The 69,167-nt window shown below is 41.4% G+C and overlaps 7 protein-coding genes across 10 annotated transcripts in view; 2 read left to right on the forward strand and 5 right to left on the reverse strand.

The window, feature by feature from the left end:
* Nucleotides 1–1,053: 1,053 nt before the first annotated feature.
* On the reverse strand, nucleotides 1,054–3,225 carry LOC306959255 (uncharacterized protein). Its single transcript, XM_079551322.1, has 2 exons — nucleotides 3,151–3,225; nucleotides 1,054–1,592 (listed from the first exon to the last, which is right to left on the reverse strand). Exons 1-2 carry the CDS (start codon nucleotides 3,174–3,176, stop codon nucleotides 1,184–1,186), a joined length of 435 nt encoding a protein of 144 aa, XP_079407448.1. The 5' UTR covers nucleotides 3,177–3,225; the 3' UTR covers nucleotides 1,054–1,183.
* Nucleotides 3,226–4,465: 1,240 nt separating this feature from the next.
* LOC306959697 (calsenilin-like) lies at nucleotides 4,466–19,872 on the reverse strand. Of its 2 annotated transcripts, XM_079551873.1 has the most exons (9): nucleotides 19,674–19,872; nucleotides 13,878–14,052; nucleotides 8,495–8,619; nucleotides 6,504–6,573; nucleotides 6,338–6,408; nucleotides 6,149–6,256; nucleotides 5,305–5,409; nucleotides 4,967–5,029; nucleotides 4,468–4,891 (listed from the first exon to the last, which is right to left on the reverse strand). In XM_079551873.1, exons 1-9 carry the CDS (start codon nucleotides 19,677–19,679, stop codon nucleotides 4,844–4,846), a joined length of 771 nt encoding a protein of 256 aa, XP_079407999.1. In that variant the 5' UTR covers nucleotides 19,680–19,872; the 3' UTR covers nucleotides 4,468–4,843. The 2 variants fall into 2 exon arrangements, with proteins under 2 accessions (XP_079408000.1, XP_079407999.1); XM_079551874.1 differs by lacking the exons at nucleotides 13,878–14,052; nucleotides 19,674–19,872 and adding an exon at nucleotides 9,336–10,264 and having other exon boundaries at nucleotides 4,466–4,891.
* A 5,888-nt stretch (nucleotides 19,873–25,760) lies between these two features.
* On the forward strand, nucleotides 25,761–29,022 carry trim69 (tripartite motif containing 69). The gene is made up of 6 exons (XM_079551575.1): nucleotides 25,761–26,650; nucleotides 26,750–26,845; nucleotides 27,146–27,379; nucleotides 27,958–27,980; nucleotides 28,055–28,170; nucleotides 28,255–29,022. The coding sequence occupies exons 1-6, from the start codon at nucleotides 25,766–25,768 to the stop codon at nucleotides 28,797–28,799; spliced, it is 1,899 nt and encodes a 632-aa protein (XP_079407701.1). The 5' UTR covers nucleotides 25,761–25,765; the 3' UTR covers nucleotides 28,800–29,022.
* Nucleotides 29,023–29,218: 196 nt separating this feature from the next.
* On the reverse strand, nucleotides 29,219–41,175 carry LOC306959244 (bone morphogenetic protein 1-like). Of its 2 annotated transcripts, none has more exons than XM_079551309.1 (20): nucleotides 40,768–41,175; nucleotides 39,018–39,116; nucleotides 38,775–38,918; nucleotides 38,598–38,715; nucleotides 38,179–38,357; nucleotides 37,997–38,102; nucleotides 37,222–37,346; nucleotides 36,978–37,093; nucleotides 36,013–36,115; nucleotides 35,736–35,852; nucleotides 35,524–35,669; nucleotides 35,017–35,212; nucleotides 34,822–34,947; nucleotides 33,627–33,787; nucleotides 33,367–33,547; nucleotides 32,861–32,986; nucleotides 31,492–31,619; nucleotides 30,162–30,375; nucleotides 29,799–30,049; nucleotides 29,219–29,728 (listed from the first exon to the last, which is right to left on the reverse strand). In XM_079551309.1, exons 1-20 carry the CDS (start codon nucleotides 40,892–40,894, stop codon nucleotides 29,597–29,599), a joined length of 2,895 nt encoding a protein of 964 aa, XP_079407435.1. In that variant the 5' UTR covers nucleotides 40,895–41,175; the 3' UTR covers nucleotides 29,219–29,596. The 2 variants fall into 2 exon arrangements, with proteins under 2 accessions (XP_079407435.1, XP_079407434.1); XM_079551308.1 differs by having other exon boundaries at nucleotides 29,220–29,728; nucleotides 33,627–33,790; nucleotides 40,768–41,174.
* Nucleotides 41,176–42,098: 923 nt separating this feature from the next.
* Nucleotides 42,099–52,579, forward strand: antxr1b (ANTXR cell adhesion molecule 1b). Its single transcript, XM_079551693.1, has 18 exons — nucleotides 42,099–42,378; nucleotides 43,974–44,045; nucleotides 44,113–44,184; nucleotides 44,244–44,325; nucleotides 44,425–44,458; nucleotides 44,662–44,741; nucleotides 44,995–45,063; nucleotides 45,134–45,214; nucleotides 45,276–45,336; nucleotides 45,728–45,826; nucleotides 46,623–46,692; nucleotides 46,775–46,853; nucleotides 47,469–47,564; nucleotides 48,529–48,573; nucleotides 48,660–48,752; nucleotides 50,258–50,422; nucleotides 51,708–51,788; nucleotides 52,187–52,579. Exons 1-18 carry the CDS (start codon nucleotides 42,218–42,220, stop codon nucleotides 52,529–52,531), a joined length of 1,785 nt encoding a protein of 594 aa, XP_079407819.1. The 5' UTR covers nucleotides 42,099–42,217; the 3' UTR covers nucleotides 52,532–52,579.
* Nucleotides 52,580–54,838: 2,259 nt separating this feature from the next.
* LOC306959995 (uncharacterized protein) lies at nucleotides 54,839–56,816 on the reverse strand (the record flags this gene model as incomplete). The annotated part of the gene is made up of 2 exons (XM_079552253.1): nucleotides 54,839–55,526; nucleotides 56,803–56,816. 2 exons carry the CDS (start codon nucleotides 56,814–56,816, stop codon nucleotides 54,902–54,904), a joined length of 639 nt encoding a protein of 212 aa, XP_079408379.1. The 3' UTR covers nucleotides 54,839–54,901.
* Nucleotides 55,933–69,167, reverse strand: part of LOC306960213 (AP2-associated protein kinase 1-like) — a 15,284-nt gene continuing 2,049 nt past the window's right edge. Inside the window, exons 2-20 of one of the 2 annotated variants that reach the window (XM_079552573.1) lie at nucleotides 65,410–65,528; nucleotides 65,163–65,271; nucleotides 64,763–64,905; nucleotides 64,004–64,125; nucleotides 63,826–63,907; nucleotides 63,517–63,649; nucleotides 63,331–63,434; nucleotides 63,085–63,167; nucleotides 62,786–62,946; nucleotides 62,464–62,567; nucleotides 61,988–62,203; nucleotides 61,685–61,821; nucleotides 61,471–61,577; nucleotides 61,323–61,394; nucleotides 60,517–60,597; nucleotides 59,949–60,056; nucleotides 59,669–59,839; nucleotides 58,763–58,873; nucleotides 55,933–58,549 (exon numbers count right to left, since the gene is read on the reverse strand). In XM_079552573.1, the coding sequence (XP_079408699.1) occupies nucleotides 58,449–58,549; nucleotides 58,763–58,873; nucleotides 59,669–59,839; nucleotides 59,949–60,056; nucleotides 60,517–60,597; nucleotides 61,323–61,394; nucleotides 61,471–61,577; nucleotides 61,685–61,821; nucleotides 61,988–62,203; nucleotides 62,464–62,567; nucleotides 62,786–62,946; nucleotides 63,085–63,167; nucleotides 63,331–63,434; nucleotides 63,517–63,649; nucleotides 63,826–63,907; nucleotides 64,004–64,125; nucleotides 64,763–64,905; nucleotides 65,163–65,271; nucleotides 65,410–65,528 (2,264 nt within the window). In that variant the 3' untranslated portion in view covers nucleotides 55,933–58,448. Of the gene's footprint in view, nucleotides 58,550–58,762; nucleotides 58,874–59,668; nucleotides 59,840–59,948; nucleotides 60,057–60,516; nucleotides 60,598–61,322; nucleotides 61,395–61,470; nucleotides 61,578–61,684; nucleotides 61,822–61,921; nucleotides 62,204–62,463; nucleotides 62,568–62,785; nucleotides 62,947–63,084; nucleotides 63,168–63,330; nucleotides 63,435–63,516; nucleotides 63,650–63,825; nucleotides 63,908–64,003; nucleotides 64,126–64,762; nucleotides 64,906–65,162; nucleotides 65,272–65,409; nucleotides 65,529–69,167 lie in introns of both variants that reach the window. The other variant, XM_079552572.1, reaches the window with a different exon arrangement.

Genomic DNA, 69,167 nt, shown 5'->3' on the forward strand with positions numbered 1-69,167 from the left:
GTGCACTTAATTGTGGTATGAACTGGAAATTGATTGGCTTCTTCTTCATCCCTGCATTTGGAGTACTCACACACCTGTGTGTGCAGTAAACCTTTGAATCTGCTCTGTAAACTCAACTGAAGCATCAAATTTGTTCAGCTACTTCTTGACAGTTCACCAATAAAACAAGTTTTATGAAAAAAACGTTCTGGCTCAGTGTGATGAACAAACTTACGGATGTGTCATATGTTGAAAGTGAATTTTAGGTTTGAACTTGAACACTCCCTTTCTCAGTGACGGTTCTTAATTTAGCAACTGTGCAGATGAACTAGACATTTTACATTTACTGACATACAGAACATAAAAAGTTGTTATATAGGGGAATATGGATATATCATTTAGTCTATTAAAAAATGGTTGGGCTATTACTGAAAAAATATCTTGTTTTTCGGGGTTGAAAGCTGCTTAAATCAATCCAATTATATAGGGCTGCAGCTAACGATTATTTGGTAATCGATTAATCTACCAATTTTTTCCACGATTAATGGATTTATCGCTTGGCTGTGAATTGTATTGTAATTGTATTTATTTCATCACATATCGCTAAAGTGGCATCACTTGAGGACATGTTGACGGAGCAAACTTAAAGGCTCCTGCTGCTAATTCTGCTTCTGATTGGATGAGACAAAGACAGATATTTATGAAATTTTCAATCTACAAAACACTACAGACTCTAACTTTAAAAACTATTCTAAAGTCGACTATTTCAATAATTGATTAGTTGTCGAATAATCGATTAGTTGTTTCAGCCCTACAATTACCGTCTTGTTAAACGTTTTGTTTATTACAACAGATGGATGTCCTAAGATTATTAGAAAAACACATTTTGAAAAACAGCCTTAAGCAATAATTCCCCAAATAAATCACTTTATTCAGTGAATAATGAAAGAGACAACTGTGTGTTTGATTTCCTATTCATTATAAGCACTTGGATTTGCCTTGTGTACAAATATTGCTCTTCTAATAAACTTGCCTTTTTTATAGAAAAATCTGGATCTGAATCCTGAAAATGAAAGTTTGACAAATATAGTGTCGCATCTTAAAGGGGTTAAAAGATTACAATAATATAAACAATTAGTTTTGTAAAGTTGAATTGGACACAATCAGCTTTGTTATCTGCTTTATTGCACTTTGATTTCCTTTGTTACGGCTCCCTCATGCAGATCCAGAGAATAATCAGAGAGAGCAGAATAGCAGAGTGGTTACTGGCCGGCGCCGCGGCATTCCACTGTGACCGGTTCTCCGCCCTCTGGTCCTTTCTGTACACGTGTTGATCAGATGAGCCCGTTTTATGGCCTGTTTTGTGCTTGCCTTTGCCTAGGAAGCCCAGGCCATAGCCAGTGCCCGTCCCCCCGAGTATGCCCGCAGCCGCAGCAGCCCCCACCGCTTTGAGGCCCTGCTTGGAGAGGCCTTTGCTCCGTGACGGGCTCTCTTTTTTGCCATCGCTTTTACCCTTTCCCCGGAAGATGCCCCCCTGTGTCCCGGGACAGGTGGCGGCGAGAATCAGGAGGCACAGGCACACGGAGCAGAGCCGGACGTTCATTATTGCAGATCTGCGAACACACACACGCAAAGACAGACAAGTCACAGATGTGGGATTTAACTTGATCAGAGCAGTTGTTTATCTGGGGCAGGCTCACTCACTGTCACATGACCAGAGCACAACAGAGCTCTGGAACAGTCTTCTGGGAAACTCTTCTGGATTCACTGTGCGTGTGTGTGTGTGTGTGTGTGTGTGTGTGTGTGTGTGTGTGTGTGTGTGTGTGTGTGTGTGTGTGTGTGTGTGTGTGTGTGTGTGCGTGTGTGTGTGTGTCTACTTAGACGTGTTGATATGTCACATGAGGAATATCAAAAAGAGCAATTTCCCGCACACATTAAACCTGCCCTCATTTCAGTACATTTTTGTGCTTTAAAGTGAGTGATGGATTTTAATTCAGTAGTTTTACTCCTACTTACATACAGTACAAACAATTGGAAGTATTGCTGGGTTGCAGGTGACATCACAGCATTCTAAAGGCCTATACTATTATATAGAGGAAAAATGATTTTGTCTTTGAGGAATTTTTTGGTTTTGTACAGAGAGATCACAGTGACTGATATTATTGATCATTTTTCTAATCCATACATTTTCTTTTCAGCTACGACTTGTGGAAGTGTTATGCTGTTAATAAGAAAAACTGGCTCCTGCCCCCCCCCCCGCTGGGTCCGGTGACATCATCATATTCTAGAACCTGCAACCCAGCAATAGGCCTACATATTCAACACTTTGATTATTAAAGATACTGAATTGTGCTGTTATACGAGTTGTTTATAAATTGCTGGGTTGCAGGCTGTGTTAATTTCGTCGACTAAAATATTTAGTCTTAATTTTAGTCAAAGTGTTATTTTTGACGACTAAAATTGGACTAAAACTAAAGTTTCTCATGAGGCTAAAACTATGACTAAAATGTCCAGATATTTTAGTCGACTAAAATAAGACTAAACAAAAATGAAAAGGAGAGACTAAAATCATCCAAACTTGTATTGAGCATCTGAAAGAGCCTCAGATCATGTAAAGTCTCTGCCAAAGGAGCAGCTCTGAGCTTTGTTCATGTGGAGCAGCTCCATGAAGCAGAAGAGCTTTATTAAATATGATTATAATACATATTATCATTTATATCATTCACTGGGTCCATGATCTCTCTGTACAAGCCCAAAAAATTCCTCAAAAACAAAATAATTTTTCCTCCATACAGTAGTATTGGCCTTTAGAACGATGTCACCTGCAACCCAGCAATAGCTGGTAAAATAATAACTTTTATTATGTATTAAGGTGGCACAGTATATGGATAAAAATACGCAATTCACATAAAGCCACGTTATGTCGCAAAATCACTGAACCTAAAAAAAAAAGAAGAAAAAAAAAACTACTTAAAAAGTTCAGTTCCATTTAAAAGTTTGCCTTGTTTTGACACGTGACTTACCGCTATGCTTTTTTTTTGTTTTTTTTTTAAATCTAAAGGAAGCTGCTGAAATGTTTGAGTAAAATGCTAAACGAAAATCTAGGTCAAATCATACATACGTACCTTGCGTGAGCTGCAGATAAAGCGAAAAGCGAAAAGATAACCCCACCTGTCTCGGTGAAATGCTGGATCCATCCACGGCGCGCTCCATGATGCTTTTTAGTGTCGTCTCCATGGAAACGTCCACCTCAGCCAGCCCCGCCCCCCCTCCCTCGCGCTGAGCCTGTCTGTCCATTGGCTCTGCATCAATAATACAATACTGGTCAATGATTTGTGCTGACACCTACTGTACATTCAGATAGAGCGGCCCTCTGGCGTCGCTGGGCAAAGTCAACAACATCAAATCACGCGCGGCACGCACAAATATGATGATGATGATTTTATTTGAACGTGTGGGACAATTTGAAACTCAACTAAAGGCGGATACATAAGGTGTTTTTGGAAATATTTCAGAAACATTATCGCAAGTGTCTCCTGAAATTAGGAAAATATGGGCATTTCTATTTCCGATCTGTTTCCTTTAATTTCCCCTACCACTAAAAACATGAGTTTGTGCTTGAGAGTACAAGTGGTGGAATCCGGTGTGGCTTGTTTACATGTATGTGTTCCAGGTGTGTTCTACAGTTTGGCTTTACCAGCTCTTAATTTGATCCCCCGTTGTCCCCCCAGTTTTTTTCAAGGTAAAGGAACCGGGAAATATTTAGGAGGATCCGGCAAAAAATGTATTTGATATAATGGTGTTTAACGAGAGTGTTCCAAATTAAGCACTAAATAAAAAGCTTATTGAAAAAAAGTGACAAAAACATGGATGAATGAGGGACAAAAAAGCAACCACAGAATAACAGTAAAGTGACAAAAAAGGGACAAAAATGTGACAAAAACACAACTAAAGAGCAATGGAAAGAAATGTCAAAAAGATCAGTTTAAATGAGTATTGTTTCGATACACTGGCCTTTAAGATTTGGGTAAAGCTGAACTGGAGAAAATGCACTTGGTTAAGGTGGGGTTAAGACATGCACCGTCCTGACCAAATAGACAAATAAATAAAACATGGGATCGTCGGAGTATCAATCAAAGGCAAAGTGTTGATTCCATTGTATAAAAAACAACTCCCTCAACCCACTGGCATGTTGAATGTAATCCAGAAGTGTTTTGAAAAGGAAAAGAAACAAAGACATGACTGTTCATATGTTTCATGTCCTTGAAAATGTATGACAAAACCCTCTTTTAAACAGTTGGACAGTTGTTCAGCCTACAATTATATCTGACCTTCTAGAGGAAAAAAGCCAAAAAAAAACAGACGCCAGAACAAGACCCTGGCTGCTGGTAAACAGGAAACGTTCTCTTCAAAGTGCGTCACAAATTCCTCTCATAAGTTTTAGACACTTTTATTTGATTCACAAACAACAAAACAAAACATGGCATTTCATAGTGGTGAGTTTATTATAGACGGTCAAACCGAATGAAGACAATAAATGAATGAAATAAACATCCTGTACAATATTATACCGAAACAAAGCCTTGTTACACTAATGCTTGTGTCTCCATCTCAAAGATCTATGCAAATAATCAAATTAAGGAATAAATAAACAGATGAATATGTATTTTGTGTAAGAAAAATGCATTGCAAACTCCCTTCTAAGTGTGATCTGAAGAAGTCTTGTCTCTGTCTATATACAACAACAACAACAACAAAAAGTAAATATAAATACATAATCTTGGTGGCTTTTTATTTCAGAATTTGCTTGTTTGACTCTGGAAGAAGCAACTGGAAGCACAGGCTCAGCATCATGGAGTTTGGACTAAATAACATTCTCAAAAAGCTGCATGGAAGCCATTATATTTTCATCCTGAAAGAAAGAAATAAGAATAAAAGCTCTAACTGGTAGTATATGTTTCAAAGCAGAGTTGAATCTGCCAGTTACCTTCTGACATGTCTCTATGAATTCCTCAATGGTCACAACTCCATCTCGGTTACGGTCCATTTTCTATAAAACAGAAAACAGCTTTACTACAACGTGTGTTTATAGCAATTTAGCAAGTGCAGCGTTTTGATCATTTTTTGCTGCTGCTAAATTTCGCTCCATATGGACATGCTAAACCTCTTTTTCCAAATGTTCTAGGAGAGGAGTCACTGTAGTTGATGTTGTTTACATGCATGAACGTTTACTATTATACGCACACATTTTAATGGAATTTGAAAATCCCATGGGGTTTGAAGATGCTCTGAATCAATGCAGTTACACCTGTCACAAAAACACACCTGGAAGAACTTCTCCACATGCTCGAACGGGGATTCGTCTCGTACACTAGGCAGCGTGTACCGTCCCATCATGTCATAGATGGAGGTCATTATTGCCAACATTTCCTACGAATAAAACCAAAGACCTCACGCTATTCGTAATATAACAGTATATTGTACATTTATAATAGGATACATGCGTTTCCAATGACTGAATGCCGAAGTAGAATTATGCTACAGCATGCAACAATATCTCTACTCAGGATGAAAACGAAAGACAACTGAATGACAGTGGCATTTTTATGTAATTTTTACAGTTTGTCATGTCAACAGAGTCTCAGTCTGAGTCAGCGTTTGAGCTACTCAAGACAGTAGCATGCTATTGGTTAGCAACTGTCAATGGCTTGAACACAATAAACACATGTTTGTCTCACATCTATGACAACTGAGGAAATACTACAGTAACAGCTCAGCTCAGAGCTGGTAATGTTTTAAGTGGCTTAAACACTGACTCACTGGTTTCTTCACATAAACGTGCATCTCTGTGGTCATGTTTTTACTGTTTTCTTCTTGAGCAATGATTATGAGTAAATAAAAATGCCACTGTCAATCAGTTGTCTTTCTTTGATATAAGATAAGATAAGATAAACCTTTATTGATCTCACAAAGGAGAAATTTACTTGTTACAGTTGGCGTTCAAGAAGAAGTGCAGCTTGAGTGATACAGAGATTATTGCACATGTTACTTTACATATATCCTGAGAAGAGATATTGCTGCATGTTGTAGTACTGCATAATGCTACTTTGGTATTCAAAATGGCCACCATAACAACAAAGGTCACATGACTGAATGGCATGTATAGTACCTCTTTAGTAATGTAACCATCTTTGTTGATGTCATAGAGGTTGAAAGCCCATCTGAGCTTCTCCGTCACAGATCCTCTGAGCAGCACAGACAGGCCCAACACAAAGTCCTGTGAAAGAAATGATGCTCTTATTGAACATGTATCACACAAAAAAACAAAACATCTCTGAGCAAATCTGACATAATTCACCTCAAACCGGATGGAGCCACTTCGGTCCATATCAAATGCATTAAACAGAAAATGTGCATACGTGGTGGCGTCTGAAAATAAAAAGCCATAAATTAAATAGAATAAATTGAATAGAATAAAATAAAATAAGTAATGCATATACATGCAATTGATCTTAGAATAGTACCTCCCTGAGGGAAGAATTGAGAGTAAATACTCTTGAAGGTTTCTTCATCCACTAAGCCACTGGGACACTCCTGTTGAATGACAAGTATACAGTACGTCATTGTATTGTGTCATAATGTACACTAAAACCAGTCTAAAGATGAACTTAATTAGTGAGTTTGTGTTCCGTTGTAGTGAGGGCTTAATAACTCTCTGGACTCTCATCATTTTGAGAACAGGCAATGCTATTTCTAATGCAGATCAAGGCTTTTATAAATAGGCCTCACATCTTAGATTCAGAGCTTGGTGTCTGACATGAATTTACTCCCTACAAAGAAAAGAAAGGCTTGTTTTACTTGGGGTTGCCAGGCTAAAATTAACTGAAAAAGTGAATGTAAATTTGGTGTACATTATATACTGTATATAATGGTTTATTCACCTTCATAAACTGGCTTTCATATAAAAGCATATAAAAGTGCTAGCATATACAAATATATCTCTGCGGTTTCAGCATTTTGTTAAACTTTCGTAGCTTCCTCCCTAAAGCTCTTTACACAAACGTCAATGCTTGACGTCGTTTGTAAGTCTTGTAAACTGTCTTTATCATGCAGCCTGCTTTGTTTACTTGTGTCCCTGTTGTTCTCCTCTTTAATGATCCACCTTTATTACAGCCCCTGAATGTCAGTGTGCATTAAACCCTTCTAAAGTTAGACACATCAACCCCAAGGTGCCATCAGTCAGAGGAAACCAAACTAATATGCACATTGTCAAATTGATCGAGCTGTTTTGAAACACTTTACTGTTATGTGACTTGTTACTAGACTTGCTTTCCACCATGGCAGCAGTGGCCAAAACCACATCTGTAAAGATAGAGAGAATGTAACAATTTAAGTAACTAGTGTGGACTGTGTTAATTTATTTTCCTTACCCTCTTTACCCCCACCGGAATCGAGCGCATTATCTACAGTTTGGCTTTACCCAAATAGAGAATAGAGACGAAAACATGCTGGAAAATCAGCAATGACAATAAAAAGGCGACAAAAACACGACTAAAAAGTGATGAAAAAGCAACAAAAAATGGATTGATTAAAAAGTGACGAAAACATTTAAAGCAGCAAAGTTAACAACTAAGTAACTCTTGCCCCTAGAGGCCATAAGCGCCACTGCAGGTGTCGTAGCATGTTACGTTTTTTTACTCATTAATTGTCAGTAAACACTATGCTGACAGAAAAGACAAAGGAAGAGAGTCACAAACCTGGCTGTAAATAATGTTTAAGTGGCGCTAACCCACCGTTAGCTTTGCCCGTTAGCCTGGTAGCATCTTCTTTGTGATTCTATTAGTGTGTATGGGGCCTCCGGGTCGGTGTAGGGAAAGATGCAAGTATGGTTTTCTGGCCAGAGACACCATGGGGAGATGAAACACCCCCCATCATCCCATCAACACTTGTATTACCCCCAGAGGGACTACGAAAGGGATTTATTAAGGGAAACAAGTTACTTAGTACTGCTTTAGCTTCTCATTTATTATTTTAAGAAATACTGAGACCAAAAAAACGACGAAAACACAACAAAAATACTTTAAAAAAAGTGACAAAAACACATCGACAACACAAGGAAGAATCTTAAACCCGTTTTGTAGGCCATAGCTTTCAAATGAAGCGTTACCCTGGCCTATAGATTTGGGTAATAGTGGGTAATTGGAGAAAATGCGCTCAGTTAAGGTGGAGTTTAAGAGGTTAAACTCCCTGGATTTGTTTTGTTGTGTCTTTAGTATTTTGTGAAATAAGACTGTGCACATAATGGTTGATAGTATGACTAACAGTAAAACTCCACATAGCCCCCTGACAGTTCCGAAACCTGTTGATACAGATGCAGAGGGTGCCTAGCATGTTCCCTAGATGAGTAACTCAGTGCACCATCTCAGAACACTGGGGCCTTTCAACATGCCCACCTCATTAGAAAAACCCTGATTTGTGTTTCATCAGGATCAATAAACAGACACAAGAGTCGTACATTTTTGAACCCCCTGTAGAGCGACTGCAGCTCCTTCCTGGTGAACTGTGTTTGAGCCTGAAGCTGCTCCAGGCCCTCGGGCTGGTGCCGCACCATGGACAGCTCCAGGTCCATGTCAGTGCTGTCTGTGCACACAAACAAAACACACACAAACGCACACGCAGAGGGGGGACAGGGGCAGTAAGAAAGGAACAGGAAGCAAGGGCAGTAGTGCGGGAGAAATATCTGAGCATCAGCAACTTGAAATGCTCACCATCTTAGGGACAAAATAACCAGGAGGTGTGAGGACAGGAGAGATGGGGGAAACAAGGAAAGTTTACTGTTTACGCAATGCCAAAACGCTTACATGACTTTGTATAAGACTGCTGACACTAATTTAAATGTTTTACTTCATGAGCACAAGAAGTTTGCATGAGAAACATCGGCTCAATTTGGGATGCTACGGCAAATGCAGCTTAACGTTATACAAAGTTGAGGAATAGAGAACATTTTGAATCTTAAAAGTAGATGTTTTGACAATGTGGCGAACACTGGAGTCGGACAGAATGAAGGCGCACATTTCTAAACACCACCTTTCGCCCTGGCACAGATAAAGACATTCAAAACACTTGCATTTTGTCGACGTGCATTAACTGTGCAGCAGCAGTCTTTGGGGGACTGACTAGGGAAATGACAAAAGGTGCTTACCATCTTTACAACATTAGTTTTCACAAAGGCCATGAGGGTTATGGGAGGAAAGGTGACAAGAAAAAAGGGTTAATTTGCATGACATATCACAGCGCTAACCATGAATAAGATCTCTCTCTCTCTCTCTCTCTCTCCCTCTCTCTTTCTGTCTTACCTTCTAGTGACAGAGGCTCCCATATCCCAAACTGTTTGAGCACAACAATAAAAAGGCCAATCACGACAGCGATGGCTATCACTTCCATGCCGTCCATTTTCACCTTTCATTTAGATAACACGCCTTGTTCCAAATGGCAACAATAACGGGATGAAATGTTTCGTCTCCTCTTCGATCAGATGGACCAACTCTTGTCAACTAATGTCAGCTGCGGCCAGTCATCTCTGGGCTCTTCTTGACGTCTCCTTCTCAAATGCGTGTAGTACAGGCATCAGCACTTCTTATCACTTAGATGAAAACCACCGACTTCAATCAGGCTTCTGTTAAAACGCTAAGAGAACGGCCCGCATAACATCCACTGTGCGGCAGGTAAGGAATCAAACGCATCCACTCCTGCTGCTTCAAAAATGTGCAAGTCGTATCCGTTACTTCTTTAAAGACCTAACCTGTTCAATTTTGGATCTGTCCCAAAACAACACTACTACACCAACCAATGGGCTCCACCCCCTAGACGTCCCGTCCTGTTTCGCGATATGTGTGTGTGTGTTGGGAGGTTGGGGAGGGATGAGCTTGTTACTGAAGGAATTTCTTTACTAATAGTCTCTGATGGCTGTCTTTATTTGCTCAGTCATTTCAAGGATGCAAAGCTGTAAAACCAAGCATTGATCCACATCCGCTGATGGTTGGTATATGAACAGCACTTAGGGTGAAGGAGCAGGCCCTGCCCTGCGCTGCACTCTCTCTCTCTCTCTCTCTCTCTCTCCTGGACACTCTGATGGATCCATTGTTTAAAATAGTACAGGTATATGCACTAAAACTTTCTAAAGACTTAGTTAAACTTATCTAAAGATCCTACATTCTACTGCAGCCAGGCTTTTTCCATGTACTTTTGGACATTGTCACGTCGCTGTTTCACCGTCTGCCCTAAATTCTGATACGAAACACACAGATTCATCCTCTGCTGACACAAAAAAGAGCAAGAGCAAGATATAAGTGTGACTTCTCAAACACAAAGGAGCACCATCTCACGACAAGCCCCTGTCAGAGTTCAAAACTTGTCCCAGCTCTGGAGAGGCACTGAAGTACTGCATTTGCTTTCGAAAATACCCATGTCATTGTGAAGAATAATTTGCAACTTCCATAAGCGTGAAGATAATGCCTTTCACCACCCGTAGTGCGACACAATAGGGACAAACCTCCTGCCTTTGTCACAAGTCAGTCACAGTGACACTACAGGGGACAAAGTATGAGGCTCATTTTACTTCTATAGAACTTCTAGAAACTAACTAACTAAAAAAACAAAAACACATTTACTTCATTACTGACCAGCTCTGATTGTTAATACTATACATCCTAGATGCACAACTGAAGATGCTGCAACAACAGAGTTGAAGAGGGGAGGGGGAGTGCAGCACAATTAAGGAGAGATAAAAATATTGGCCTCAGAGCAGAGCGTAGGAGACATAGGACAGAATCACACTTAGATGAGAAAAGAGAAAACCTCTCAAATGTTTTGGTTCATTCTTTATCCTTTGTCTAAATCTTTCTTTGAGCATCAGTGTTAAACAGTGTTCACCATCGCTAAACACAGAAATTGTTTTACTACTTTGTTAAAAACATTAAAGACTTATGTTGTGTCTATTATCAGGATTTAACAAACATTACTGGTGATCAACATGTCTCCTCTGACATTACATGTTAGTTAAATGATGAAGTTGGACGCGTATAAACTGCACTATGAAGGATAATGATTGTGAGGGTATGTCTAGTTTAATAGCTCGCTGCATAATCATTTGCTCTTAAATGACTTTTCAAACGGATTGATGCATGTCCTTTTCTGCTTTGGCAGACAAAACACTACTCAGCCATTACATGAACATGCAAGATGCATGAGATGATGAGGGCGCCATTAAAATAATGCAACATTATTTAATGCACTCTTGGAGCCTGTCGATCCTTTATTAAATACAGACATGGGTAGTTTAAACATGCAGTATGGTTGCAGAGAGGTACATTATAGCAGTAATAAAAAATACTTCAAAAGAAAGGATAGAATATATAGGGTATTATCTTCACAGTCAGAGACCTAACCCACGCTGGAGTAATCTCTGCTGCAGTCACTTTGTTCAGTGCATACCATATGTGACAGATTTGATAGATTAAAGGCTTACATCTGCCCTGAACACTGCGGACCATTTCCCCTGTGTTTTCAGAGGGAACGAACTGCTATAATGACTACAACCACTAGAGGGCAACCAAGCTATTGTACAGCATAACGGATTCACTGAGCATTTCAGCAGGTCAGGTCAGGTTTAGTACATTTGATTAGTCACCAGTGCTGGAGAATCACACCCCTGACTGCACACGGCACATGTAGAGGAATTACCAACTTTACTACAATATACAACAGCTTCAATGGTCTATATGACAATCTAATAAAAAGTATATGTAAATGTCTTAATTTACGCACTGTGAAACATTTTGGATTATACTGTTGCCAACGATACAAAAATTGCACCTACTGTCCACAGGAAATATTGTTTTTGCAGTGGGTAAAGAATAGAGAATGGTTTTATATATTGACCAAACCTACTGAAAGGTCCTATATCATGCAAAATCGACTTTTTGGAGCTTTTAGCCATGTTGTTATGCTATTTCCTTATCAAAAACACCCCCAGAGTGGTTTGTGGCTTCATTCACGCAGCTCTCCGCAATCCTCCTGAATCCTGCTCTCTGAGCAGCTGCGCCCTCTCCTGGTGAACGACTGAGTGTTCAGTTGTGTCGTCACAGCGGAACGGAAGTGCTCGACGTCTGTAATGTAATGTCTTAATTCTATGCTTACGGCCTGATTTTAATTTGTAAACCACCCTTTTCATTATTTCTGTTGTAAGAAATAAATAAATAAAGGAAAAGGAAAAAAAAAAAAAAGAAAAAGAAAGGATGTGCCCGAGGTGCTTCCAGGTCAGCTGTGGCCAAAACAAACACATCCCTGAGCGTCTGAACAGATCAGTCATGTTTGCGCTGCAGCTGTGAAGATGGAGCTCGTTAAAACCTATTCTGGACACACCTGTTCTTCATCCTACCTAACGATAATGTCACGGAGAAAAAGAAGCGCGTTTGGCTACGTGGACAGGAGTATACAGTGGGGGAAAAAAGTATTTGGCCAAAATCCAATACAATGTCTATGTGAAACTGACCAAACACTTTTTTCCCCCACTGTATATAGTCTATGATTCAACCTTCCTAAAGAAGAGGCCACTCCCGTCAGAAGTTGTTTTTTTCTCCGGGATTCGGCGACTATCACCAAAATATTGTTTTTCTGTGACTGTCTCTGATGGATGTTTGGTGAACCTTCACCAGAATCAAAGTGGATTAACTTTTATAACCAACGCGAGTCCCATAATGTAAACAGCGATGGAGCAGAGCGGTGAGTCAGTCCAAACGTGTGTTAGCTTGTGTGTTAGCATATTAGCATGTGTGTTAGCCATTTATGAAGCTGTATTGCAGATGTGAACTCCTTATAACTGCATTGTGAAGTATCTTCACTTATTGCTGTTTATTTATATTACGGTAAAGTATGTGCGGAGAGAGGGGGCGGAGTTAACTGAATCGAAGCCTTGTGTCTTCCGGGTTTGAAAAATACCTCCAGAAAACACTTATATTTATCACAAAAATGAGTGCTCAATAGCGGTAGAGGTACAATCATTCATATAAATGCCTATACTTAACTTTGGAATGGCTAAAATAGCATGATACAGATCCTATAAATCTCATATTTGGCCACCCTTTGAAAACATCTCCATGGAGACGGGCTGGAGACGTCCCGCTCCCAGTAAAGTTACAGTCAGGTCTTTGGAGAGGTGAGCCGCTCAAATTGCAAGTTTTTTTTTTTTTTACATGAATGCTTCTATTTTCTTCTTCACATTGGGTGAAGTGTTGCGTTGTGGTGTGGTTTTAATTAAGTATATATTTAATAAGTTATCCAAATGTCTGCATGTTGGCGTTTTCAGATGAATCCTGCAGATGTGCAGTCTGTCAGCAATATCTTGCAGCACAGAAGGCCTCTGTCAATAATTTAGAGAACAGAGGAAACCAGGGCCATGTAGAGCAGCAACACACAGTTTACAATCAAAACTGTACATGTGTTTATGATATAAACCGTACTGTCATGTGCTGTTGCTTTTGCACAGAGATTGAATTATATATAGAGTCGAATGAGACACTGAATGAAAGTGGCAGCTACTCATTTACTGACTGATGAGCTGCAGAAATGACCCAGCACTCAATGAGGGAAAACGTCTGGTATCTAAATGGCTGAAGAAAAAAAGAAAAAAAATGAGCGAACACTGAATTTTAAATGTCGATCCATACTGAAGATGGGGCAGATGATGTAAAATTCATGTATTCTGGATTACAGCAGCCTGAACTGTCTCCCTCTGCCGCTCTGCTCTGACTCCCACTCCCCCCTCTGTCACTTGCGATTTGGCCCAACTCAAATATGCTGCTCTGTTTTTCGTACTAGAGCTTCAGGACTGGAAGTACCTGGTCCCTGCTGGGTGGTGCTGGCGATAATCCACTTCACGAGGCAGCATTTCATGAGCGATTTTCTGGTGATGCGGGGTTTCTGCCACTTGGAGCCTTCAGTCTGTGCAGCCGGGCTGGGCTCTTTACCGTTAGCATCGGGCAGGAGACCCCCATCCATCACCTTCTCTTCAGCCTATGAGCCAAGACAGAAAGAGTGGGTCAATAAAGTGGGAAATGTCTCTTATAAGTCAAGTGGTATGTGGTGTTTTACTGTTATCTTTACTGTCCCGAGGTTGTTTTCACTTAGGGCCTGATTTCTAAGCATTGGAAAAGGCCACAGCACAAACTCACTCACAGATTAGATTTGTGTGCTCATGTGCTCATTTTAAGTAGTGCCGAGTAAATCTGACCCTTGGTGTACAGAAACGAACGAAACAAAAATGTAACGGTGCCCAGTGCTAAGAGTCTGCACAAGTCAAAGTATGGATGCAAACCACTGAGCTTTGGATCAGAGGACAATATCTTTTATATCTTTTATATTCCAAACCGATTAAAACAAATGTTTACTAATACGGTTCATGAATCAGGCAGGGAGCTTATCAGAAGACCTAACAATCAAAAGCAGGGGTGGGCAATTCATTTTCATAAGGGGCCACATGAGGAGCCTGAATTGAGTCGGAGGGCCGCACCAACAATAACTCAAACTTATATCGGGATATAAGTATAATATATCGGGAGTGTATCGCTGGGGTCCATGAACAAAAGCTCCAAAATAAAAAAAAATGTTTTGATTGGGAAAATACATTGAGGAATTTTTTTCAATATCTATAAATTATTTCAATATCTATAGATTATATCTATATAATCTATAATGATGAGCCTGGCAGGACTGTAGCCTCATAAAAACGGCTTACACTTTACAAGCCTGTGTCACAAGTCTCTGCTACATTGTGGTAGTAAGCTACTATTGTAGCCACAGCTGCCCAGGGGCAGACTGTCCATTTCCCACTTGCAAGTCACACAATGTGTTGTTTATATCTTTATATCTTATTATGCCAGTGCCCTTTGCTGGACACCTGTGGAATTCTTTACTTTTATTCTTATTTAATCTGCCCCCTAGTGGCTGGAGTGAGCACTCTGGTAATAAAAATAAAAAATCACAACTCCGCACAGGAATGAGCTAGAGACTTACTTTTTTTTTTGACATGCTTATGAATTTATGCCCTACAAGTTATGGGCCGGACTGAATCATCTCGCGGGCCGGATGTGGCCCGCGGGCCGTACTTTGCCCAGGTCTGATCAAAAGAGACTTTTATAAAAAGTGAATTTACAGCACCGTGGTCGGGATCTCTGACCAGTAGTTCTCCAGCTCTTTCTTGGTCGATCGTCAAAAGTGTTCTACATTTCTATGCGCTCTTGATAAGTCACATTTGAACATTATGAACAGAAGCTGCAAACTTTTAGGTTTAAAGTAAAGATATAAAGTTATCTTCTTTAATCATGCAGAAATAACATAGGGTCTTTGATGCACAAGTAGCTGTTTTTCTCTTTGCCACGTAATAAAAGCTCATCTTATAAAAAAGGATGGAGACCTGCCCTATGGAAATAAACAAAAGATACCGTTGGATCATGATGACCTAGTAGCAGTACAAATGCAACTATTAGTCCGCTGGGTTATAATTAACCCACAGATAAATTAAACACTGTCTTACTGACAGTACGAGTTCATCACCCGATTTGGTGCTCAAGTGGTGAGTCAGGATGTGGGAGCATTTTCAGTGAATTGTGGTTTCTGATTGTGATAATGAAGAGTCTTCACTACTTCCCGCTCCTCCTGTTGGTGAGTGACCGGTGGATGTACCGTGGGAACCAGATGTTTCCACACACTATATGAAAAGACACATATGAAACCAGAATGGACTTTTACTTTTTTTGTTTTGTTTAGGTCAATTAGATAAAAAAAATAAAAAAAAAGATTTGCTAAATTCCAGAAGAATGAGAAATAGAATTTTCAACACACTTTTTATTACTTTATACAAAGCCAAAAGTTTACATACATTTCATTAATATTTGGTAGAATTGCCTTTAAACTGTAGAACTCGGGTCAAATGTTTTGGATTTCCTTCCACAAAGGAGTTCTGGTCCATTTGTCCAAACAGAACTGGTGAGACACATTTGTAGCCACCTTACATGACTTTTCGGTTCTGCCCAGACATTTTCAACTGGATATAGATCTGGACTTTGTGACAACCACGTCAAAACATGGATATCCTTAACATTTATCCTTAAGTTACTTTGTAACCAGTTTGGCAGTTTGCTTTGTGTCATTGTCCATTTGGACCCATCTGCGCCCAAACTTTAACTTCCTGCTCATGTCTTGAGATGTTGCTTCAAAATTTCCACATAGTGTTCTTTCTTCATGATGTCATCTATTTAGTGAAGTGCACCAGAAAATTTCGGCCATGGTCCCCAGGCTGCTGTGCAGTTCGAAATGATTCGAGCGCACACAGCAGTCTGGCGTTAGCCAGGTTAGTCAGACCACAGGATATGTCTCCAAAAAAGTCTTTATTCTTGTTTGCTCCAAACTCCAAACTGGCTTTTTGCTTTTGGAGTGTGGGCTTTGTCCTGGCAGAGTACTCTCTTTGGCTTTCCCAAATAGTTACAAAAGGTGTAGTAATCCAAGAGTACTTCTGACTTTGTAGAAAGTAAATTCTTTCTCTCATTTTTCTGGCATTTAGCAAATAGATTTTTTTTTATTCAAATTGAGGAAAATATTTAGCAATAAACGATATTATGGAAGACCTTATAATGCCACAGAAACTAACTCTAAAGCTTAAAAATGGAGAAACATGGCAACATCAAAAAATGCTAATAAATGTACTGATGATAACTATTAGGTATTGCTCTCCATTTATTGAATTAAGTCAAATATAGTCATTGTCGTGAGTGTGGAACGTCTGTTATGCCTCCCCAGAAAAAGTACATCTGAAAAAGGCATCATTTTACCATAATGAGGTGATCCAATACAATAGTAGCAACCTTATCTGCTAGCTCTTCTCTTAATATCATTGACTGATGTAAAATTTACGATGCCTCAACTTTGTACAAAACATTAGTGATGATTTTGCGTGGTTTACTTTGGCAGTTGACTTTCAGCTGAAGGTCATCCAAGTCATACCACACACGCTGGAGGAAATCTGAGAAGACTCAAGCTTTTTCTGAGAAAGGCAAACAAATATAGAAAAGTGTACTATTTCTGAAAGAGGAGCTCACGCAGTAAACTGATATGGCTTTATTGTCCAAAGTTAATTTTGGCATCACGTTTATGACTTTTCATCTCACACTATATGCAGTTTCCCCCTTGATATCCATATGAATATTTCAGATAGTTCAGCTTTAAATAGTGCTTGAGAGCATCCACACAGCAACTCATACTCCGCAAAATGCTACATGAAAGAACACTTTCTTTCATTTTCTCTGTGTGAATGTGCATTGGAAAACCTTTCTGCACACTTAGGGAAAACCAAAGTGTGCAGAAAGGTTTTCCCATAGAGCCTTAGAGCCTTATGCTCAGATTGAATATTCTTGTCATAAGGCAGCTAAATCAATTGGAATTGGAATCGCAATGTAATGGTTGCAATTAGTACATCAGAAGTGTTATTCAGGCAGTATGAATGACCAAACAAACAATGTCCTGCCATGGGGTCTTGTGCAGAAGCTGCCAACCCTGTAGTCTCGACCTCATATTGGGCTGGACGAGACGGCAAAAGAAATCTGGATTTTCGAGTTAATTTTATTAAACACATGCTGCTGATTCATGAACTTCGATAGAATAATTTTAACCATTTTGCATTTAAATTACCTTATATTTGAGCTGCATCAGCTTCGTGGTTGTATAAGTTACGCAGCGGCGGAGTGATCTGCTAGAAAATAGTCCCTCAAAATGCGATCATTCATGTGATGAAGGTCAGTTATATTCCAAAAATTATCGACACAGACATTTATATGGTTAGTCTGGTGTTATAAGTGATTTGCCTCAGGTTCACTGTGGAGCGGGTCAGACTGTTTTTAATGCAGGCTAGCTGATACCATAGAAATGCGCTAGCCTTGAACTAGCCTAGCAAAACGAAAAATATAAGAACTGCATTAATTACAAAAAAAAATCTCTCCAGAAATCAGCAACACTCTGGATAACTATGTCAATCTGAATCGTGAACTAGCGCCCAAATACTTGTAAATTGCAATTTATTTTCCCCAAATCATGCTGCATGGGCAGCGACAGTGGTTAATGGCTAGAAGGTCCCGGGCGGGTACGATCCCCGGGTGGGGCCTTTCTGTGTGGAGTTTGTATGTTCTCCCTGTGTCTACGTAGGTTTCTGTAGGTACTTCGGTACCACTACCACTAAAACCATGTACAACAGGGATGAATGATGTCGTGCATGAATGGTGGTCTGGACTGTTGCCGCAGATGTGAGCCTGTCACACTTCTGTCAGTCTACCCCAGAGGAAATGCGTAGCTTACCACCACCGTGTGTATGTAAAGTGGATGAAGAACAAATCTCCAACACTGTATGAAGCACTTTTGGAGATTTGTGTCATGTGAAAAGCGCTATCGAAATAAGCTTCCTGAGAGGTGGCAAAATCCGGAAACTTTAGCTTTAGCCTTGCATTTTCCATGATGATTTCTTATACCATCGTCTTCTGGCGCCTGTGATGGATATTCACGTGTATTATTAATACATCAGGCTGTTATAAAGCAGAATATGTCTCTTTGAAAAGAAACTACCTTCAGAAAGAAATGCTGCCCGGGAGCTCCTGTCCCTTAAGTCGCCTGTTTGAATATGAAAGGATACCGAAGCACACGGCAACAAGGATCTCTCAATAATTCACACTGCATACGACATCAATAAAAGATCATCATGCTGAGTACAAGAAGGGATAAAAATGAGCAATTGTGACTTGTGTGGAGCTTCATTACAAAAAAACAAACAAAAAAACTCAATGTTATATGCAATCCCTGTCTGGCATCAGTGAAAGTCAAACTACGGTGTGTGGCTGTGCATAAACACTGCCCTTGATCATCCGGTTGACTGACTCAGTGGCCTCTCAGACTGAGCAGAAGGTGACTTGGGGTCCCACATCAGGATCCATGCATTATTAAATAGAAAAAAAGCCACGTGGAGTCCTGTGTGATCACCTACAGTCGCTTTGCTCACTGCGGTCGACTCTGGTCTCCTCTGAATACGCCCCAGAAACACATGTGAATGCACTTATACCACAGCCGGGCAGCCAACAACACCCCTCACGCTCCACCTGTATCGTTATTTCAGATTCAGACAGGTCTCTGTGAGGCATTTACCAGATGAGTGTTGATAAATCACAAGTCTAATACAGATTTTGTTTTGGTCTTTAGGCCTTTGCAAAAAACAACAAAACAATCTCCATGTGGATATGCACAAAACAACAGTATAGTTAGTTTTCTATAAAGATGTGATTCTTGCATCTTGCCTGGTGAGAAGTGTTATTATTCTTATACATGCTTTAAATAGTACACCACAATTTTAGGCTGATATCTACAAACTAACTTATCTGGCAGCAGCAGCAACATGGTAATGGATAGGCTGGTTAAAACACTGACACATAATGGGGAAAAAAAGTTATTGTAAACTTCATTTTTTTTTTTCACCTTCTGACTTTTTTGAGCACACACGGCAAAGGCTGCACAAAATCTGCCCAAATGTCGTGACATCGGTTCAATCAATAAGCAGGAGGCACTGGAATCAAATCTGGCGTAAAATCCTTCATCTTTCTTACCTGCATTGCGCGTGGTCGGACGTGAGAGCGCTGGTGACGGCTGTAGCTAATCCTCCTCGCCGCGCTCTTGGAGAATGACCCGTCTCTGAGCTGATGCAGACCCAAGCCACGACACAGGGACAAACCACGGCGGCGGGAGGAAGGTGGATGTGATGATTGTGATGCCCGCGCGCTGCCGTGACGCGCCTCCTCCTCCTCCTCCTCCTCCTCCTCTTCCCAACAAGTGAGGGAGCTCTGCCAAGGGGTGAGAGAAGACCGTGACCTGGGACGGCCGGTGAGAGGGATTTAAAGTTTAAAGTATCCTCGATTGTTTATATATTGTATTTTTAATCTTTGGCGTGAACAGTCTAGTTATTTAACCGGGACGGGGTTTTTAGATTATTTATGCCAAAACTTCGTCCATTCCAGTACCACGTGGTAGAATTCACGTTACCCCCGACAGATTACGCCACGGTTAGTGATGACTTTTTTTGGGGTCGGAAAATATCCTTTACCCTAAAGTTCACCATATCCCTGGCCTAACCCTATTCTTTGTCATGAAATCTCATCCTGAGCAGCAGACTATCTTAATCATGTGATACAAATGGACCAATTGGGAGAGGTTTGGGGGGAAATTGTGCTCAGGCGTTAATCCTGAGATGTGTCGCCTCATGCGTTTGTCCCCGTTTCAGAGCGTGGTGTCCTGCACTGGTCAGCTTCTCTACCTCCGTCTTCCTCTTCCTCCTGCGCAGCTCCCTCCGCCCCACAACAGTCTTTCACCGTCTTCGTAAAAAGAGCTTTGCAGTTAATCTGTTTTATTCTGTGAACGTCCATTAGCCAGAACAATAGTAGGGACAGAAGGCATTTGTGGCTTAGCCGTGAGTCTTGTCCGGATACCTCCTCATTTGTCCCTTTTTTGTTTCCTGTAGTGCCTCCTGTGATGCCTCCACTGTAGGCAGGGGCGGACTGGGACTGAAAAACAGCCCTGGACTCTGACCAGCCCGGCCCAAATTTGCGTAAATGTGACACTTACCGCCCGCGTTCACGGAGCGCATTTTCTCCAGTTCGGCTTTACCCAAATCTAAAAGCTTCTCGGCTGGAGAGCAACAATGTAACGCCTCATTTGAAAACCTGCAAGACCTACAAGAGTGATTGCAACTTTTTGTCAAGTTTTTTCATAGTTTTGTTGTTTCTTCACTACTTTTTGTGGCTTTTTGTTGTGTTTTTGTCACATTTTTGTGGCCTTTTCGTTGCTTTGTTGTCGTGTTTTTGTTGACTTTTCATCACATTTTTTGTCACTTTTTTGACGCTTTTCCGGCACATTTTTGTTTTGTTTTCATCCTCTTTTTTGTCGTTATTTTGATGCTTTTCTTTTTAGCTTTTAGATTTGGGTAAAGCTCGGTTAAGGCGGGACCGGTGGCCCTAGAGCCAGTGGCCCTTCTGTGCTCTTCCGGAATCGACACATGGCCAATCCGCTGTAGGTCTCAAATGTCTTTAGCTCACACGCTAGCTTTTTGTTTACTTCTGAAAAGCTGCAAAAGAAAAACGCAGCTGTACCAAGAGAGAGAGAGGTTGCTGAATATTTTAAGATTTTCATTAAAGGTGCACTTTTGAAGTAAAAAAAAAAGAAGTTCATATTGGTACAATATGAACGGGGCAAGAAGCTTTCACATGGCAACTTACCTGTACCCCTGTGTGAACAGCCTTGGGGCCCCAGTAGGTGGAACGTGAAAAGAATCGGATGCTTGGATTGGACTTTGGCGCAATGCAATTTGGACATTGGAAATGTGTCAAAACACCTCAGATGGGCACATTTTCTGTGGTGTAATATGATCAAGGAACATGTGACTAATATTAATCATCTGTTACATTATTTGTGGCTTTTCCTTTTTAAAATTCCCTATGAAAATGCAATGTAATCAAAAGGAAAAACTGCCCCCTGCTTTCCATCTGAGAGTGTAACTTCACGCTAGAAAACAACCACTGACTGTAAGGCAGCTAAAGCCTTACAGCAGGGGAGTCCAAACTTTATTCATCAAGCTGCATATTGTAATGTACACGGCGCAAAGGGCCACAAACTGGTGGTCATTGCAGTGAAACATCCAACTTGGTGCATTCAGAGATTTTTACTGTGTAACCACACCTTTATCTGGCTCCGTCTCACACTATAATGTTAGTACTTGAGATTACAGTTGTGCAGAATTATTAAAGTTAAAGTACACCTTTCCTGGCGATGAGTGCTAACTAAACAAGCCAGTCTGACGGCCACCGAAATCTGGTCTGGGGCCCCCACTTTGGGTACTCCTACCTCACATCCCTCTGTTTTAGTTCTTTTGGCACATAACACTGACTGACTTTATGTGTCAAGTTAACGTTCTGACACTTTCGTTTGACCATATACTGACAGTGTGTTTGTGACAGCGAGGAGTAATATGAAGACAGTGCAGGGAGCAGCTCCTGTTCCGAAAATAAGACCTGATTTTGCCTCTGAGTTTATTAAACCGCCTCCCATCGGCACAAAGAGGGGGAAAGAAATTGGTAGAAATCTTGAGGAGCTCATATATCTCGTCTTATGAAACTCACTGTTGTCTTTTGGATTCGTACAAATTCAATTTTGTTTAATCCCAAACCTTTCCTTCTTTATTGTTGTTGTTGTGCATTCCGCTTTATCATCGACAACGGAAATCCTATCTGGTTGTCCTGTGTCCTTGTGGCTTATCTTACAATGGTGTCACTTGTGCACATACTGGTTATTTTTATCCTGACAGTTTGCAGAGAGACTCATTTTTCAGTTCACGGTCTTCTCACTATAGTGTTTACGATGTGCAGCCTGTTTTTATCAAGCTGTGCATGTGGGAGTTCCTTTTATTTGTTGTCCTTGCTCATAAATGTTTAATCTTTGTGAGATTGCCACAAGCGCTCACATGCATGGCTGCTCACGGTGCTGCACAGTCACCCCGCCTCTTACGTGTGACTAACATGCCCTCCCCGTCACAACCTGTTCTACATCCACATTTCATATATTTTCCTTTGATCTCATGTCACACAAAAAGGTTTTTACAGAGAAGATTATTTTCATATTTTACTTTATTGTAATAATTCATGTATTTGAGTGAAAAGTTATAGCTATTATGGCAGTTTGCTTAAAATACAGTGCAACTCTAAAAACATTTCCTCACATGAATTTATTACAGATTGTTTCATTCCCCTTTCCTCCTGTAGCCCAAAAGTTTTCCATCCCCGCAGTGGCCTGGACTCCCTGAGCTGCGATGTTTTAATTAACGTGGGTTGTCCTAATCTATTCTGTGAGTTAATTGGAGCCAGTGCACTATGAAGCTGCGGTCCTGGTCAAATTTATAGCGCACTGGAAGATTACAGGTTAATTACTACATTCTGCTATCGCTAAAAATATTCCCGAAAGGCAAAAAAAAAAATCACTGTAAATATAGCTTTCTAATAATATAGTACATAATCTTGCATTAATTATTAAACATCATGCCATTTAAAAATATGGGATTTAAAAAAAAAATACAAAAATTCATGTTTAAGATTGTCAAGGGCCAGAAAGCTGCGCAGACATGGGGAGAACATGCACACAGAAAGGCCCCGCCCAGGTGGGAATATAACTACTGCGCCAGCGTACTTAAAAAGAATGAAATGATGTTACTCTCAAACCCTTGGATGCAGAAAATAGTGGTTCATTTTCTAATTTTGGTGGTGGAATTGCCTTGGGCGTGACCATCCACGAAAGCTCCAATGGCACCACGTTTGTCTATGACGTTGGGTCGGTTGACTTGTTAACGGTTGACTGATTGAATAGTGCGATGTTCTGCTAACACGTTATGGCGAGCAGGCTTCTCGGACCCGGCTACGGTTTTGGTTCTCTTCGTGGCACTGCACTTATTCCTGGTCTCTTTTCCTGGCTATAGGCACTATGTCCTTGACTCCTGCCCCGCCAAAGGGTCTGACCATTGACATGTCACTGGTCGGTCCCGAAGTCCAAAGAGGTTGCATCCCGCCCTTACCCCACATCGTGTGGGTCTACCATCTCTGGGAAGGACCCTCACCCGATGTGCTTCGCTTGGAAGGAGTGCTAAGCATGCTCGGACAGCACTGGCGGACCAGGATTCTGACCGCCTCGGTTATGTAGGATATGGAGGAATCCACGTCCAGACCCCCGTGTGCGTCAGAAGCAAGTGATGGGACTTGCTGTGGCGGGTGAGCGAGGTCTATGGCCAAACCATCCAGGACTGATCAACACTGAGGTCATAGATGTGGCCTATTTGATTTTTTTGCATGTAAACATGCCACGCTGGATTGTAAGCCCCTCCCAAGGGTCTGTTTGGACCAGCACTGGACGAAATGAAGGGGAAGAGCACCCTTAGGAAGCAGGATCGCGAAACCTTCAACCTGTGCCTGCCCCATAAGCAGCCTTCTCGTCCTACGCAAACTCAGCCATCAGGCGTCACTGCAGCAGCCGGTGCCAGAGGCTACAGAGCAGCCAGGCCACAAGAACAGGCTGAACAGCAGAACAAACAGCAGCGGTCAGGAAATCCCATGCCATTGAGCATGAAGCACTCCTTTACAGCGGCTAAAAAAAAACGCTCCTCCCACCCCGGGGAGGGCAAGAAGAAGCGCACAACCTAACAGTTCTGTCTTCTCTCAGGCCCCTTCCATGCAAAAGATGGAGAGTGTCCTTGGACCCAGCACCAGTTCATACGCCCTCTACCGTTCACTCACTCTGCATTTGTTGCAGGGGATGAGTCAGAGGCAATGTCAAAGTCAAAAAGCACATTTTTCAGAAATAAAGCTTTCACACTCAAATCCAGAGCACAGGCTAAGGGCGAGTCTTGTAGATAAAATGAAAATGAATTAAACTTGAATACTCTCTTCACAGTTAAAGCCACACTGCGTAACATAAAAAATACAGGCGTTTATTTTGTTTTTTTGTTATTTTTATTACTGAAAAATGCCTAAAAATTGGAATGGAAAGTGTAAATAAATGCAGGTTTATGAACTTATATACACTACTTTACAGGGGCTTGGTCTGACCTGTTTGCCCTGGTTTGCCCAGTGGATTACCATGGCTACAGCCCTAGAGTTTCCTCACAGTCAATGCTCTCAGCCGTTTTTAATGTGATTCCACATGTGTCACTTCCACGACATCACACGAAGTACAAGCCAATTATCGTCAGTCATTCACCAGACACAAATATAAAGAATACAAACAAAGAGAAGTCTATGTGTGTTTTCTGATCATATTAGTCTGATTTTTCTCAGCTGAGGGCTTTACTTCTGTTAATTTCCTTCACAGCAACAGCACGTCCTGAAAAGGAGGAGAGGAGTTCCCACAAGCTTGAATCCCAAAGTCCAACTTGTCGAGACAAGGTTCACACAGTTCCCATCAATGTTCCCTTGAATGTTTCATGTGTCTGAGCAAACGCACAAACTCCCTGAGCAGTCCCTTGGACCACTGTGAGCACCGTCTGCACTGAGGCCACACCATCTGTTTCCAAATCGGACTTTACAGAAGCACAGTCCTGCACAGTGAACATTTGGACAGTAGAGGGCATAGTTTATGGTAAAATGAAGTGTAAACTATCCACTGCATATCTGCAGTTGTGTTGCTGACAGTTAGAGAATGAGGGTGAATTTGTGATCAGAAACTGAGGTGAAATTACCGTCTGTACACCAACTGTTTTTCATGCTGATTATTGTTTCAAAGACATGCAACAAATCAAGAAGGTTAATCTGTTACCTTGTGTTTATGACTGCAGCATTTCCTTTTTTGTTGAGATCCTTAAAAACAGTATTGTGTCTTTATATTACTGATGGGCTCATCTTTCACTTCAGACCGAAGAAATTGAATAAACAGCAGCATGAGCCCAGAGGGACCAAAGAAATTAAAGGCCTGTGTGCACAGGAAGTGACAGGATGTGTGCTGTTTCCCTGTTTTGTTAAGTTGCTTACTCTCCACTAACAATGATCACTTTAAAGTTACTAGGGGAGAAAGGGAAAAGTGTTTTTGTTTTGTTTTATAACAGTAGACACATATAAACACACACTTAAAGTCACTTAGTCATTTACGTTTTTCTGCGGTCACTTAACTGCAGATGAAAAGTTCAAAGGCAAGATGTCATGAGATCTACAGCCCCGACTTCACCAAAGAAACGTGCCCAGCTGAAAAACCCATGTCCCGCCTCGCTCCTGACGTGAATGAGAGGAGGAAGAGGATATCTGTGGATCTGAGGATCCACCCCCTTCCCTTCCCCACAGGCACACATTCAACAGGAAAACACCAGGGGCCACATCTCACTCTGCACCAGAGCAGCAAATTCTTCAGGAAGACGACTGACTACAGCAACGGAATGAGCAAGAATCAGAAAGACGTGAAGAAAATCCAAACTGTTTATCTACAAAACTTAGAGAGACTAAACCAGGGCAAAAAGCCTGAGAAGAAAGTGTGGAGGCCAAAGGAGGGGGACTTTGTGGTACAAACGGCAATGGAGAAGCTGAGGCAGGCGCCGTTGACTGGCCAGGTCTCCAAGAGCTCTGCTCACAGGATCAGCAGGGACTTAACCTGCTCCATCTGCCTGGACCTTTTCAAACAGCCTGTGTCTCTGCCCTGTGACCACACTTTCTGTCAGACCTGTATTGAGGGCTACTGGATGGGCCCCCGGGGACTTGGACAGGGGGGCACTGGCTCCTGTCCTCAGTGCAGGAAGGTGTATCCCGGGCAGAGCTACCGTCCCAACCGCATTGTGGCCAACATTGTGGAAAGCTACTGTCATGGACTGGAGGAGGGCGACCCTGGGCCTCTGCTCCCAGAGGTCAAGGCCCCTGAGCGACAGCCTGTGCCCCGCTGCAGCAGACACAGAGAGGAGCTGAAGCTCTACTGTGAGGAGGACCAAGAGCTGGTGTGCTTGGTGTGTGGACTGTCCCAGGAACACCGCTCCCACACCATGGTGTGTGTGCAGGAGGCTGAGCTCAAATACAGGGTCAGTCACTGTTTGTCCCGACTAAATAAACAAACTCTCTGCTCCCAGAAATGAAGGACTTTATGAGACTCAAAAGTAACATTGTTGTCTTTTTGTTAGGCATCTCTGAACAGCTCCATGGATTCTCTGAAAGCTGAACTCAACACTGCACTTCAGTGTGACCGAGAGGCAGAGGAAGAGGTCAGAAAACTCAAGGTGAGACAGAAAGCTTATATTTCATATCTGCTGAAGCTATAAAAAAGGTTTGAGGAAAGCGTATAATTGGTATTGTAATATTTAGTGTTTAACTAAAAGCTTTTTCCAAAATGATCTTTTTTTTTGTTTCCAATGAAAGGAATTACCTATACTTTTAATTTATGAAAATGATGAGTCTGTAGTGTCTGCTGGACACACAGTTTGTAGACTATTGTTCCTCCTTCATGAGCGAGCGTGGAGCAGCCTGCATGTGTACACTATGACACCAGGAACATATCTATCCCTCATGTCCCTCACCAGGAGCACACGGCCGACCTGAAGCAACGCATAGAGGCCCAGTTCAGCGACTTGCACCAGTTCCTGTACCAGGAGGAGAAGCTGCTGCAGGTGAAGCTGAAGACAGAGGAGCGCAGAGAGCTGATTCGACTGGACGAACACAAGGCACTGCTCTGTGTGGAGATCTCGCGCCTGCAGAGAGCCGTCCAGGAGACTGAGGACAAGCTGAATGAGCAGGATCCCTTCGCTCTGCTCCGGGTGAGACACACAGTAACCCATATGTGCCCCATCTGGAAGTGCTCAGGAAAGTGATGAGTCAACAATCAGTCAAAAACACTCAGCCTTCCATTCAAAACTCATTTGTTTCCATGAGTGTTTTGTTACATAAAAATAAAGGTTCAAGCAGTGCACGTTATGAAGCTTTTATAATCACATTTCCAGAGCAGGGTGTGACTGGTTGGAGTTTCCTGTTCACCGTTCCTTAGACAGAAACCTGATGATGATTCAAGTTCACAGAGATCATCAATCACATCAGATGGATGTTAAATACTGCTGACACAACCACAATCGTAATGGCATAATAATAACATTGGGCTTGGCTCGACAGGAAGCAGGGCTGTGATCTCATTCGCTGATCAGAGGATCAGGAGTTTAGGCACAAGTCCCCGCTTTGGCCCATAGAGTGGGACTTTCCCCAGGCCGCAGGGAGCTCTCACAGGGCGGATACTGTGAGCTCAGACATTGATGTAATGTGGAAAAAGACTTCTCTAGTTTGAGATACAACAAAACTAATCATCATTCTCATTTTCCTGCCGGTTTGTCGCTGCATTTTCCAGGGCATCAAGGCACTGCTGCAAAGGTGAGCATGGGAACATTTCATTGTTACTGTTCTGTTTTGGCTTCTCACTGTTGGACATGTGCTTTTCTTGGCAGGCCTCTGCTGACGTTTGAGAAACCGAGCTTTACACCTCCCAGTCTGTGTGAGGGGCGCTTTGCGGGGCCTCTTCAGTACAGAGTGTGGAAGTCTATGAAAGGAAGCATTTATCCAGGTACTTCACTGTAAATGTCAAAATGTCAGAGGTCAAATCAGATTTGTGCATAGACCACCTACCTGAAATACTGTCTGTCTGCAGTGCCTGCAGCCATCACCTTTAACTCAAGCACAGCCAACCCATGGCTGAGCCTGACCTCGTCCCTCACCTGTGTGCGCTATCAGACTTTCAACCACACAGTGGAGGACAATCCGGACCGCTTCAACGCTGCTCTGTCTCTGCTGGGCAGCCAGGGGTTCACCCACGGGCGCCACTACTGGGAGATTGAGGTGTACAGCAGCACAGTGTGGACAGTGGGTGTGGCCCGCGAGTCTGTACCAAGGAAAGGAGTAATCAAGGCACTGCCGGCCAACGGATTCTGGACCCTGTCTCTGTCCTATGGGGTCCAATACATGGCTGGGACCTCACCCCCAACCGTCCTGTCCCTGGAGGAGCCTCTGGCCCGCATCGGAGTGTACCTAGACTACAAGAGAGGCCTGGTGTCATTTTATAATGCTGAAAGCATGACACACCTGTACACCTTCAGAGAGAACTTTACCGAGACTCTCTATCCTTACTTTAATTTAGGCTTTTTGGATAAAGTGCATGAGAATGAGCCTCTCAAAGTCTTTCTTCCAAAAATCTAATGAGCTGTGAACAAAGACAATAATGATACTGCTTTGTGATAAGTGGGTTTGTGTTTGCTGACTCTAGAAGAAAAGAAACAGTGTGAGAAGCATGGAGATCCAGCTAATTGTCATCGCTGGGACCCACAACGCTGAGGGAAGAATGTGTCACCACCGCTCTTTTTACAAGATTATTTTATTCAATTAAAGTTTTATTTTAAATTACAGTGATGAACTACCAGGCATTCAATAAAACTGTGATCATTCTGTACACATTCCCTTCGTTTTACCTTCTTTTTAAAACACTTTTTTGGGGGTGGATAAAAATCTGGATTCAAAGATTTCACATTAGATTGATCATGTGTAAAAGCTATTGATTCACTGAATGTAGTGATGCATCATGAAGAGTGACATGTGACCAGTAAAAGTTGAAAAGATTAAAAAAAAAAAAAAAAGGAAACGATTCTCAGACACACATTTTAAGCAGATATTTTTTGTAACCACAAGAAGCAAAACAATCTCAGTTAATGCACACAATTTTATAAGTAATGATGCAGAACAAAATAAGGGGAAAAAAAACATTACACAATGATATGTTGACACTGCATTACATGTTGTTTAGTAGTTTTCAGAGATTTAGTTTAAAACGTCTTTTCTCTACTGACTAAAGTCCTATGCGGCACAAAGCTGGAGTGAATGTGAAGTATTTGGGTTGGTGTCTGTGGTTTCCATCGGTCCATACTTCGACTCCTCGTCTGCAGCTGGGTGTGTCCCACTTAATGTTAGGGTCCGAGTCTCATTTTAGGTCGACGATATGTTTAGCTTGCATGCAATGTGTCCTGGAACTTTGTGCTTATATACTGAACGTGAAAGCCTTTTTTATTGATACTGTCATCCGAATGAAACTTCAAAACAATAGCATCTCCCGCCGAGTAGATTTCCTCTGGCGCCTATAGAAACACACAGACATAAGACATGTTACTAACTGGCTGAGCAGGGTGTCTTGTATATGATTCTTACCCCTGAGCCACAGAAGCGCCCCAGCCTCGGAGACTTGGTGTCTGCCCCGTCATACAGCTCAACGTAATCATAGCCACAGTCGCCTTCTTCCTCTATCTCGAACACCTGGAAGATAATCTCCACACCGTAGCCCTTCTCAGCAGAAACTACCCACTCACAGTCAGATCCTCCGGGGTAGTTGTTATCTCCAAACTGGGCATGTGAGAACAAGTCTTTGGTCTTGACCTCAGCTTTTAGGTTTCCTCCACATTCTAGGAAGTCACCACCACAAAATCAGAGTAAAAAAGAGGGCTGCATTTTTAGTCCCATAAGTCTACGCAAAGCTCTTAGTTGTAATTGTTGTTGTTGTAGTTCTCATTTTACCTGCTCTGTATGACGCCTCAAAACCTCTCTTTTGCACAGAGTTGTCCGAGAAGAATCGTAGAAACATCTTGTTGTCGCTTGAGATGACAGGAGATGGTTTCTTAGTGCCACAGAAACGGCCCAAAATTGGGGAACGGGCGTCTCTGCCGTCATAAATTTCCAAGTGATCGTAAACACACTCCAGGTGGGCCTCCATGTCTATTTCATTAAAGATCTAGAGTATTAAATAAGGTCAGTGTCAGAAGATGACGAGTGAAAAAAGAAGCAGGAGTTAAAGGGATATTTCAGGATTTTTGACATAGGGCCTCATTTCCTAGTTATCCAGAGTGTTGCTGGTACCTGGAGAGATCTTTTTCTGTAAGTAATGCAGTTCTTATATTTGAAGAGTTTCGTTTTGCTAGGCTAGTGCAAGGCTAGCGCATTTCTATGGTATCAGCTAGCCTGCATTAAAAACAGTCTGACTCCACAGTGCACCTGAGGCAAATCACATATAACACCAGACTAACCATATAAATGTCTGTGTCGATAGAATAATTTTAACCATTTTAAAATACCTGATATTTGAGCAGCATCAGCTTCGTGGTTGTCTAAGCTACGCAGCGGCGGCGTGATCTGCTAGAAAATAGTCCCTCAAAATGCGATCATTCATGTGATGCAAGGTCAGTTTTATTCCAAAAATTATTCTATGGACACAGATATTTATATCATTAGTCTGGTGTTATAAGTGATTTGCCTCAGGTACACTGTGGAGCGGGTCAGACTGTTTTTAATGCAGGCTAGCTGATACCATAGAAATGCACTAGCCTAGCACTGGCCTAGCGCCACGAAACTCTTCAAACATAAGAACTGCATGAATTACGAAAAAAATACCTCCAGGTACCAGCAACACTCTAGATAACTAGGAAATGAGGCCCTATGTCAAAAATCCTGAAATATCCCTTTAAGTTCAGGCCTGACCACTGCTCCCAAGAGAGAGTAAATATGTCTAGAGCTTGTGTGTTTTACATTTTGACTACAAGAGCGAGAAGAATCTTCTGAAGATCGCAGTGAAACGTCCCCTACTCAACCAACCCAGTCCAGCTGACAATGAAGTTTGAGCATTTGTAAATCTGGAATCGTTTGTAAAAGATGATGCCGTATTTGCTGCTGATTGGATCAAGTGCACCTTGTTTTAGCCTTCCTTTGATAAAAAAGCATCGATGAAAGTGTTTGTTGTTGTCAGAACATGTAAAGCCTGCTTTCTCGCAGACAAGACCAAAAAAGCCCAACTATGATGGATAATTCCTGGACGACTGAGAGCCAACCTTGCAAACATGTAAAAGCTTCTCACCAGTTTGATGCGATGGCCTGCAGTGGTGGACACAGACCACGTGCAGGCTTTCTTGCTGGGGTATTTATCAGGCCAATTGGGACTACTGATTATTCCCACAACACTGTTTACAACATGATCACAGCCCGCTGGGAAGAGAAACACAGATGTTTACATTATAGCTACAGCAACACAGTGTATATGCAAAAAAAAATACTCTTTATTGATTATTAATAACATTCATTGTGTCTATTTGTTACTACTACAGTATATCGTTCAAGGTTCATTTGGTCAGACACTGATGGTCCTGACAGGTCCATCAGACTGGCCACGCCCCCTGCTGCCTGGTGCAGGGGGCGTGGCTGGTGATACTTCTGAGGATGGCCAGCAGGGCCAGCAGCATATTTTTGCAGCAGCAACAGGGCCGGGCCGAGGCAATTTGGCGCCCTGGGCAAGATTGAATGTCTGTGCCACCTGTGCATCACGAAACGCTCAACAGTTCTATTGGAGGAGGATGAGAGGGCTTGTTCATCCCTAGTTTCCAACAAAAAAGACCGCAAGTCTCTATCATTTTCTGTTCCAAAGTTATGTCCGGAAATCAGAATGTTGTAAATGGCGGGAGTATTAGGTTAAAAAATGTAAGCGCAATTCGGCACCGCTCCAGCAGATGGCGCTGGATCTCCTACTGCCTGACCAAATGCACCTTGAAAGTTGTTTTGATTGACCCATTATTTATTCATCCAGAGGTGGGTTGAGTTGCCAAAATATCCACTCAAGTAAGAGTAACGTTACTGAAATAATGTAATGACCCAAACATTTACGCAAGTAAAAGTAAAAAAATACATGAGGAAAATGTTACTGGAGTACTGTGACTAACTGAGTTACTGTTTGCGTAAAAGTCTGATTTATCAATTTATTCAATGGCGCCATAAACAAAACTTAAAGTCATGTGGAAATCGTGATATTTCTAAGGACAATTTCAAGAAAATGGCACGAAACACAGGAAAACAAAATGAATCTAGAGAACAAGGTGCACGAGGATCTTCATCTGCTTTATTGATCAAAATGAGGCATTTGCCACTTAAATAATTACTCACAAGGGAAAAAGTAACAATTACTTTTACTCAAGTAAGAGTACAAATACTTCCTTATAATTTTACTCAAGTAGAAGTAAAAAGTAGTGCATGATGAAACTACTCTATGAAGTACAATTTCTTCAAAAAGTGAATCAAGTACTTGTACTTGAGTAACTGAGTATGACCCACCTCTGCTTGTAACTGTAAAGAAAGTTCATAGTGAACATTAGGGTGTTTAAAGGTGTACTTTTCTAGTATGCATTGCACCTGATGAGTGAGTCAGACATATCAGGGTCATGGTGAAAGCTGCATACCTTCCTTGCAGTCGTGCTTATTGTCATGAAGCACGAAGCCACTGCGGCATTGACAGCTGTAGCTTCCAAACGTGTTCACACACTCATGTTGACATCCACCATTTTCTTTGGAGCACTCGTCAACATCTGTAAATGATTAAAAAATAATCAGTGCCGCAATACATTAAACTATGTAGGCTTTTTCTTAATTTTCATTTCCATTTTTAAAGCCACACAGCGTGACATTATTCTGTTGCCAGCCATGCAATACAGTGGCTTATCAAAGACTGTCTATGGATGAGGGCCGAACCATTTAAGCCTCACATTTAGCAGCATTTAGAGCTGGAGACATTCCCTGCTCCCAGTAAAGTTACAGCCAGGTCTCAGGAGAGGCGAGCCACTCACAGCAAACACACAGGTTTGTTTGTTCATTTTTAAGGCCTTTTTCAAGCTAACAAATATCTGTAATAAAATAAATGCTTGTATAATTCTGTGTTTGAGTTTAGTATTTGATGAATAACTCTCACCAGAGAAGTAGTGAGCTGTGAAGCCCCTCTTTGACACTGTGTTGTCTGACTTGAACTCAATCCTCATATTGTTCTGCAGAGAAGTGATCACCTCTGGTTTTTCTGCTCCACAAAACTTTCCATGAAGCTTTGAATCTGAGCTCAGCCCGCTGCGCACTTCTATATAGTCATATTTGCAAACCTAGAAGCCAATGTATGACACTGAAAATCAAAGAAATCAAACATTCATGAGCAGAGCCGTGTTGGTCAGTCAAACCTACGTCGTTTCCCTCGGTCTCAAACACATCGAACACCAGCGTGATCCGGTACTGAATGGGTGCGACCAGCTGCCAGACACAGTTCTTGTTGGGAGGATACTCTTTGGGCCAGCCCGGTGTGGAAAGAGAACCATTGAGCTTTGTCAGGAACCCACCACAGGCAGCTGCTGATGGAAGACATCAACTTTAGGGATAACACTACTCATACTGCAATTGTTTGTTGCAGCCCTGTGAAAACATGACAGTTGTTACACTTTGTATTAAAGCAGAACTAAGTGACTCATGCCCCTAGAGGCCATAAGCGCCACTGTAGGTGTCGTAGCATGTTACGTTTTTTTACTCATTAATTGTCCGTGAGAGTAAAAACTACGCTGACAGAAAAGACAAAGGGAGAGAGGGATATTGTTCATCCAAAGACACAATGGAGATAATATTTTTCACTCAAACCTGGCTGGCTCTGGTCAGAGACACAGGGGGAGATGAAAGACCCCCCAATCATCCCATTAACACTTGTATTACCCCCAGAGAGACTACATAAAGGATTTATTAAGGTAAACAAGTTACTTAGTACCGCTTTAACACAGCATTATGTAATAAACGGTCTCAACGCCTTAAGAAATACATTTAGTAAGTACACAGTAAAAAAAGTTTGTAATTAATAAATAAATCATTCATAATTTCTAAGCATTTACACCATTAATGTAAGTTTGTTAATCGTTTATAAGCACATCAATAGATGCCTTGGAACAAGGTCCACATTCTCTGTGTCAGGTATGTTTATGTTTGTATGTTTGGGCCCATTGTCTTTAGGGTCTGAACATACTCATCATCTAAGCAGAAAAGATCATCACTATCCAAGTTATAAAAGACTATAAAATAATGAGTAATTTCAAATGCTCACGTTTTTTTTTAAGTGAACATTTTCGGACAAAATGTGGATTTATGTCGCTTCAAAAATAAGAAAAATGTATATAACAGTTAGCCTAAAGAGCATTTGTTTGGGATGGTTACGGTCAGTAGGGGTTTGTGCATCATATTGAACTTGTTTTAAACAACAGTGCCCCCTTGTGGATAAATCTCTTTTGTGTGGATAGTTTCCTTTGCATAAGCAGGCATACTGCAGTAGTGCCACATAACTGCACTATAGTGTTAGTACAGAGCGACAGAGCGACAGGTAGGGGCTGCTGTCTAGACTCACTTTCACAGCTGCGTTTGTCAGCTGCCAGCTCAAAGCCAGGGTCACAGGCACATCTGTAGCTGCCGAGTGTGTTCAGACAGCGCTGCTCACACTGGCCTTTGTCTGGCCTCGAACACTCATCCATCTCTAGACAAATAGTAGAATATATATGTCATAAACGTGAGTTAAGTAGATGTAATGAATTGTCTTCCTGACCTTTGAAAAAGTTTGCCGAAAACCCTGCTTTGTTGACGGATCCGTCAGATACAAACTTAAACCAGAGCTTGTTGGAGCTGCTCTTAATGTCCCCTGGTTTTTCATAGCCACAGAAACGGCCAATCAGCGGACTTTCCTCAGATGCACCATCTCTCACTTCCACGTAGTCATAAGAGCAGCTGTCATGTCTCTCAATCTAGGCAGGAAACAACAGCGAAAAGATAGAGTTCGGGACAACAATGAAGAATCTAGCATACAAAGTACTGGAGATGTCAATCATATCGAAGCATCGGGATGTTGTGTTTGATGAATATTTACCAGGGCAGTTGACGGAGTTGTCCCACGGCTCTTTTCTCTACTTCTAGTTTACTTTATTTGTCACACACACATACAGTAGTTAATAGTACAGTTGTCTTGTATCGTCCAGTTTCCACACACAACATACAAGACAACTAAACCGACTTGACAATACCCACAATACACCGGTTTAAGGTATTAAAACCTTACCTCAAATGACTGAAAGGAGAGGCCCACATGAAACGTCTCAGCCACGGTGATCTTCCACACGCAGGCTTTGTTGGACTCATAGTCATCGGGATAGTTGGGAGACTGGAGCTGACCGTTGTCTTTATTGACGTCTCCTCCACAAATAGCTACACGCAGAGTCAGACGTCAGATTGGTTCATACAACAAAGTGACGTTTTCCAGTGAGGGCAAACCTTCATAAACTGCAGAAAATCCCTTGCCCACCCAATTGCTACTGCTTCTGAATTCAATCCAAAGTTGACTGTCGGTGGAAATGATGGAATCGGGAAGTGTGTCTCCACAAAAACGTCCTGCGCATAATGTTTCACGTTAACAACCCAGTAGGAAATGGCGGCTTGAGAACGTTTGTCTTTTACGGAAAACCCCTGTGCATCAAAGAGCTGACACAAGCATTCTATTACCATGTTATTACTGTGCTGTAAACGGGACTACTGTCACAAAAGAAAGGACCTTTAAGAGGAGCTTTTCTCCAGAAACCGTCACGGACTTCAACATGGTCATACCAGCACAAGTGGCTCCGAAACAAGTCCATGGAGGTGAAGTTCAGGACAATCTGAGAATGACATAAAACTGCAATAAACATTAATTTAATAATAAAAAACTAGAAACCCAATGAACAGTTTCAGTTTGTGGGACCAAAGCCTCCGTGTCGTCCAGTTATTTCTGAGAATGGACACCTCGTCGGGCATTATCCCTTACTTATAGAGTTCGGGAATGCAACGTCATATCGCTAAGCATTATGGGATTAGCAGCAATTGTAAACTAATGGAGATTTTAAAAGTTAAATTACTGGAGTTATTGTTCACATTACCAGCAGTAACTCAGCAGCTAACAGAGTTGTTCAACTGCTTTTTTCTCCACTTTTTATACTGTTTTTAGCTAATGTTAGTCAATGGAAATGTATGCTAACAGCTGCAAAGATGGCCGATCTCCACGGTAACTGTGGAATTTCCCGAACTCTATTCAGTCACTGGACACTTGGTGGTAGTAAGTTACTATTGTAGTCACTGCTGCCCTGATGTAGACTGCCACTCGGCCCCTCCAACCACAAGCACCCACGCACTACAATCAAACATAGGCCAGGTGGGTGAAGTGTCTTGCTCAAGGGCACAGCGACAGTTAGAGCCTGCAAGAGCTGGGATGAAAAAAAGAAAGCAGTTTTTTTTTCCTGCAAATTGTGACTTAAAATGAGGTCCAAATAAGACTGAAACAGAACTAAGTAAAATGAACAATCCAATTAACTAAAACTGAACTTTTGCACATTTACCATGTGTTTCTGTCAGTGTCAGGCTTTGTCAGCAAAACATGTGTAAATCTCTCAGTGACTCTCTGATGGCTTCTTCCAAATTATTGCGATGAATATAATTTGTCAAAATATTGTCAAGGTTTGAAATTTGAACTACAAACAATGAAACCTTTTCTCCTGGTGTGACAGAGATCCTCCAGACACAGTGAGCATAGGCGGCATAGCCGTTGGGGAAGCCTGGGGATGAGAAGTTCCCACTACTGTCTTGAAGGTTGTCTCCACACTCTGTCAAAAACACCAGAAAAAGTTGGGGAGATTATCGTCACTTTCAATATACAACAAATAACAAATGAACAAACTATCAGCTGCTCTCCATTTAAAATGAACATTTTAGTTTACAATGAACTTCTTACTTGTGCACTTGTAAAGTTTGCGAGCTTGTGCAATGTCGCCTTTGCTGAGTTTGGTCCTCTGACCGATCGATGGCCTAACTCCATTAACGTCATATCGAGGGAGGATTGTGTCTAAAAAGATGCCTCTGTAAAAATATCATAAATTAAACCAATCTAATGTCACACATAGTGTCAGAGTCAGGTCAACACCCTGATAATATGATGATGTGATGATGTCAGTGGCATCGCAGCCCTTTTTTTGGCCTGTTCCCATGGTGATGGGCCTATGAATGATAGGCATGCACAAACAGAAAGCTCTGAATGGAGCCTTTGGCTGGTGCCAGTCGGCTCAGTGGAGAAAAAGGCCACTCAGGCTCAAATTGTTCAACAAAGCCTCAACTGCCAGGCCTTTATTTAGCTTGGCTTGCCTCCACGACCCATACCAGTAACACAGTGATGAACATAAAAACTAAAGCCGATAATTCAGCAGGGGAACATGACGTATGAGACACAATGAAAGTAACATGAGGCTGAAGGGACTGCAGCCACGATACAGAAACTAATCTCTGTATGGTTCCCTTGAGGTTTACTGTAGAGGCTGTGTGTCAGAGGTGCAGCTGAAGCAGCAGGATGCTCCTACATGGATATCAACACTGACATGTGAACGATGGCTCTTTGGGCTAATACTGTGATTTTATCAAGCTCTAAACTTTGGTGGTATCATGTGTATTTTGGAAGAAATAATGAATACATAATGCTGTCTTGTTATGGTAAGTAAGTAGTCAACAACACCAACCTGGAAAAAGTGTTTCTTGCATAATGCATAATGCTTCCAAAGTCATATGTCTCCCCAAGTGAGTCCACCTCTCCTGGCTCCATCTTATAGAAATTATACTCTTGACCTGTAATAGAAACACAAAACTTCATTATATAATGATACTGTAGTTTGCAACGGAGCAGAGTCTGGTTTAATCTCACCTGGCTGGATGTTGTCTCTGATGATGCTCACATGCTCATCTCGGTCTGGACGAGTGTGTTCATGCCAAAAGCCAACCACATGGCCAAGCTCATGCACCACAATGCCAAACTTATCACAGTTTTTCCCAATGGAAATGGCCTGAGGGCCTCCTCCTCTCCTTCCCACATATGAGCAACACCTGCAGGGCATTAAAAAATATAAATTTTTTCATATACATAGGATAATTCATATACATGTTTTTTAATTATAAAAGACCGCTTTCTCCAATAGGAAATACATTGTACATGAATCTATCATTGAACCTGGCAGTTTTCATGGTTGGCTCAGATTTACTCCTATAATTGCAAGTACTATTTCCAATAATTGATGAGTGTGTGCTGGTGTAAATTTCGTATTAAAATGTTTATTTCTGACTCACCCACACGGTCTGTATGTGAACACAATATAACTCTCTTCAGTTGTTCTCTCGAGGAATGTTACACACGTGTATTTCTCCCAGTGGCGCATTGCTTGACGGAAAATAGCCCTCTGGCTACCTGAAATCATATGCAATTATAAAACAACAATGACAGTACAGCCTTCACTGAACCCTTACCACTGAAGTTTCCACTAATCACATATGGGATGATGCCGTCTGGCCAGATCCGCTCTGGTCTGGAGGTGGCTGCCCTCCTCCAGCGATGGACACTATATGGTTTTTCACTCCTTGTCCTGTTATGAGTCGAAGTGGTCCCATTTTCTGCCATTGGGATATGACAGGTCACTTCTAGAGTCTAGTCTTATACAATTATACAATGAAATAGTTTAATATAATCAAAAAGTTGTCCACTGCGGATACCTGAGTCAGTGCGGTTCAAAGTGTGTTGGACATTTCTCTGAAAGTCTTTCAACATCCTGAGGTCATCTCCATCCAGAGCAATGTCTCCCCAAAAAGCAACTAAGAAGAACACAATAGTTTTTACATGACAAAAAGTCTTAAACAAGTGAACTGCACTTAGTCATGGTTTGTACACACCTTCCAAAGGTCAAGGATACACCCACATACATAAACATATAGTTTTCTTTTAAACATCAAAATACAACGTTTCCGCGTGATCCCACTGCAGATTTGACGTTTGAAAAGGAGGCCTGAGCAGGGATCAGTGTGTTTGTTTGATGAGCAAACACACACGCTCCAATGTAGTGAAAGGCTTCTGCAGCTGCGGTGCCACCTAATGTGCTCTGAATATTTTACCAGACAGTGACAATAGTGTTCCTTCCTACCACAACAACTTGCACAATTTTATTAGTTGCACTATATGTTGTAATGAAGGTGCATGTTATTAATACATTATATTCATTTAGTGGCTCATGCTGAACTTACATCTATATTTGCAGCCATTATGGTGAGCGTACTGTATGTCTCCACTGATGCTTTTCAGCAAATGAAGTTACATAAGGCAGGGATGTTTTGAATACAAATGACAAATAAGCACTCGTCAATGTTTGATATTTAATCACCTCAACTGAACTGGGGTAAACTTTGTGCAGAAACTGATAACTGGGAGCAAAGACCTTTACAAACAGCTGCCTGATAATAAGTCATTCATAACTTGGTGAATGAAACTACATGTGCGTTCTTTCTTATTGTACTTTTCTTGCCCAGCCTGTGATCTTTGAGCCTTTATGGACGTCCTGCGTAGGCCACAGCTACATGTTTAAGCACAACCCAATGTTTTGAGCTTTATTTTCCTCATTTAGCAGTGAAAAAAGTCCTGCCTTTGAAGTGGACTCACTCATGCAGAGGGTGACTGTAAATGACTGTCACCCCTGTCAAAACGCCCCAGAGCCAAAGGCAGAGAGGCTTTCACCCCCGTCCAGCTCGGGCTGCTCTGGCACAGTGGCACTGACCTCAGTCTCCAGGCAACTGCCTCAAGCAAGGAACAGGGAGCCCGACCTGCTGGAGGCCGTTCAATTAGCCAAATAATGCCCTGGCGTGGCAAAGGAGAAAGTCTCTATGTAAACAGTGATGGCTCATTAGAGCCCTGGAAAAGCAGCATAACAAAGTGAAATTGTAACTTAGATACTAAAGCCTATTCAAGTGACACTGGAACAGGATTATTATTCATTGTTTTTTAAAACAAAATACAAATAATACAAACTTTACCTTTGAAGTACTGGATTTTGACCATGATATTCTGATCAACTTTAAACTTTCAGGCTACAATCGACACTGACTCCCTAGACACTACAACATAAAAGAAAATGTTATGATTGATCTATCTATCTATCTATCTATCTATCTATCTATCTATCTATCTATCTATCTATCTATCTATCTATCTATCTATCTATCTATATATATATATATATATATATATATATATATATACATATATACATATATACATACATATATACATATATATATAGGCTATATATATTTAAAAGTTGGCATAATACTTTTTTTCCCTTCATTTCAGTGGAGACACAGAGACCTTCCCCTTTAATTTAAAATAGTTTGTGGTGAACACGGTCATTTTAGATAAAAGATCAAAGTCACACATCAGTCCTCTTTGGTAACAGAACAAACGTAAAGGCCACATTACCAGCTTTGCACGGGTCCTTGTAGTCGAGTGCATCAGCAGTGGAGGTGAAAGGACTGTCCTCCATGTCCCGCTCCGCAGCCGCGCGGACCGCGCACAGAGCGATTAAAACTACTTGAACACACGCCATGGTCAGAGAGCAGCTGAAGGGCTGAGCTGCTGCACAAATGTGGCTCCAGGTCCACACTCCACGCTGCACTCACGACTCCATCATCCAGTCACAGTAGCAGGTCCTCTGCCAAGAGCACAGCATCAGAGCCCGCGATACATCACCTCCACGAGCCAGAAGGTCATATTTATGAACAATACCCTTCACCCTTTTTCCAAACGTGCCCTGTGCCCTACCGTACAAATCATTGCAGTAATAACTGGCCCTTCACTGCTCAGCTCCAAGCCTACAGCACTGCATACACTAGCATTAGCGGGCCTATTACTTACACATATCCGAACAATCATTAAAGGAGACCACATCGTGACACAGAACACTCTTTAACCAGGTTTACATAGTAGAACTAACTATGGCCATGTTCTTTGTAAAAGAATTAGCCTCCTGAATCCCATGTTTGTGATATTTTGTCAACACTAAAGATAATCTACAATTCTTGAAGTGACGTGAAGCCTGTGCCCCTCTCAGCTGTGTGTACTGTGTGTGTACTGTGTGTGTACTGTGTGTGTACTGTGTGTGTACTGTGTGTGTGCTGTGTGTGTACTGTGTGTGTACTGTGTGTGTACTGTGTGTGTACTGTGTGTGTGCTGTGTGTGTACTGTGTGTGTACTGTGTGTGTACTGTGTGTGTACTGTGTGTGTGCTGTGTGTGTACTGTGTGTGTACTGTGTGTGTACTGTGTGTGTGCTGTGTGTGTGCTGTGTGTGTGCTGTGTGTGTTCTGTGTGTGTACTGTGTGTGTACTGTGTGTGTACTGTGTACTGTGTGTACTGTGTGGTGTAAGGCAACCTGTTAACCACTAAGTGGCACTGAAGAATAGTCAAAAGAGTCACAAGTTGCCGGTGCAATCTTGATAGTAAATGCGCTTTATACGTTACAAAACTGTTGAAAAAGTATAGCTGTTTAAATTGTATCATGTAAAAAGCAAATAACCAATGGTTCACAAACGTTTATTTACAGTCTCTTGTAATATTTGTCAATAAAGTCTTAAATTGCAGATGATCCTGAGTTCCTCCTGAAGTAGCTGTAAGCAGTGATGCACATTCCCCAGTTTGGAAACGTGTGTGTAAGTCTTGTTTTCTTTGAGAGCAGTGACCATCCTGTACAGTGAAATAGCTGCAGACAGAGGGAGCTGGTGTCCTGTCCCCCTCTTCTCTTCGGTCTGTCCCAGCAGCTGCTGAGGAGATGGGACTGAGGTTCAGAGAGGAGCACATCCCGGCACAGTGAGCTGCATCCCTCTGCAGAAGGCTCCCACCTGACACCTGTATCTGCGTCCTGACCCTGTCCTGATGACTGTGCGCTGGAGCAGGCAGGTCCTGCTCTCAGTGGTCCTGGGCACGCTGCTGCTGACCGTCCTGCTAGTTCCTGCTGCTGCACAACAGACGGACGGCCAACAGGAGGCTGGTTCATCCTGCTTTGGTGGATTTGACCTCTACTTCGTTTTGGACAAGTGAGTTTTCTATCCGATTTTTAATGAGAGAAAAGCATTTTATCCTATTCTTCACATATTTTTCGGTGTTTTGTCTCCAGAGCAGATAGAACTGTTTAATTTAGTCATTAATGTCAGGTTTATGGAAACTCATTGGTCCTCTTTGTTGGACATCCTAACACCTTGATTAGTATCTAGTGCTGCTCTTCTATCACCAGTGTCCTAAGGTCGTGAGCAGCTTGTCTGAGGATTACAGAATGACATCTTTATTTGCATGATGTATTTGCGGGTCTTTGCTTGTCAAACACAACCAGGATCTTAGCTCTGCCTCGTTCATGCTGCAGAAACCCTTTCTCCATTAGAGCCAGATGTTCCAAAGACCCAGTGTGTTTGGCTGCCTGTGCCGCTCTCGCATCACAGCTTAAATGAAAACAGGAGAAAGAGATGACTGGCGCCGCTGAGTGAACGGGAAAACTGTTTATCAAGCCTTTCTTCACAACACATTTGGACGTCACATATGTTGGCACCTGTTGCAGAATATGAGGCTGTAAACATGTCTCTGGAGAAGATTAGAGAAACAAATAAAGAGATTTAAAAAAAGGGTTGATGTTATTGTAGTGGCTGGTTTACTCACAGTGTATTAAACAAATAATTATGGGTGTCTCGTGTCTGTGAATACAATTTAATCTGTTTCCACATGGAAAAGTGAAATGTGTAAAGTCCTGAGCAGTGCGTCCAAACTTCTGTCCCATAAAATTAAAGTAGTTCTTAAAACCGAGAGCAATCGAGTCCTGTCGATTTACACAGGACTGCAACAGCTACTTTTAAAAGTGCATTTGGATTAAGGGGAACTTGGCACACAGGGATTTTCTGAACTCATAATTTTATTAGGTTACCACTTTACACAGATACCACCAGTGTCTGAAAGCATACAGTTAGTTACAGTCTTTGATCTGAATAGGAAATTAAAACCATTTAAACGGCAAAAAAAGAAGAAGCTGCCTCATAATATTTAAGCTAGGGCTGTCAATAAAAACACTGACATTTAAAGCATTTGATTATTGATTGCACATTTCTTTAACCAAATATTAACAGTTTCATAATGATGGGAAAAGCCCAACAGTTAAAGCCGGGATCTCTTCAACCCAAAGCTTTGATGAGTCACATTTTAGAAACACTTTCTTTGGTGCTGAACATTTTGGACAGAATCAAACGTTTAGATTCATGCTGTAGAGTATGAAAATGAAAGTCATGTTTGTTGAAAGTCTTTTTGATGCATAAGTAGCTCTTTGTCGCTTTTGTTTCATAGAAGTGCCTCATTGTGTGAAAATACTGGAGACTCCTGGCTTTTAATATGTAGTTAATCCAAGAGCTCTGTCTTTCAGGTCATGTGTGCTCAGATACAGAAGTGTGTTTGGTCAAAACATATGATGCAATTAATTGTGATTAATTATACATTTGATTAATGCTAATCGTGATTAATTTTGACAGCCCTAATTTAACCACAGCCAAACAATAATTTAAACTAGATATGCTATTTGTATATTCACTCTGTGACCTTTTGAAGAACTGGATTTCTGTGAATAGTTTGTTCCAAAAGTGTGACTTTTCTTCAGGTCTGGCAGTGTCCGAGGCTACTGGAATGAGATTTACTATTTTGTTGTCCACTTGGCGCACAAGTTCACCAGGTAAACTCACATTAAACTGTTAATGCGTGTCTTGTTTGTTATACAGTATGTGTCTATTTATTTTTAGTCCTCAGCTGCGGATGTCCTTCATTGTGTTTTCAACATCAGGAAGAACTCTTATGCCTTTGACCGAGGACAGGTAACATGTTGTATTTTTCTTTGTGAAGTCATACATGTATAATGATAGTCACTTAACAGGGAGCAGATTCATGTGGGACTGGAGGAACTGAACTTGGTGGAGCCTGGTGGAGACACCTTCTTGAACAAAGGCCTGGAGAGAGTATGTCGTCTGTGAAGGCCTTGGGAAAGTCTTGCCTAAAACCATTCATATGGGATCCTTTAAAAAGTACAGTCACTGACTCTGAACCTCTTGTTGTAGGCGAGTGAGCAGATCTATTACCGGAGCGGCGATGGTGGGCACCACATTTTTCCTCTTTAGCACTTAATCATTTGCAACACTTTTGAATCATATGGTAATGCAATGAACAGAGCCATAATAAAACCTGGCATTTGCCTCATAATTTCCTTTTCCAGACCTTCTTTTCTTCACAACATACAGTATTTCTCACTTTACCCGCTACATAGTTCAAATCTGCAAACCTGTTTGTCTTTTCAGCTCATCGAACGGCAAGCGTGATCATTGCGCTGACAGATGGAGAGCTACGAGAGAATCAGTTTGAGGACGCTCAAAGAGAGGTGACACCGAGAGTGAAAAAGCAACATAAAGATATACATGGTTTGATTCTTTGACTCAGGTTCTTTTGTCCCTGAACGTAACAGTTGATCTCTTCAGTGAAAACACTTTGAAAGTTGTCGTGGCCACATCACAGTCTTTTATGTTGGAGCAGCTGTTTTCCTGCAGCTGTCAAAGGCAGACCAGAGCAGATGACATCAGGGACTGAAAATGTTATAGCTCTCTTTTCAAAGTGTTTCTCTTTGTGCTGAGCAGGCGGGCAGAGCTCGACAGCTCGGTGCTACTGTCTACTGTGTGGGAGTCAAAGACTTTAATGAAACACAGGTATCTCAGCTTAACTTTAGCAGAGGCCGTTTTTCATGCCACTAAAGCAGTTATATATGATGTCCTTCAGCTCTCAACCATAGCTGACAGCAAGGACCACGTGTTTCCTGTTAATGATGGATTTCAGGCCCTGCAAGGAGTTATCGACTCGGTAAGACCAACATACCAAACGCACCGCAGGAAGATGATTTTCACTGTTTTCTCTCATTAAGATCCTTAAGAGATCATGCATTGAGATCCTTGCTGTTGAACCCTCAAGCATCTGTGAAGGAGGTAAAAGCTGCTCACGGTGTATTCGAGGTCTGCACAATACATGATTGCAATATTAGGTGATGATTATCCAAGTCACAGGAAGCCACAATATACTGTAAAATCACTGACTGATATTGTTTGTAAACACAGCCTAAAAACACAAATGGTAACCTAAAAATGTGCCAAAGTTCTGTTTTAGTCAAGATTTCCCAATTTACATCATTAGTCTTGTTTTGGCCCTGACATTTTGAATGACTTTGCTCTTTATTTAACAGAATGTACCGTGTATCACAGTAATATGGTTATTAATGTTTTTTCACATTGTGCAGCTCTTGTTCAATCACTTAATCTTACCGTCTTCTCCATTTGCATTGCTATCTATGTATTAACTTTCCATCTGTGCCCACGGTAGAGTCCTTTCAAGTGGTCGTCAAGGGAAACGGCTTCCTTCACGCCAGAGACGTTCAGAAAGTGTTGTGCAGCTTCCGCGTGAACGACACAGTCACCCTGAGTGAGTCTGACGCTCTCTGATCACACACAGATGAAAATAAGAATAACCAGGTCTGTGAGTGTTTTGAGCGAGCTGGTGTAGCGCTCAGGCTTCTCACATGACGGAGGGGAATGTGGCTCTCTTCAGAAACGAGCACACGCAGACAGTCTTTCGACACCAGGATAAACAAACCACAGCCCTCCTGCATTTGATCCTCTTTCCATGAGCAAAGGAAGTGCAGGAATTCAACAACAATACAAATAAATTAGAGATGTCCCTACTCCAACTTTAGCTGTAGATTACTGACAGAAATGTAATAAAGAATAAAAAAGTTAGTTTTCTGTTATTTAAAGGCATCATAAGCATAAAATAACCAAGAAAAGAGAGAGCCACGTTTAGAGTAATGGGTTCATTATGTTGACATATTTCATACAACATTTTTTACAGAGAGGATTTCTTCTTCTTTTTTTGCAGGGGGGCAAAAGCTTGATAGATCAGCCAGAATTAGATGTCACTTATCATATACTATTGCATGTCTATTGGTGCAAATTTTGAGAAAACAACCCTTGAAATTACAGTTACATTTATAGCAGAATGTTTACTCAGTGCAATTATAAAATATATATCATTGAGAGGCCTATTTCTTGGTTTCCAGGTGTGTTTAGAGCCCAATATGCCCCAATATTGAAAGAACAAAAGGCCTGGGCACAATGTCCCACCTTAACCTTGCATTTCACAGTTCACTGGTTTTTTTGCCTTTTATTTCATTTGTAGACTTTAAATCTTACTATAAATCTTACCTTTCCTTTATTTGCAGTGAAAAGACCTCTTCAGGTTAGAGATACTTATCTCCTGTGTCCTGCACCTGTTCTGGAGAAACAGGGGACGTGAGTGTGCCTTCCAGAGCGTCATAGTGTCCAAACAGAATGCTCTGACAAACACATTCATTCATCGCTCTTGTCCTTGTAGGTCTGCCACTCTCTACGTCAGCATGAACAACGGACTGAGCTTCATATCCAGCTCGGTCACCATCACCGCGGTCGCATGTGTGAGTGAGACTACACAATGAAAACAACACAATGAGCACAATTTGCTTCCCTAATTTAAAGGTGCATTATACAACTTTTATGTGGGGAAGAAAATGGATATTTGTGCGTCTTTAACCTTGTTGTGACCCAGTGGCTGTATGAGTGGTCAGCATGGAGCCTTTACTTTCGACCACGTTGGTCTCTACGACGCTCCAGGATCAATTGTTTAGTAGGTTTTCTGGTGAGAGGCTCCGTCAGCAGTGAAAACCTTCCAAACAATTGATCCTGGAGCATCTGAGACTGTGATGGAAAGCAAAGGCGCCGTGATGACCACTCATGCAGCCACTGGGGAACTACAGGTCAAATACACACAAATATCAACTTTGTTTTCACATAAAAGTTGCATAATGCACCTTTAAGTTACCCAAATTAGGGAAGAACCATTTTTGGTCCCTGTAAATTGTGTCATAACAAGACAACATGTGAAATAAGAACCAAAACAATGCACAACCTCTGATAAGAACAAAAATAATCTCTCCATTTGGGATTCATCATTATGTATTAAAGGGCAATATTCATACACATAGAAATTCAATCAACCCCCTGATTCTTGAATCCATTGGCTTCTGTTTCAGTCCGATGGAAGGTTTGTGGCCATAGCGCTGCTGATTCTGTTGCTGCTGTTGACGGTGGTTCTGCTGTGGTGGTTCTGGCCTCTCTGCTGCACTGTGGTACGACACATGCATCTGCTGCACTTCACTCTACAACACAAAGAGACTCTGGGGGTCATTTATTAAGACAATGTTTATTTGCACCTATTTTACCATTTAATGCTGCCAGTATTACAGTATCAGGGTATCTGATTCTAAATTGAGAGAATGCTGCGTAAGTACAACATTAGCAAATGGCTTGGCTGCACTTTTGCACGTACGTTTTGCACGATGAAAGAGAGAGCCAGTAAATTCAGTTGTTAGTTGTGGTCCAAACACATTTCTAACATCCCGATTCTTCACAGGGGCAAGTTTATGAGCACATTTCAGATCTTGCATATTTAGTGAAAATCCATCACACCTGTAAAGCAGGGTTAGGCAACGTCAGGCCCAGGGGCCAAATCTGGCCCTCCAGCACAGAACCTCTGGCCCCCAAGATAATTTTGAGAAATATCCTTATGCAAATAAGTGATCAAATACCTGTTATAGTAGTCTTAAAATGCTAGAAATAGTGTCAGTATTTTAAAAATGTTCTGTCAGAACATCCTGCTTGGTCATGTAATGTTAAACAGTGATTCTCTACTGGTGGGTCGGGACCCAAAAGTCTATAGGGAACTTTTATTCAATATGTTCCATCTGAAGCTGCATAGAGACACTCTCTGTGTCTATTATTGGGTTGTATTGATCTTAATTTCAGTCTTAATGGGAAATCTACTGCTTGTTCAACAACAACTTGTGTGGAAAATACTATATTTTATACGATATATGACAAACTACAGTTTATTTAACTCCTCGGCTTGTCATCCGAAGGTAATGGTGGGTCCCAAAGCCCTGTCACTTGGGAACCACTGATGTAAAACATTGGCATTTGCAGAAAATAGTTCTTTACTTTAGGCTACATTGTTGTTGGGTGTTTTGGGATTGATGAAAATCGATCCTCCACGACACAAACTTGCTTTAAAGAGTGACTTTTTTCTTTTTACAGGTCATTCATGAGCCGCCTCCTCCTTCAATCATAGATGACTTCTCCGTATGTCTCTATATTTACTAGACAAATAAAAAACATCGTATTGATAAGGATCAAATAACTGATAGATTGATTTCTCACACCACCAGGATGATGAGGATGATTATCCAAAAAAGCGCTGGCCCACAGTGGATGCTTCGTACTACGGAGGGCGTGGAGTCGGAGGGATCAAGAGAATGGAAGTAATAATCAATACAAAGTATAGCACAGAGTGTATGCAATCATAATTATGACAAAAGCTGTGAATATCATGAACCTCAGTCACGTCCTGTGGATCAGCAACACACCGATTTCATAAGAGAGACCTGCCAGCTCAGCACAAAGCATGTTTGAATTACTTTAAGACTGGAGGGACCTCAGAGTTCAAAGCTATCCAATAAAACAGGAAGCCTCTCGTCCAGTAAAAAGATGAGCATGCAAATGTTTTTGGAAAGCTTGAACCGGTTTAGAGCCATGCAGGCTGCAGTCTTAGAATAATTGTACAGATGTTTGAACAGTGCAGACGTAATGGAGCAGACTCTTTGGTTTTAGGTGTTCAACAGATGAGAAATAGATTTTGAGAACTTTTCGAAAATGCATAAAATCTCTTTTCCCATATACAAAAGTGAAAAATGGTGATGGGTAAAACTGCTGAGGGAAGCAACTTTTTGTTTTGTGTCATTGTTCAGGAGTGTTTTGCTCCTTGTTTTGATTGCATTAGTGCTGGAGTAATGTTTATTATATTATTTATTATGTGGAGGTTTCTTGATTCAATTTGGTGTTAGCTTATGTACATTTTGTGGCTTCAGCTTCATTAACATTTTTCATGCGTAGAACCTTGACAAAAGTGAGTGGCTGTGGCTACAATCGCTTAACAACACAGAGTATGGTGTGAATGAATAAGGACTACAGTGATTATAAGGAGTACAATGTGTGTGTGTTAGAATCTCCAGTGTAGAATTAAGTTTGATGGGGGCTGGACTCAAAGGATAAAAAAAAACTAAATCCAAATAAGATCAGACGAGTGCCACGAGTCCTGTTACTGCACACTGTGTCTCCCAACTTTCTCTTTCTTTCTTTCTTTCTTTCTTTCTTTCTTTCTTTCTTTCTTTCTTTCTTTCTTTCTTTCTTTCTTTCTTTCTTTCTTTCTTTCTTTCTTTCTTTCTTTCTTTCTTTCTTTCTTTCTTTCTTTCTTTCTTTCTTTCTTTCTTTCTTTCTTTCTTTCTTTCTTTCTTTCTTTCTTTCTTTCTTTCTCTCTCTCTCTTTCTTTCTTTCTTTCTTTCTTTCTTTCTTTCTTTCTTTCTTTCTTTCTTTCTTTCTTTCTTTCTTTCTTTCTTTCTTTCTTTCTTTCTTTCTTTCTTTCTTTCTTTCTTTCTTTCTTTCTTTCTTTCTTTCTTTCTTTCTTTCTTTCTTTCTTTCTTTCTTTCTTTCTTTCTTTCTTTCTTTCTTTCTTTCTTTCTCTTCTTGTTGCATTGTCTTCACCTAAATGGATAGAAAGTTAGAAGTAGAATCTAAATCAGTGCAGATTATTTTGGGGGTCCTTCATTTGCTTCGAACAATGCGGATGTGTGGGAGGGATTGTGAGAGCTAGAAACTAAAACAGTTCTCTGTTTGAACAGGAATAATCAGATCCCCAGCTTTAATGCAAACGTATCGATTTACATGTGGTCCATATTTGGCTTGACGTGTGTGTTGTGCTGGTCCTCAGGTGCGATGGGGGGATAAAGGCTCCACTGAAGAAGGAGCAAAACTGGAAAAAGCTAAAAATGCCCGAGTGGTGATGCCAGAACAAGAGTTTGATTACCCTCCTCCATGGCCGTACTACCACACACACAAGACCACCCACTCCAAGAAATGGTACTCTCCTATCAGGGTGAGTACTCTGTGTGTGGCGCATGTTCCCGGCAATTCAGTTTCAATTCAAGTAAACATTTGACACCCATGACCAGACTGGATTCATGTTGTGTAATTAGAATCACAGGAAAAGTTTGGAAGTTTTTGAAAGAAATACCCAGATGTTAGGGCTGGTACTGTTCTTTTTTTTTTTTAAATAGTTGATCATTAAAGGTGTTACTTGACTTTATTTATGTGTGATAAATAAGTTCATATTCCACCAGAAAATGGCAAAAAAGAGTGGAAAATTGTATTTCTCTAAAGATTCTATTTTCCCCCTTGGTGAAGCCCCGCCCCCTTATATGACCAGATGCTGTCTGTAGCTAAAGACATTTGAGACCTACACATTTCTTCTTCTGAGACGCTGAAGAGGCACAAAGAGCCCCCACACCTGCAGCACAGTGGAGGCGTCACAAGAGGAGCTACAGGAAACAAAATAGGGACAAACAAGGAGGTATCCGGGCAAGGCTCATAGCAGCATGCCTTCTGTCCCCACTATTGATCCGGCTAATGGACGTTCACTGGAGAATGAAACAGATGAACGGCTAAGCTCTTCCCTGTGGAGCGGAGAGAGCTGCGCAGGAGGAAGAGGAAAGAGGAGGTGGAGCTGACCAGTGCAGGACACCACGCTCTGAAACAGGGACAAACCCAGGAGGCGCCGTTTCAGGGGATCAGAGGAGACAGGCAGCCAGGTTTCCTCCAGAGACATGCTGGTCAGGTTGACCCAGAGCGGCGGCTCAGGACTAACACCTGAGCACTATTTTGTTGCACAATAACAAATAAAGCTCTTACTTAGAGACATTAACCATACGACGGCCGGCTCCGCATCATTATTAAACGATCGGTGGTTTAGAACGTTGCTACAATACTCCACACACCTGACGTTTAACAAAACAACAAACACCTGGAATGTGCCCTCGTCTTAATGAGGAGAAACTTTAATGATGCTTCGATGATCAGCGCTTGCAAGTCGGGCAAATCCTTCTTGCTTTCTTCAGTTCCTGCTTGCTTTTTAGATTTTGAGGAAGTGCGTGTCTGCTCAGTTTTAAAACATTAAAAACCTACAATTGAAAACACACGTGTGGAAACGCAGGCAGGTACAACCTCAGAAACTATGTAATTTATTACTGAAGGAAATAAAGTTGTAATGGGTTTGGTGCTGCCAACAAATGCACAAAAATTCTGTTACACATTTGGTTGTTATTAAATGTCATCTTTATTGAGTTTTCTTTATCGATAGTAATGTGTTTTTTTGTTTTCCTCAGGGCAAACTTCATGCACTGTGGATCGTCTTGAAAAAGGGCTACGATAGAGTGTCAGTGATGAGACCACATCCTGGAGACAGAGTGAGTGATTTCGAAATCATTTGTATTGTGCAAAAGTATGTTACACACTCAACTCCACAAAGAATAAAGAATGTGTCAACATATTATGCTGTCAGCACTTAACAAGAGGCTTTAGATGCTTTGACAGATCTTTATTATTCTAATACTGCTAAATTATCTGATTAAACAGAATAAACATTTTAATTGCACAAAAGGCAGAACCGTAGACAAAAACAGGCTTTGTCATAGTGCCTGGAGAAGTCGTTAGAGTATTTTTTCTTTGACACTAGTTAAAAAGACAGAGGGAGGAATGTGCTCTTTCCATCTGGTGAGAGCTGTGCTCGGAAGGAATGTTTTACTCAGTAACAGTTGCATAACAGCGTTTTAACGTCCACTCTTCTCCCTGTGCGTTTCAACAGGGCAAGTGCATCACTTTCAAACGAAGCCCATCATACCCGGCGCCTCGATATCCCATCTACAACCGCCCAGCCACACCCGTCTACACTCTGCCCCAGCACCAACAGTGCCGATGGTCGGACGAGGACCAGATGCCCCCATCACCCACCGCCACCCTGCCACCCCTCCCAAGCACTCCCCCACCCTCCACAGTCTCATTTTCTACATGCGATAATACATACGACCCCAACACAGAGCTCCTGCCGCCATCACCAACCGGGTCTCTACCCCCACACCCGCACGGACCACCGGCTTACAGAGCCCCCCCTCCCACACGGCCCCCTCCTCGCCCCAATGCTGACCTCTGAGCAGCAGCTAAAAGACAAAACAGACTGGTTTTGGCTTCACTATAGAAATGAGTCATGACAAACAAAAAAAAGCATGTCTTTTTGCATATCACAAAGAATAGTTCTCTCTTCAGATTATGAGCTCTTTTCTGAAGTTGGGGCAACATTTTGTTTGTTTTTTTCAACACTACAGTGCCTTTTGGGGAAAATCATCTTTGTTTTTATTAAAGCATCTATGATTGTGTTATTATCCTTTATTGTACAAGCCGTCACTATGCTCCTATTAATATAAGACATGCGACTGTATAATGTTGAACAGTCCGTCAGTGATTCAGAGTTTGGACGTGCCATGATTATTGCTCTTTTTAGTGTCAAATGATGAATCGATGAAGGAAGGAAACTTTTCCTCGGGCAGCTCCTTGGATAAAACGCAAGCGGAAAATCTCGCTTCTTTCAGAGACACATCTGGATTGTGCCTGGCCAGACAGAGCATCACAAGAAAAGAGAAACTAAACCCCAGTGAATGCTGATCGACTAAAAACAGAGCCCGTTTCTTGCGCCATTGTGACTGTAATATTTCAGCGTTATGTAAGACGAGCAGAGAGCCCAGTCAGCTGAGTCAACGGGCTGCTTTTATTCCATTCAGCTCCACCAAAACAAAGACCACAATCGCTTTCCCATGTGCCCCTGCGCTGCAATGTGCCACACAAGAGCTTTGACAGACGTTCTGTGCCCGCGGCTGGAAGCTCACTGAGGCGTGTCCACAGAGGAGACAGACGCCGCCAGGGCAGGGGGGGAAGGAGGCGCGCTTTAAGGCGAGACACTGCAGGTGAAGAGGGAAACAATTTAGAGAGATCAATTTCAAACTCATACGAGAAAAACGTTGTTACAAAACTTTATTAGAGCAAAGGAACTGAGCACTTCTTCCATACATTAGCAGAGCCCAATGTTTGACAAGCACGCTGCAGTTTCTACAGGTCAGGGGTCACCAACCAGCAGGTCATCAGCCTGACTTTCACTGCAAAGTAAATATCATTCATTTACTGAGCAGCTTTTAAGCATGTTTTTAAGTGTCTTTGGGCAGGAAATAGTGAGTTCAGATTTCAGACCAGCTACTTTTACTGTGATAGTGTAAATAAAGTAGTTGTAACGGAATTAATGAATAATCCCTGAAAGAAAGATTGAAAAACACTCTTCTCTCAGGCTGATAAAGGTTGGTGACCACTGCTACATGTAAACAACACTGTTTTCAAAGGCAGCACGGCATTTTATACAGTTAATAATATCCTTTTATAAATGCGTCATCTCAAACTAAGAACATGGAATATAAAGACAAACAGTGACCTCCTCAAGTAACATGGGGTGAACCAGCTTCAGCAATGTTGACAATAACTACAGATTTATTTCCCTCTTTAAAATAATCATGATGGAGCAATTGCTTTAGTTATTAGAAAATCGATAAATTGAGTAAAAACTAATAATCTGAGACATTCTGTATGTACCATTAAAAGACAAAAGCAAATACAAGGTCAAATCTAAAATGTAGTTGGAGAAATATCTCAAAGTGCAGAAACAGTTATGAATGAGCACGAACAAAGTACATGAGGTAGGGTATTTAATGATATGAAATACTGCACAAACTAAAGTGCAACTTAAAGTAAAACACTGACATGTGCAGGGGAGATACTGACAAATCAATATTCTCTAGATTAAACTGATAATAATACTTATTAAAAGTGCTCTAATTTGTCTAATACGATGTTAGAAGTAGTGACTAAAACACAAAGTGTCTTTTTCATCATCTCAACATTTGGGGCGGATTCTAACTGTGACTGTAAATATAATTGCAGCAGTAATATGCGGCAGACACTTAAGAGCCCATGGAGACTTCTCTGGAGAGAACATTACTTCACCAATTATTATTTATTATTGACCACCTCTAATGATGCGATGTGAGTACTTTGTCCAATCATACTACTGTATTCTGAATTCTTAGAATACTTTCACGTTGATTTGAATTATAATCATGCATAATAACAGTGTTTTATTTGGTATTAATTAGGAATGTAAAAAAGCACTTTGCAAACGCCCCCACAGCCCAGAATGACGTAGAGCTAAACTTTCCCCTGGCTGCTTTGATCTTCTCTTTCTTATTGTTATGATTATGAAACTGAAATTTAATGAGGATTACTGTGAGGTTTTCCTTTGATATTAGGAAAGTAACTGCATTCTAAATACCCACAAATGAAAGAGTAACTTTACGAGAATACAGTTACACAAGATGACTATTTTAAACATGTATTCTGAATACAAGTATTCAGTTACTACCCAACACTGTGCTCAACGTAATACTTTGGCTCTTTCAAAAGAAAAAAAAAGGAGTGGGCAAAATCAGAGCCTCTCCTGAGAGCACCTGGAGCTGAACGGTGCAGCTGTAAATGGGTCATCCGTGGGACGTCCCGCCACGGTCCAGGCATGTAGTGGTCCCACAGCTACAGAGCCCACAGCAGCCTGCTGCCCCACCCTCGACACCACCCTGTGCACCGACACAGGCTGCTGCAGCACCAAGGCCTCTGGCGACTGGAAGGGCCTCTTAGTGAACAGGGGACACTCGGAGGCAGACTGCGGGATAGAGGGGTCCAGTCTCCTCACAAAAGGAGCCTGGAGGAACACGTCCGGGGACTCCGGGGTGAAAGAGTTCAGGATGAGCTTGTTCCTTCTGGCAGGAGTTTTTTTGAAAGGAGCCAGCTGAAAAACATCAGTGCTCATTTGGGAGAGGTCTGGGTGTGAGACCTGTTCAGGACTCTGTGTGTCAACAGGAAAGTGCAGGCTGGAGGAGGCAGGCAGAGTGTTACAGAGAAGCTGCTGCTCATCGGATTGTGCTGTGTGGACGGGGTAGACACAGGACGATGTCCTCCGGTGGACAGGTGCATTCTGACTAAAATGAACAGGCTCCACAGGCTGTGCAGGCAGCAAGCTCACATCTCCCTCCACATCTGAGGGCACAAGAGGCAGACTTTTAACCCCAATAGAATTCAAGTGTTAATTTATCAAAGAGACAAAAAAAAAAAAACATCTATCATTCACAAACAGCTGTGACGAAAAAACAAAGAAAAAACATTGAAGTGATTCAGTTCTTACCTGCATTAGGTCAAAAAACAACAACCTGTGACCTCTTTATCTAGCGTCACTTAAGACAGAGCAACTGCCAGAGCTCCCAGGACTGATATGACAGAGGCTTATTCAATCAGGAGATTCCTAGAGATTTTGAAAGGTGGGGTTCGACTACCTTTGGGAAGCTTTATGAAAAAAGAAAAAAGAAGAACTGGACTTTTGGATAAACTGCGAAATTGTATCATTTTACAATTTATAAATGCAGTACACAACATGTAACTTGTTGTTGTCACTTGTCCACCAGCAAAAACAAACCACACTGACGTTCACATCATTATTTTATTTGCCATCCCTTTATAATTCTATAGTTATCTCACAAAAATATAAGAGCACATAATACCACAAGTCGAATGTAGGACTGGGCCATAAAGACATGGGGCGCCTCGAACACTCATATCAAAGAATGGACAGCTTTTATATTTGGCAAAACAACAAGGAAACAACAGGGCAGGTTTCAATTTGGGGGCGATCTGCTGGGATTTGCCGATTTCCACAGCAAAAAAGCGGCTACAGGGACAAGCTTGGTAGTTGCATAGGTTTCAAACAGTAACTTCACACGACTATAGAGCTATTCAGAGAGGAGCGTTGAGGATAGTAAATGCACGCTTCAGTTGCACATGCAGTACCACAAACACGCACCCAAGTGGCAGCCGCTCGCTTTTCTGCAGTGGACAATATAGTTGTAATAACATCGACTGAGATACAAGCACTATTTGAGGATTTGCTGTTTTACAAAGTGATGGGACTTGGAATTTTTGCATTATAGGTTCCTTCATTTGACAGAGATATCAGAAACTGCACTTCCGGCACACAGCGTCAAAGCACAATAGCCTTTTTTAATCTTTGTTGGTTATTAAGCTGTATTTCATAGCGCACGATATTCAGTATTTTCATGCAAAGAAAGCTAAACGCTCCAAAACGGAGTCTGATATTGCTTTTTTTCTTGTCATGTTAAACCTGTACAGCAGATATGTCCTCACTCCTCATATTTGATAATTCAACCTTGTGCAACCTCCAAACAGCAGATTAGGCCAACGAATATGTGGGTCTCAGAGATAACATTGTTAGTGACCTGAGAGAATTTGGGGGCTGTGCTTTCAGTGTTTTTAAATGGCAACCTGGGGGTCGCCATATTTGCAGCTGAGTGAGTCGAACTTAATTGTTAGGCATCAGTAAAATACATCAATGACTGCACACATACATCATTACACTGTATATCACACACATGAACAAACAGTCAACAACACAGCCATGCTATTTCTGATGGGAACTCTGTGATCACTGAACAGAAAAGCAAAACACAGCTGTACAAAGCACAAATCCGGAAAAGACTGGCTTTAAGCATCGGGCTGAACCCACTCAGCAGAAAACTGTCAACAGAAAAGAATATAATCCTTCATCAGTCCAATGGAAACCGAGCACACAGTGGACATAACATCTTCCACAAAGTAAGAGAAATAAACATGGCCATCAGCTCAGTCCTTTAAAGACCTAGACCACTGTATTCACATTAGTTTGTTAATGAAATTTACAAAAACAACAACAGAAAACACTTCTTACAAGAGGAATGACATTTTATATACTATTCTTCAATATTATTCAGTGATTATGATGCCGAGAATCATAGATTTTTTTGTCATAATAGATTCATTATATTTATTTCATACATTCATTCTCTAACACTCTATTTATATTAACATCTATTCACAGGAAAAACAATATATTTATATATATAATATATATATAAATATATATATGATGTGAGCATGTCATCATATATATACTACTCATAGATAAAGCAATATGTTTTCTGTGGGTAAAGCTTCATGAAAATGATATATTCACAGATCAAATGGCTGGAGAGCAGCCTTCCACGGTTCAGACGTATATTTACAGCAAACAACGGGAATGTAAGAACACTCAACAAAGTGGAATGGATGATAATATATTTCCTAAATGCCTATGTTTGTTCTAGTGCCACAGGGAAATGAGCATTTACAGCTACAATGTTTTTCTACGGTCCTATGCAAATACTTGTAACCATGCGTTCCATTTCTCTGTTGGGAGAGCACACTACTCTAAATGCTGAATGTGATGTGTCGTCAGCAGGCCCGTTGATATGATGTCATATTACACCGGGGGTGCATGGGAATGCCACTCCCCCTTCAATCTGTCTCGGGCCTGGTCACAACATCAGTTAAAACTAACGTGTCATTTGTCCCACTGCTTTACCAGGTCACGTATGGCACTTCAAGCGTCGCTATTGATGCCTCAGCGGACATTTATGCTACTGTGCAAATCAAGACGTGTCTTTTCGCTTACTTTGTCAATGGAATAAATATTTCATTATTATTATTTTTATGTAGCTGTGCAAACAAATCTGCGTTGGAAAGGTTCAAAAGGAAATTGTACAAATTCACATGTGCACAATTATACCTACAACCACTTATATGAAGTGTATTTTATATAGCAGCACTCATCTATTGATCATTTATACCTAATGAAACGTGGATGGCATAATTCAATCCTAAATAGATGAAAATGTATTCATTTACATTTACAGGGAAACGAGGGGTGACGTTTTCAAGAAAATAACATTTCAGAGAGAGATGAACAGGAGATCAGAGTGAAAGTACTAAGAATGATGATCATAGTACAGGTGAGAGCAGGAGGGTGCACAAAGATAGCTAAGAGAACGGTTCTGCTCGCCGCTAGGCTATCTATGCAGGCTCTAATCCAGAGTTACAGCATCTACAAGGGTCGCCTACAGGTCGATGAGTTGGTCCACCAGCAGCAGGGAGCGGGCCAAACTGGGCAGGCTGGATTCAGAGCCACCACTGTTACTGCGAGAGTGGCCTCCTGAAACTTGGCAGGGAGAGAAGACAGGGGCCAGGCCAAAGGGAGGAGGAGCAGAGGAGTGACAAGCACAGAAAGCAGTCAGGAGAGGGTCACCGAGAAGAGAGAAAGAGAGGGAACAATTGACCAGTTATCTACAGCATCATACACAGACTAGTGAAAGTCTTATCAGAGCTGCTCCAAAATAAAGCTTTAAAACCTGTAATGATTGTTTTTAATTACCTTGAGAATTCTTGCGACCGGTGACAGGAATAGGATCAAACTCATCATCTTCTCCGGCCTCGGCCTCAGCTGATGGTGCGGGCTCAAAGTCAGAAATGAGGAGGTCGGAATCTACACATGTGACAATAGACCATTTCAGAATATCCTTTAAGAAGAGTTCACATGGTTTATGGACACGACTTGGTCCAACTTTAAACACAACCACCGTTCATGTCAAAATCCTTCATCATCAACAAAAGGTCATTATTTTGCTGCACAGACTAGAGATTGTTAAACTGAACTAAATGTAGTTGCAAGCCTGCGGATTGTTGCCCTCTGGTGGAAAGAGAGCAACCTAACCGGATTGTACAGATGGGACCGACGGCGCAGATTGGCAGCCTCGCTTCAGTAAGTCTACCCCAATGCTGCTGTGGCTACAATGGTAGTTTACCAACACCAAATACTGTATGACATGAATGAATTATTAGAGCTGGGACGATACACTTTTGTCAAGCTCTGATACGCATCCCGATACGTGTTGCGATAAAGTAAGTAATTAAGTAATATTAAAATTCATTTGAAAGTGTTAGGATTGAAGAGCATTAACACAAAAAGTAACAAAGCGCTGTTACTGAAAAACAAACGAGTCGGTGATAAAAAAAAAAGCCTCCAAAGACAAGTATTGAAAGTATTGTGATACTTGATAAAGCATCGATATTTGGTATTGTAGCAAAAAGCGACCCGGTCTGATCAGATATTTTGTCCCAGCCCAATAGCTACAGTGTAACACTTTATAAGCCTGCGTCACAGGTTTTTCAAAGCCCTTATATATATTTTTTATATTGTTAATTCCACTACAACGAGAAACATATGAAATAAAAATCAGGTATAGGGCCTTGACCATTTACATCCAGGTAGAGTCTGTACCTGTTTTAGGCTGTGCAGAGTCCCCTGACAGCAGACTGAAGTCATCCATTGCAGAGGCAGTGGAGGTGGGAGCAGAGGACACTGATGATGTCGCACTGCTCCCAGCAGGGGGCACTGAAGGGCAAGAAATCAGCGAACAACCCAGGAGCGAGTCCTCAGAAGTGAGAGGGTCTGATGAGTAATGCAAAAAAACAAAACAGCAAATTCACTTTCAGCACCAAAGCATCATCATTAAAATAATGAGAAAGGGACATGTTGCAACAATGAGAGCAGAACAAACCTTTGGCGGGCTCCTCCACAGAGCCACCAAAGGGATCGGACAGAGAGAGCAGGTCAGGGAGCATGAGTGAAGACGTGTCTGGAGACTTCAACCCTTCAATAAGTTTCACTGAGGAAGAGGAAAGCACAAACAAAACATGAGCCGCACAAACGGCATCTGCAGATTCCAGTACGTTTAATATTACATAGTTGTGGTGCCAGACAGACTCACCGGCCATTACAATGACAATGATTTCTAAGGCTATTATTTATTAATCATCGTTACATTTTCAGGATTATTATTATTATTATTATATGAGATATTGACCGGGGTGAATAACACATAAACTTTCCTGGAAGTAAGTAGTCTAAAAAAAAGCAGTTTGGAATTACCCAAATCAAGCTTAGCTTTCAAAAGAGGCGTTACACTGGCCTATAGGCTGTAAGGTCAGGAAGATTTTAGATTCGGGTAACGTCGGCCTGGATAAAATGCGCTCAGTTAATGCGGTAAGAGGTTAAATGAAAGTGATCTCTTGTTTGACACATGTACCATGTTCACTCAGCAGTATCTTATACACAGAAGCATTCACCTGGTGTGTCTGTGAGGTCAAGTGTCCTGAAGGGATCGGGAACCACCAAGAGGGAGGCTCCTGAATCCACATCTGTCTCAACTACATCACAACAAAAGAGACAGTCACGACAGAATATCACAAAATGTGTGTGTGTTGAAGTAAATACAAAATGTCACTGATTAACGTAATCCAGGAATCCTACCACAAGTGAAGCTCAAGGGCACAACTTTCTGATGTCAGTCATAAGAGCAGCACAACATTTCTAATGCACATGCAGTAGCACCTACTAAGTCAACCTCGCTCAAAGAGGGGTTGTTGGTTAAAATTTTTTAAAAGATTTTATATATATATATAATATATATATATATATATAATATAATATAATATAATATAAATATAAATTTACTTCCTGGCTCAACACACACTCTGATCCTAAGCCCCGCCTCCACTCCCCATTGCAACAAACCTCCATAGCGCACTCTCAGCTCATGTCTGGCAAATTGACAGTATGGACAGTAATGAAGGGGAGCTGGGGAGGAGGTTGTGTGTGCTGGTGGGGCAGAGCCCTTGTTGTATCAAGGAGTATGTCTAAGGAAGAATTTGTGTGTGTCGTTTTAGATCAATAAAGCATTTTCTAACCATTTTCTAACAAAGTATAAGATAATGTTCAAGATACGACATTTTTATCAAATACCTGCAAAAAGTATAAAACCTGACTTTAAGAATCCCCAGTATGTTAATGAGGAAACAGACTTTCACTGCTGAAGAAACCCTCAGATAAAATAACTGATAAATGCTAAATGATTTTTACAGAAATTGCAAACCTTTAGGAGATGTACTTTCATCAGCCGTGGCCTGTAAACCTGGTATCAGTTCTTCAGATTTTGTCTCTGCTTCTAAAATTGAAAGAAAAAAACAATGCATGACCTTAAATCCAAAATGACACAAATGTATGACAGAAAGTGACATTACCAGCTGTAGGCTTCTTATCATTAGTGCTCGGTTCGTTGGAAATGTTGGAAAAGTCGTCATTATCGAATGGGTTCCAAGTGGGCTGTACGGTGGAGTCTGCAGTGCCCCTACAGACAGAAACACGAGTTCGGTTTTTGTTCTGACCAGCATCAGTCTCCTGAACTTTGAAGCGAAACCAGTTGAAAAATAACAGTAATTCTGGTGTGCTGCTTACTGGCTGGCAGTAGTGTCTGCATTAGCTTCAATAGCCTTTTGAGAGTCATTGGGAGAGACTCCAACACTGCCCACTGTGGTGTCACTAGGGGTTCGCTGGTGGCCTCGTTCTTCAGTCTTTGGAGAAGCAGGTGGGGTCTGACAGGAGGAAGAAACAACAAATTAAGTCTCAGAAATAATAGGCGCAACAGGTAGTTAAAAGGAGCAATTATTTATTTCATACTGCAGCGTTCAGTACCATCTCTGTCACTTTGGGGCTGACTTCAGTGACTGGACATGGGGCCACTTTGCTCGGTGAACTCACACTGCCTTGCTTGCGTCGTGCTGGCCTCTGAGGGGGGGCCGGGCTGGAGGGACTGACTTGTTGAGAGGCTGCACTGATCACTGAGGGAGCAGTGCTCTGCTGTTGAGCCGAGGCCTGAGCCTGAACTTGTGGCTGGGGCTCGGTCTTGACCACCGTGTTCTCTGTTGCTGCAGTGTTTGTATTCTCTGCTGATGGAGCAGGATTGGGCTGAGCAGCCTATTGACGCAAATACAAATCTTTGTCAGAAACATGATTTTATCACTCGCCAAACCCATAACTTCAACAAGGGTGTGTTTGGTAAAATATTGACCTGAATCAAGTGACACAAACATGTGACAAGTGACACAAAATATACTATTACACATTTAGGGCTTCAACAAGCCAGCAGCCGATTAGCATTAGTAGGTAAAAAACAGCAGGAGCATTTTCAAAAGCAGGTAATTATAAAACCGATAAAAGTTGAAATGAATATGCACCTGCTTCTGTTGAGCTGTGGCTGCACCAGCATTGTTCAGGGTTGAGGTCTGTGACTTCTGTGATTGTAGAGCTGCAGCCGGCTGAGACAGGACTAAACCAACTCCTGTGGGATCAACAGAAAACACAATGCAGCAAAGTGTCACTCTCAAGACCAGGAACGATTCAATTTTATGCAACCTTACGCAGCCTTTTTCATTGAATGTGTCACTGTTCTAGTCCATTTTAATAAATGAGGACTGCTTTGCAAGTCTAGCTAAAACTGTGTGTATTGAAAAACTTGCAGACTGTCTCATTGCAGAGGATTAAAGATGTGGGACTTACCCACTGGCTGGGGCGCTGCACCAGGGATGTTAGCCCTCTTACGAGGTGTCAGAGCAGCAGGCTGAATAGGTAGCATGCCAGTACCAGCCTGTGTATGAATGGCTTTGGGCCTTTGGCGTGGGGTTATGGAGGTTTCAGTGGTGGGAATGGGATCTGTCAGCCTGATGACAAAACCAGCATGTTAGATGCAATAAGCATTATTATTTGATATGACCAGAGCAGCAGGGCACCTAATGAGTAATGACTGCCACAAACCCGGTTACTAAAGCTTTAATTGTGAGAGTAAGCAGGTCACGTGCCTGGGCTTAGTCTGGCTTTTCTTTGCTGCTGCAGCTTCACTCGCTTTGACTGGCTCAGGAAGTTTAGAGGGAAGTGGAGAATTCTAGAAAAAGATGAAAGACAGTGTTACATCACCACATACAGCTCCGTCAGTGCACACTTGGGGCTCAATTAGAAAATTATGAGAAATAAAGAAAGCTTTATACGAGCTGCAAATCTCAGTAGATATACTGTATATGCCAACAGAAAGTGTGCAGCACCCTCACCTTAGAGTTCTGTATATGACAGGTCCGCTGGGCAAGTTTAAAAGCAAAGTGTGACACCTGATAAATATCTGGTCTATTGTCTGGATCCGGTTCCAGCATGTACCCTTGAAACAACATATACATTGCAATTAGAACCAACACATACAAGGACATCTCTATATTTCTGAGCAATTTAACAGAACTAACTAATAAGGCAGTGAAGGTCGTAAGAGTAGCGCGAGTTATCTGGTATGGTGAAACTGCCATCACATATGGCCACTTGGCTTTCACCAAAGGGCAGAGTAAAGAAGCACAGCTTGTAGAGCAGACATCCCAGAGCCTGGAGTGTACCATCACCAGAAACAATCACAAAGAGAGACCAGAAAAAGACAGGACGAAAGGGACAAAGATGAGATTCAACACAATATACACCAAAACAGCAGCATGTGCACAATACAAGACCGTTCTCATTTGTAAATATGCAGTGTTCAGTGGATCAATTGTATGTTTCCTCACCCAGATATCAGCTTTAGTAGTAATGATCTGGTTATTGTACAAATTCACCATTTCAGGGGATCGATACGATAAAGTTGTATACCTGCAGAAGACGTGGTGTTGGTGGAACATTTAAGCAGAAATTATAAATCAAAACAACAATATCAATTAATCACTGCATCAAAAAATGTGCACACACTTTTTAATTTCTTCCTCGACAGCAGTCACTCCTTCAGTCTGTGGACACTGGAACTTGTTGGTAGCACTGCCAAAGTCACAAAGCACATAATGGCCCTTATCGTGTAGGAGGATGTTTTCCACCTAAACAAGAACAAGAACAAGAGACACTCACGTTGGGGAAACAAATCAGCTTCTAAATAACATACTAAAAGATTGGTATGCATATTTATTAATGGGTTCCAATCTATTAAAAAGGCTTTGTTGTGAATACAGCAAGAACAACATCAATATTTTACTGACCCATTTCAACACAGTGCATTCAATTGAATTTTAACAAAGAAATTTTAGGCCATTTTCCTTTCAAATTGTGCAACAACAGCATTTTTTTTTTTTTTCAAACTTGCGCAACAAGCCCAGTATCGTGTGTGCACATAACTGTAACTGCTGCAACACTTAACTACTGGCCCGAGGCAAGGTGTGCTGCAAGGGCGCAAAATCCACTGCGTCTTCTCATCTCATATAACCTACTTCATTCAGAATCTTACAAGACAAAGTACAAACGTTATTTATCCCACAGTGAGTTAAACACAGTCCGCCCGCACACATTAAAACCACCAGCACGACCGGCCCACTCACTGCAAGTCTGAAGCTGACTGTTTACCTTCAAGTTAATTCACTCTCTCTCCTCCTTTTGCAATTACCCAGAACTAATCCAATATATAATTGTATAATGACAAATGAACCACTGCATTTGACTTTACTTTAAAGAGCACGTCACCTTCAGGTCTCTGTGGATAATCGGAGTCTTGCGCTGATGCAGGCAAGAAACAGCTTCACAGGTGTCACAGAAGACCTGCAGCACCTCAGCCTCAGAAAAGCCGGTCTGCAGTCTTTGATTCATCAGGTTGACCACCTGACCGCCTGCAAGATCAAGTTCAAAATGCTGACACAGAGCAGAACAAGGGAATCATGCCATATTACATGAACAATGTTTGCATGTGCCCCCAAACAAAGATTTCTATGGCAACGTTCAGTTTATAACATTAAATCCCAAAGCTGGAGCTGTACAGACACTTAGTTCAGGGACACAGGGGCAGATACAGTGTAAGACGCTCTATTATGAACACCTTCGTCTGTAAAATGTGGACTTCAAAGATGGCACATGTGGTCCTTTGTACCTTTGCAGTAGTCCATTAACATGAAGACTTCCCATACATCCCTTGAGCCCATAGCTGTGATACTTGAGTCCAGATAACCAACAATATTCTTGTGGCCGACTAGGTCTTTCTACAAATACACAAAAGGCAAGAGAGCAGTTTGAAAACAGTGTCTCTGTTCTAACACAAAGCACAATAACAATGTGGCAATGGTAAACCAAAAATTGAAAAACCAAAAACAGTAAAAAAACAAAAACAAACAACTCACCATAATTTGAATTTCCCGCTTGCACACCTGCAAATCATACTCATTGTTGACGTACATCCTTTTCAGGGCACAGCGGACACCTTGATTTGTTCGCACAAGAAATACAATTGCGAAACCACCTGAAAATAAAAGAGACAAATAAGGTTTTAAGCCTAGTCATAGATATTTCCCAAATCCAAAAGTGTGTAGAGAAAGTATTAGTTCACATCCATGTGCAATTAGATCTATTGTCGCCCCGCACATATTGTAGTCAATTGAGTAATGCATTAGTCATGTCACTGCTGCAGGGTTTACACAGAGACCTACATTGACACTTAACCATCTGGCATGGCTCAGACCTCAAATTCTATGGAAGACTATTGGCACCTTAATTCAATTGTCTATTCATTTGTCAAATGGCTATGCATTATGTTATTTTAGTATACATTTTGTAATTGTATTTGGCAATATTCTATTCCAAAAGTTCTAATGGCAATTCAATATGTAAAGTGTCAGTGCAATGTCTTCATATATTTCAAAATACAAGATTTTGAAATGAATAGCATAATTGCCATGGGATTTTGGCCTCTTTATTCATTGTTCTATTCATTCTTAAAATGGCATTTAGTTTGGAGTTGCATTTGGCAAAGTGGAATGTTATATCCTATTTTGACATGTAATTTTCTATTCCAAAAGTTCTAATGGCAATTCACTATGTAAAGTGCCGATGCAATGTCTTTATATATGGCAAAATACAAGATTTTGAAATGAATAGCATATTGCCATGGGATTTTGGCCTCTTTATTCATTTTACAATGCAATTGAGAATTATGCATTTGACATTCTACAATGTGTAATGCAATTTACATTTGATAGTGTATTATGTATTTTTAGTTGACTTTTGACAATTATGCATTTTGTTATGCAATTTACATTTGATAATGTATTATGTATTTTTAGTTGACTTTTGAGAATTATGCATTTGACATAAAAGAATACGTGGTGAAACAGCACCATCTTGTGGTTACAGCATTGCGGAATACAAAACGTCTCACGCGCAGAAAGTCTCTTTATTCAATTTCCAATGCAATCCGCTCCTGGCCAATCAGAGAAGAGCTCGCCTCAGCAGCGCACGCAGCTCAGGCAGCGCAGCAGGCGTGAACCACAGCCAGGCAGGCTCAGGCTATGGTGACTTCTTGCTGGTGGAAATAATTGCAGTCATGGCAGATTTGATGCAACTGATCAGACTTCATGAAGATTCAGAGCTAATCCAACGTTTTGGTAAGCATTTGTCTTGTGGGTGAAAAAAATAAAGCTAGTCAGACTGCTAACTGGGTGCTAATGCTAAGCTATCCTGTAGCCTCGATTCGAGTGTTTATGACCATGGTTCCCAGTGTATGCGCGTTGTGCCATCACAAGCACGGCGTCGGCCTGCGCTCACACCAATGGTCCTTATCAGTCCTGGGTCTGTCCTGTTTACACCCAGTTTTTACCAGATTCAGTGTGATAGATATAACTATGTCCTTTGGTTTTGTTTTGCACAACACCCAGGTGCACAAGTTCTCAAAAATAGTCAAGGAGCAACGAGTCTAGAGGTTTTAGAGTTAGCCTATGTTATTAAAAGTAATAAAGCCGTACAGGCATGAGACACTGATTCAATTAATATAGGGAGAACATTGCATGAATAAATATATGCAGCATTCTGTCACGTTTTGATGGGTGTTATGTCAGGCAGTGCCAAAAAATCACTAAAAATTCATGAAAATGGTGAAATGAGCTGTTTTGGATTTGACTGTTTATTTTGCAGATTGGTCCTTCACCCTATGTGGCAGACAAGTCTCAAAGGTATGATGGGTCCACAGCCATCCATCCTTTCACAGCCCAAACTCCAGGACCAGATGCCCTCCTTCCAGTGTGGCGGTTTCCAGTGTTAAAAAAGACAATGCAACATGGGTCTAAACGCTTTTAGGCAAAAGCATTGTGACGGTTCATGTTGTTGTTCACATGATAGACAGAGGGATCACGCTAAAGCTGAAAGACATTGTGGAAGCGATTTTTACATCTTGCGCCTACTTTATATATTGTGTAACTAATTTTCAGATGCCCATTGCAAGAAAAAAAAAAACATTGTAATTAAACTTGTATTGTCTAATTGTTACTTGTATAGTGAAAAAAGGTGTCTTTTTTATTACAATCATTGTAGAAAACTACAGAATCTAGTTACAAATTCCATGTAAGAGTAGGCTACATTTGTTTGAATGTCTATTTTTTTTTAAACAAATATTTGCCTTTCTTGGCCATTATTTAGTGTAGTAGATGTTACCTAAAAATTAAAAATATGACTCGCAAATTGTTTGCATGTTTGCAATCAGTTAATTAATTAAAATAGATTCTTTCTTTTTTTTTTACTATAAAAATATATATATACACTGCTCACAAAAACTTAGGGCACACTCAAAAAACACATCCTAGATGTCAATCAATTCGATTTATCGGATGAAAATCTTTATTCATAGTGTAGGGCAATGTGTTGAGAACAAAATAACATAAGAATGATAAATGGAAATCAAATTCTCAGCCCCTGGAGGTCTGGATCAAAAATTATAGTCAAAATCAAAGTGACAACTCAGGTCACTGGTTGATCCAGATTCTGTAGAAATTCCTCCAAATGAGTCTGTATCATCCTCAGTCGTATGTGTGGCCTCCACGTGCCTGAATGCACTCCCTACAACGCCTGGGCATGCTCCTGATGAGACCACGGATGTCCTCCTGAGGGATCTCCTCCCAGACCTGGATTAGAGCATCAGTCAGCTCCTGGACAGTCTGTGGTGCGACGTGGCGTTGATGGATGGACCGAGACATGATGTCCCAGATGTGCTCTATTGGATTTAAGTCTGGGGCAGGCCAGTCCAGTCCAGAACATCAATACCTTCATCACGTGGACCCATCATACCTTTGAGACTTGTCTGCCACATAGGGTGAAGGACCAATCTGTGCAAAAATAAACAGTCAAATCCAAAACAGCTCATTTCACCATTTTCATGAATTTTTAGTGATTTTTTGGCACTGCCTGACATAATAACACCCATCAAAACGTGACAGAATGCTGCAGCAAACAAAGTGTCTATGGATATTTATTCATGCAATGTTCTCCCTATATTAATTGAATCAGTGTCTCATGCCTGTACGGCTTTATTACTTTTAATAACATAGGCTAACTCTAAAACCTCTAGACTCGTTGCTCCTTGACTATTTTTGAGAACTTGTGCACCTGGGTGTTGTGCAAAACAAAACCAAAGGACATAGTTATATCTATCACACTGAATCTGGTAAAAACTGGGTGTAAACAGGACAGACCCAGGACTGATAAGGACCATTGGTGTGAGCGCAGGCCGACGCCGTGCTTGTGATGGCACAACGCGCATACACTGGGAACCATGGTCATAAACACTCGAATCGAGGCTACAGGATAGCTTAGCATTAGCACCCAGTTAGCAGTCTGACTAGCTTTATTTTTTTCACCCACAAGACAAATGCTTACCAAAACGTTGGATTAGCTCTGAATCTTCATGAAGTCTGATCAGTTGCATCAAATCTGCCATGACTGCAATTATTTCCACCAGCAAGAAGTCACCATAGCCTGAGCCTGCCTGGCTGTGGTTCACGCCTGCTGCGCTGCCTGAGCTGCGTGCGCTGCTGAGGCGAGCTCTTCTCTGATTGGCCAGGAGCGGATTGCATTGGAAATTGAATAAAGAGACTTTCTGCGCGTGAGACGTTTT

This window comes from Gobius niger, assembly GCF_951799975.1.
Source record: "Gobius niger genome assembly, chromosome: 2".
Classification (NCBI taxonomy): Eukaryota; Metazoa; Chordata; class Actinopteri; order Gobiiformes; family Gobiidae; genus Gobius; species Gobius niger.

Bases quoted from the DNA above. Each gene is read 5' to 3' on its own strand.
- trim69 (XM_079551575.1), top strand. From the start codon at position 25,766: ATGAAAAGTTCAAAGGCAAGATGTCATGAGATCTACAGCCCCGACTTC. The intron at 26,651-26,749 runs GTCAGTCACTGT...TCTTTTTGTTAG, and splicing joins AGGCTGAGCTCAAATACAGG to GCATCTCTGAACAGCTCCAT. The intron at 27,981-28,054 runs GTGAGCATGGGA...TTTTCTTGGCAG, and splicing joins ATCAAGGCACTGCTGCAAAG to GCCTCTGCTGACGTTTGAGA.
- LOC306959255 (XM_079551322.1), bottom strand. From the start codon at position 3,176: ATGGATCCAGCATTTCACCGAGACAG. The intron at 1,593-3,150 runs GTGGGGTTATCT...GTGTGTTCGCAG, and splicing joins CCAGCATTTCACCGAGACAG to ATCTGCAATAATGAACGTCC.
- antxr1b (XM_079551693.1), top strand. From the start codon at position 42,218: ATGACTGTGCGCTGGAGCAGGCAGGTCCTGCTCTCAGTGGTCCTGGGC. The intron at 44,185-44,243 runs GTAACATGTTGT...GTCACTTAACAG, and splicing joins ATGCCTTTGACCGAGGACAG to GGAGCAGATTCATGTGGGAC. The intron at 44,742-44,994 runs GTGACACCGAGA...TGTGCTGAGCAG, and splicing joins TTGAGGACGCTCAAAGAGAG to GCGGGCAGAGCTCGACAGCT.
- LOC306959697 (XM_079551873.1), bottom strand. The intron at 5,410-6,148 runs GTACTATACATG...TTTTATTCGTAG, and splicing joins ATGGTTACATTACTAAAGAG to GAAATGTTGGCAATAATGAC. The intron at 5,030-5,304 runs GTGTGTTTTTGT...TCTGTTTTATAG, and splicing joins ATGTGGAGAAGTTCTTCCAG to AAAATGGACCGTAACCGAGA.
- LOC306959244 (XM_079551308.1), bottom strand. From the start codon at position 40,894: ATGGCGTGTGTTCAAGTAGTTTTAATCGCTCTGTGCGCGGTCCGCGCG. The intron at 33,548-33,626 runs GTAGGTTTGACT...ATTGGCTTCTAG, and splicing joins TTGAGACCGAGGGAAACGAC to GTTTGCAAATATGACTATAT. The intron at 31,620-32,860 runs GTATGCAGCTTT...TTCTCTTCCCAG, and splicing joins TAAGCACGACTGCAAGGAAG to CGGGCTGTGATCATGTTGTA.